This window comes from Nomascus leucogenys, chromosome X, assembly GCF_006542625.1.
Source record: "Nomascus leucogenys isolate Asia chromosome X, Asia_NLE_v1, whole genome shotgun sequence".
In the NCBI taxonomy this organism is placed as follows: Eukaryota; Metazoa; Chordata; class Mammalia; order Primates; family Hylobatidae; genus Nomascus; species Nomascus leucogenys.
The window spans coordinates 140487322-140559410 of NC_044406.1; the positions used below are offsets into that span (position 1 = coordinate 140487322).

A 72089-nucleotide genomic window follows, 5' to 3' on the forward strand; every position below is an offset into this window, starting at 1 on the left:
ACTACAGGCCAACATCCCTGATGAACATTGATGCAAAAATCCTCAACAAAATACTAGCAAACCGAGTTGCACAACACATTGAGAAGATCATTCATCATGACCAAGTGGGATTTATCCCAGGGATGCAACAATGGTTCAACGTATGCAGATTGGTCAATATGATACATCATATCAACAGAATGGAGGACAAAAACCATATGATCATTTCAATAGATGCTGAAAAAGCATTTGATAAAATTTGACATCGCTTCATTATAAAATCCCTTTAAAAACTGGATATATAGATGGAACATACCTCAATATAATAAAAGCCATATATGACAGACCCACAGCTAGTATCATGCTGAATGGGGATCAGAACATGACAAGGATGCCTATTTTCACCACTGTTATTAAGTAGCATTAGAAGTCCTAGCTAGAGCAATCAGACAAGAGAAAGAAATAAAGGGCCTCCAAATTGGAAAGGAGGAAGTTAAATTATCCTTGTTTGCAGATGATATGATCTTATATTTGGAAAAACCTAAAGACTCCACCAGAAACCTATTGGAACTGATCAAATAAATTCAGTAACATTGAAGGATACAAAATTAAGATACAAAAATCAGTAGCATTATTATATGCCAACAGTGAACCATCTGAAAAAGAAATCAAGAGAGTAATCCCATTTACAATAGCTACAAATAAAATCAAATACCTGAGATTTAGCCAAGGAAGTGAAACATCTCTGCAATGAAAACTATAAAATATTGATGAAAGAAATTGCAGAGGACATACAAAAAAAGAAAAGATATTCTCTGTTCATGGATTGGAAGAATCAATATTGTAAAAATGTCCATACTACCCAAAGCAATCTACAGATTCATAGCAATCCCTATCAAAATACCAATGACATTCTTCACAGAAACAGAAAAAACAATTCTACAATTTATATGGAACCACAAAAGACCCAGAATAGCCAAAGCTATCCTGAGCCAAAAGAACAAAACTGGAGGATCACATTACCTGATTTTGAATTATACTATAGAGCTATAGTAAAGAAAACAGCATGATACTGGCATAAAAGCAGATACGTAAACCAAAGGAACAAAATAGAAAAGTCAGAAACAAATCCATACATCTACAGTGAGCTCATTTTTGACAAAGATGCCAAGAACGTACATTAGGGAAAAGACAAACTCTTCAATAAATGATGCTGGGAAAACTGGATATCTATATGCAGAATGAAACTAAACCTCTATCTCTTGCCATGTACAAAAATAAAATCCAAATTGATTAAAGACTTAAATCTAATATCTCAAACTATGAAACTACTACAAGAAAACACTGGGGAATCTTTCTAGGAAATTGGACTGGACAAAGATGTCTTAAGTCATATCCCACAAGCACAGGAAACCAAAGCAAAAATGGACAAATGGAATCGTATCAAGTTAACAAGCTTCTGCACAGCAAAGGAAACAATCAACAAAATGAAAAAATAACCCACAGAATGGGAGAAAATATTTGCAAACTACCCATCTGACAAGAGATTAATAATGAGAATATATAAAGAGCTCTAACAACTCTATAGGAAAAAATCTAACAATCTTATTAGCCCTTTTCCCACTGGACTTAAGAATACTTGCCAACGGTGCTTGCAAGTATTATAAGTATTATTTTCGCATTGCTCCAGTACATTGACTTTGGAAACAAAACACATCATTCTATTTATAGCATTCTGTTTTTAGTAATGGTATTTCCATTTACAAAATATAGTAAATCTCAATTGATAAAAATGTCAAATCTTAGAAAATATAGCCTTCCTAGATGTCACGTTAACATTGTTCTTGTACAGTTTTTGGCCGAAGATTCATTTGAAGAATCTGAGTTTTCCAAAATAGACGATTCTGATGAGTCAGATGATTCTGATGTTCTGTTTAGAAAAAAATTCCAAGAACAGTTTTTACATTTTATTTTTACATTGCAAATCAGTCAGATTTGCTCCAGCCTCAAAGAGTGTGTTTATGTAAAATTAAATGAGTGCTGGTAGTGAGCTGCACTTTTCTTTTACTAAAAAGGAAAAGGGTGAAAAAATATGCAAAAGACCTGAATAGATGTTTCTGAAAAGAAGAGATACAAACGGCAGTCACATGAAAACGTGCTTAACCTCAGTGATCATTAGAGAAATGCAAATCAAAACTACAATGAGATATCTCAGCCCAGTCAAAATTGATTTTATCCAAAAGACAAGCAATAACAAATAGTGCCAAGTATGTGGAGAAAAGGAAAGCCTCATACTGTCAGTGGGAATGTAAATTAATACAACCACTATGGAGATCAGTTTGAGGTTCCTCAAAACAACTAAAAATATAGTTACCATATGATCCAGCCATCCCACTGTTGGGTATATACCCAAAGTAAAAGAAATCAGTATATTGAAGAGATATCTACACTCCCATGTTTATTGCAGCACTATTCACAATAGTCTAGATTTGGAAGGAACCCAAAATGTTTATCAACAGATGAATGAAGAAAATGTGGCGCATATACACACTTGAGCACTATTCAGCCTTATAAAATATGAGATCCTGTCATTTGCAACAACGTGGATGGCACTGGAGGTCATTGCGTTGAGTGAAATAAGCCAGGTACAGAAGGACAATCTTCGCTTTCATTTTTTATTTTCACTTAGTCATGGGAGCTAAATATTAAAACAACTGGGCTCAATGGAGATAGAGAGCAGAATGATGGTTACCAGAGGCTAGAAGTGTAGTGGGGAGAGAGAAGGGGAATGGTTAATGGGTACAAAAAAGTAAAAAGAATGAATAAGTTCCAGTATTTGATAGTACAACAAGGTGACTATATTTAATAATAATTTAGTTGTACATTTTAAGATAACTAAAAGAGTATGTTTGGATTGTTTGTAACACAGAGGATAAATGTTTGAGATTATAGATATCTCATTTACCCTGATGTAATTATTACACATTGTATGCCTGTATCATCAAAATATCCCATATACCCTATATATATATATACACACACACACTATATATACACATAGTAGGTGGGTATGTATATATATACACATATAAATGCTGATATATATATACATATACATATATATGCTGAATATATATATATATATATATATATACACATACCCACCTACTATGTACCCACAAAAATTAAAAATTAAAAAAAAACCATACTGGTAACAGATTTGCTGTCATCCTGGGCTTTGATGTTCCATTTCTAGAGCATAGGCAGAGTAGATGTAGCATAATTTTTAAGGGCCCAAGGATTTTCAGAATGATAAATGACCATTGGCTTCAACTTAAAATCACCAGCTGCATTAGCCCCTAACAAGAGAGTCAGCCTGTCCTTAGAAGCTTTGAAGTCAGGCATTGACTTCTCTCTAGCTATGAAAGTTCTAGATGGCATATTCTTCCAACAGAAGACTGTTTCATCAACATTGAAAATCTATTGCTTAGTGTAGCCACCTTCATCAGTTTTCTGAGCTAGATCTTCTGCAGCTTCTCCATCAGCATTTGCTGCTTCACCTTGCACTTTTGTTATGGAAATGGCTTCTTTCCTTAAATCTCATGAACCAGCCTCTGCTAGCTTCAGACTTTTCTTCTGCAGTTTCCTTGCTTCTCAGCCTTCATAGAATTGAACAGAGTTAAGGCCCTGCTCTGGATTTGGCTTAATGGAATATTGTGGCTGGTTTCAGCTACCTAGACCACTAAAACGTTGTCCGGATAAGCAATAAGGCTGTTTCACTTTCTTATCATTTATTTGTTTACTGGAGTAGCACTTTTAATCTTGTTCAGGAACTTTTTCTTGCATTCACAACTTGGCCAGTTGGCACAAAAAGCCTAGCTTTCAACCTGTCCTGCCTTTTGACATGTCTTTTTTACTAAGCTTTATCATTTCTAGCTTTTGATTTAAAGGAGAGACATGTAACTTTTCCTTTCATTTGAACAGGTAAAGGCCATTGTAACGTTATTAATTGGACTAATTTCCATACTGTTGTATTTTAGGGAATAGGGAGCCCTGAGGAGAAGGAAAGAGATGAGGGATGGCCAGTCAGTGGAGCAGTGAGAACACACACAACATTGATCAGTTAACTTTGCTGTCATATATGAGTGCAGTTTGTGGGACCCTGAAACAACTGTAATAGTAATGTCAAAGATAATTGAATATAGATCTGTAATAGTAACGTCAAAGATAACTGATTATAGATCACCATAACAAATATAATAGTAATGAAAAAGTTTGAAATACTGTAAGAATTACCCAAATGTGACACTGAGACATGAAGTGAGTACATGCTGTTCAAAAAATGGTATAGAGTGTCCACAAACCTTCAATTTGAAAAACACACACACACACACACACACACACAAACAAACAAACAAAAACTCTGCACAGCACATTAATCCAAGGCACAATAAAATGAGGTATGCCTGTATTAATAATTTCTATCTTCTCTTTTTCTTGGTTAGCCTGGCTAGAGGTTTATTAATTTTATTGATCTTTTCAAAGAACTAGATTTGGATTTCATTGATTTTCTCTCTTAATTTCTTGTTTTCAATTTCTTTGATTTCTGCCCTAATTTTATTATTTTATTTCTTCTACTTAATTTGGACTTAACTTGCCTTTCTTTTCTAGTTTCCTCAGGTAAAAGTTTATATTATTGATTTTATATCTTTCTAATATATCCATTAAATGCTATAAATAGCCTTCTAACCACTGCTTTTGCTACATTCTGAAAATTTTGATAAATTATACTTTTATTTTCATTTAATTAAAAAAAATTTAACTTTTTCTGAGATTTTATTTTTGAACAATGTGTTATTTATATGTATGTTTTTTAATCTCCAAATGTTTTGGAGGTTTTCTTCCTATTTTTCTGTTACTAATGACTAGTTTAATTCCAATATGGTCTAAGAGAATACTTTGTATGATTTTAACTATTTTAAATTTGTTAAGGTGTGTTTTAAAGCCCAAGATGTGATTTATCTTGATAAATGTTCCACATTTATAGAATTTATAGAATTGACATTCTATGTCAATTAGGTCCAGTTAATTAACAGTGCTTTCAGTCCAATTATATCCTGATTTTCTGCCTGCTGAATCTGTTGCTTTTTGAGAGAAAGATGTTGAAATTTCCAACTATAAGAGTGGATTATTTCTTACAGTTCTATCAGTTTTGGCCTCATCTATTTTAATGCTGTTTTTAGGCACAGATACATGAAGGATTGTTGTTTCTTCTTAGAGAATTGACCGCTTTATTATGTAATGGCCATTTTTATCCCTGAAGATTTTTCTTGCTCTGAAATCTTCACGTGTTATTGATACAGCTATTCAAGCTTTCTTTTGATTGCTGACAGCATGGCATATATTTCTCTAACCCTTTACTTTTAATATATCTGGGTCTTTATATTTAAATTGGATTTCTTGTAGACAACATATAGTTGGTTCTTTGTTTTTTATACACTCTGATAATCTGTGTTTTAACTGGTATTTAGACCATTCACATTTAAAGTCATTATTGATATAGTTTGATTAATATGTATCTTTTTATAATTGTTCTCTTTTTCCCCTGGTTCTTTATCTTTTTCTATCTTCCACTCTTTTTTTTTTCTCTCCTGGTGTAAGTTGAACATATTATATGATTCAATGTTCTCTTTTCTCTTAGCATATTGTTTCTTTTGAAAATTTTTAAGTGGTTGTCCTAGAGTTTGCAATATGCATTTACAACTAATCTAAATCCACTTTCAAATAACACCATACTGATTCACAGAAAGTGCAGGTACCTTAAAAAAATATTCCTAGTTCCTCTCTCCTATCCCTTAAACATTTCTGTCATACATTTCACTTATTCATAAGCAATATCCAACATATCATTGCTCTTATTATTTTGAACAAACTTTTACCTGTTAGGCCACTGAAACATAAGAAAAATAAAATATTTTATTTTACCTTCAGTTATGTGTTTTTGAACACTCTTCCTTTGTAATCCAGATCCATGTGTCTGACCTATATCATTTTCCTTCTCCCTGAAGGAGAAGACCTTCTTTTAACATTTTTTGCAAGACGAGCCTACTGGTGACACATTTCCTCAATTTTTGTTTGTATGAGAAAGTCTTTATTTCTCCTCACTTTGAAGGACAGTTTAATTGGATATAGAACTCTAGGTTGGTGGGTTTTTTCTTTCAACACTTCAAATACTTGGTTCCACTTTCTTCTTGCTTTCATGGTATCTGATAAGTTTCTGAAATTCTTACCCTTGTTCTTCTAACGATAAGGTGTTTTTCCCCCTCTGGCTTCCTTCAAGATTTTCTCTTTATCTTTGCTTTCCTGTAGTTTAAATATGATGTCCTTAAGTGTAGTATTTTGTTTGTTTATTTTGGTATTTCTCCTGCTTGGTATTCACTGAGCTTCCTTGCATCTGTGGTTTGGTATCTGTTAATAAGTTTGGAATATTCTCAGCCATTATTATTTCAAATATTTATGCTGTTTCTTTCTCTCTTTCTTCTTCTGGGATTCCTATTACATGTATATTACATCTTCTGTAGTTGTCACACAGTTCTTGAATATTCTATTTTTTCAGTAATTTTTCTTTTCGATTTTCACCTTGAGAAGCTAATATTGCCATATCTTCAGTTTCACTGATTTTTTCCTGGACCATGTCTAGTCTACTGGTGAGTCCATCAAAGACATTATGTATGTAATAGTGTTTTTTGTTTCTAGCATTTGCTTATTTGCTTTTGATTCTTTCTTAGAATTTTCATCTATCTGCTTGTATTATCTGTCTATTTTTGAATGTTGTTCACTTTTTCCATTACAGCCCTTAACATATTAGTTATAGCTATTTTAAATTTCTGGTCTTATAATTCCTAAATTTCTGCTGCATCCAAGTGTGGTTGTGATGCTTAACTTGTCTCTTCAGACTGGTTATTTTTTTTGTTCTTTGGTTATCCAATCCACCATCAATGGGCATCTAGATTGATTCCATGTCTTTGCTAGCAAATATTTGTTGAACATCAGTACGATTCAGGCAGGGTGCTAGTTATCTGTGAAACAATGGTGAGCACAATAGAAACAATCCTTGTCATTATGAGACTCATAATCTAGAGATAAGATTCAGACAAGTAAACAGACAACTATAATACAATGTAAAAAAATGCCACAATGAGGATCATACAGAGTACTATGTAAGAACATAGAAAGGGCAATATAACACAGATGGGGAGTTAGGGAAGGCTTTCTAGGAAGAAGTTATGATCAAGCTGAGGCCTAAAGGATAAATAGGAGCTAACCAAGTAAAGAATGAATAAAAAATGTTCCAAACATATTTGAAGACCTGGATGTGATAGTTAGGAAACTGAAGAAGTTCACTGTGGCTGGATTGTGAATGTGACTGGGGAATAGAGAGCAGGGTGGCAAAAATAAGACTGGAGAGGACTCAAATCATGTGAAGCCTTTTGCTCATAGTAAGGAGTTTAGAATTTATCCTGAGGTAAGTGAGGAGGTGTTGAAAGAATTTAAGCAAGTGAGTGATACAATATGAATTGTACTTTAGGAAGATTCTCTACCTTCAAAATGGGGTATGAATTATAATGTGGAAATATAAGAGTATATTTAACCTTATATTATTACCACCTCTGATTTCTATTTTTAATTAAATTTGAGTTACCCAAGTATATTTGAATGCATTCACCTTTAAAAAATAATTAGGACCTAATTCTCACACCTTGTACAAAAATCCATGCAAAATAGATCATGGATTTAAATGTAAACTGTAAAACATTTTTGGAAGTAAACATAGGATAAAATTTTTGGGAACTACAGGTGGATAAAGAGTTCTTATACCTGAGACCAAAAGCACAAATCTTTAAAAGAAAACAATTGCTAAATTAGACTTTATCAAAATGAAAAAAATGCACTGGGAAAAAGATGTTAAGAGGATGAAAATACAGGGTGCAGACTGGGAAAAAAAATGCTTGCAACTCACAACTGCAACAGATAATTTGTTTCCACAATATATATAAAGTGTGCTGAGAACTCAACAGTAAAAAAAAATCAAACAATCCAATTAGAAAGTGGTCAAAAACATGCATAGACATTGAACTAAAGAAAACAAATAAGACAGGCCAAGATGATCGATTAGAAGCAGCTTCGGTCCATGGCTTTCATGGAGAGGAATGAAAATGGTGAGTGAATTCTGCACCTTCAACTGAGGTATCCAGGTTCTCACATTGGGACTGACTAGGCAGATGGCTCGACCCATGGACAGCAAGGAAAGCAGGGTGGGGCGATGGCCCACCCAGGAGTGGTACAGAGCCAGGACAGCCCCACCCCCAGCCAAGGGAGGTGGTGAGTGATTATGCAACTCTTCCTGGGAAACCACACTTTTCCCACAGATCTTTGCAACCTGCAGATCAGGAGATCCCCTAGTGAGCCCACACCACCAGGGCCTTGGGTCTGAAGCACAGGGCTGTATAGAATCTCAGCAAAGTAGCTGATCAGGCACACATGGAGACACAGGAGCTTTGCATACTCCACCCCTGGAAATTCCGGTTGAGGTGGGATATCATTTGTACATTCCCCTAGGAAGGGGGCTGAATAAAGGGAGCCAACTGGCATTGTTCTGTGGGCCCCACTTCCATGGAACCTCACAAGTCACAACCCACTGGATTAGAATTCCAGCTGGCCAAAGGCAACAGGCTGGAGACGGCCTGAGATGGATTGAGTTCCTGGGGGGAGGGACAGATGCCATCTCTATGGTTCAAGTCAGCCGTTCTAGCCTGCTGGCTCCAGAGAGTCCAGGTGGTACAGACCAGCAGGAGTTCTCCACAAGGAAGCACAGCTGCTGCTGTGCCGGGTCATGGCCAGACTGCTTCTTTAAGTGAGATCCCAACCCATCTCTCCTCACTGGGGTGTGGGAGGAGGGGCTCCCTGTGGGAATTTCAGCAATTCCAGCCAGGGTTATATGGACATAACTCTGATCTCTCCCTGAGATGGAGCCCCCAGGGGGAGGGGCAACCACTGTCACTGCAGTTCAGCTGACAGCATTTCCAGCCTGCTGGCTCTGGAGAGTCTGGGTGGTTTGGATGAGGTGGAAGGGTTCCCCCTAGTGCAGCACATCTGCTCAGCCAAAGGGCAGCCAGACTGCTTCTTTAAGCTGGTCCCTGATCCCATTCCTCCTGACTGGGTGAGATCTCCCAACAGGGGTCTCCAGATACCTTCTAGAGGAGTGTTCAGACCAGCATCAGGTCAGTGACCACTGGGACAGAGCTTTCAGAAGAAGGAGCCGGCTGCCATCTTTGCTGTTTTGCAGCCTTCACTGGTGATACATCCAGGTGAGGGAGGGACCAAGGTGACTAGGGTCTGGAGTGGACCCCCAGCAAACTGCACCAGTCCTGTGGAAGAGTGGCCTGACTGTTAAAAGAGAAACAAACAAACAGGAAGCAACAACAACAAAAAGGACCCCACAAAAACCCCCATTCAAAGGCCAGCAACCTCAAAGATTGAAGATAAACCCACAAAGATGAGAAAGAATCAATGCAAAAACACTGAAAACTCAAAATGCCAGAGTGCCTTTTCTCCTCCAAATGACTACACCACCTCTCCATCAAGGGCACAGAACTGGGCCGAGGCTGAGATGGCTAGATTGACAGAAGTGGGCTTCATAAGATGAGTAATAATGTGTTGTGGGAAGTCAGGGACCCCGAACAGAGGGACTGGCTGGAGCTGCAGCAGAGGAACATAAATTATGAAGATTTCATTTTAATATGGACATATATCAGTTCCCAAAATTAATACTTTTATAATTTCTTATGCCTGTCTTGCTTTAATCTCTTAATCCTATTATCTTCATAAGCTAAGTATGTCTGTCACCTCAGGACCACTATTGTGTTAACTGTACAAATTGATTGTAAAACATTTGTGTTTGAGCAATATGAAATCAGTGCACCTTGAAAAAGAACAGAATAACAGCAATTTTAGGGAACAAGGGAAGACAACCATGAGGTCTGACTGTCTGTGGGGTCAGGCAGAATAGAGCCATATTTTTCTTCTTGCAGAGAGCCTATAAACGGACGTGCAAGTAGGGAAGATATCACTAAATTCTTTTCCTAGCAAGGAATATTAATAATTAAGACCCTGGGAAAGGAATGCATTCCTGGGGGGAGGTCTATAAACAGCCGCTCTGGGAGTGTCTGTCTTATGCGGTTGAGATAAGGACTGAAATATGCCCTGGTCTCCTGCAGTACCCTCAGGCTTACTAGGGTGGGGAAAAACCCCACTCTGGTGAATTCAAGGTCAGACTGGTTCTCTGCTCTCGAACCCTGTTTTCTGTTGTTTAAGATGTTTATCAAGACAATAATACGTGCACAGCTGAACATAGACCCTTATCAGTAGTTCTGTTTTGCCTTTTGTCCTGTTTCCTCAGAAACATGTGATCTTTGTTCTCCTTTTTGCCCTTTGAATCATGTGATCTTTGTGACCTACTCCCTGTTCATACACCCCCTCCCCTTTTGAAACCCTTAATAAAAACCTGCTGGTTTTGTGGCTCAGGTGGGCATCACAGTCCTACCAATATGTGATGTCACCCCCAGAGGCCCAGCTGCAAAATTCCTTTCTTTGTACTCTTTCTCTTTATTTCTCAGCCAGCCAACACTTATGGAAAATAGAAAGAACCTACATTGAAATATTGGGGGTGGGTTCCCCCGATAATAATGAACTTCACTAAGCTAAAGGAGTATGTTTTAACCCAATGCAAAAAAGCTAAGAATCATGAAAAAAATGATACAGGAGCTGATAACCAGGGTAGCCAGTTAAGAGAGGAGCATAAGTTGATGTGATGGAGCTGAAAAACACAACAGGAGAACTTCACAAAGCAATCACAAGTATCAATGGCAGAATACACCAAGTGAAGGAAAGACTCTCAGAGCTTGAAGGCTATCTTTCTGAAATAAGACAGGTGGACAAGAAAAGAGAAAAAAGAATGAAAGGGAACAAACAAAACCTCCAAGAACTATGGGATTATGTAAAAAGACTGAACCTATGACTGATTGGGGTACCTGAAAGAGATGGGGAGAACAGAAACAAGTTGGAAAACATACTTCACAATATCATCCAGAAGAAATTCCCTAACCTAGCAAGACAGGCCAACATTCAAATTCAGGAAATCCAGAGAACCCCAGTAAGATGCACCATGAGAAGATCAAACCCCAAGACACATAATCATCAGATTCTCCAAGGTCGAAATGAGAGAAAAAATGTAAAGGACAGCCAGAGAGAAAGGCCAGGTCACCTACAAAGGGAAGCTCATCAGACTAACAGCAGGCCTCTCAGCAGAAACCCTACAAGCCAGAAGAGATTGGGAGCCAGTATTCAACGTTCTCAAAAAAAGAATTTCCAACCCAGAACATCTGGCCAAACTGAGCTTCATAAGCAAAAGAGAAATAAGATCCTTTTCAGAAAAACAAATGCTGAGGGAATTTATCACCACCAGGCCTTCCTTGCAAGAGCTCCTGAAGGAAGCACTAAATATGGAAAGGAAAAATATTTGCCAACCACTACTAAAACACACTGAAATACAGAGACCAGTGACACTATGAAGCAACTACATCAATAAGTCTGCAAAATAACCAGCTAGCATCATGATGACAGGATCAAATTCACACGTAACAATATTAACCTTAAATGTAAATTAGCTAAATGTCCCAATTAAAAGACACAGAATGGCAAGCTGGATAAAGAGTGAAGACCCATCAGTATGCTATCTTCAAGAGACCCATCTCATGTGCAAAGACACATGTAGGCACGAAATAAAGGGATGGAGGAAAATTTACCAAGCAAATGGAAAGCAGAAAAAAGCAGGGGTCACAATTGTAGAGTCTGACAAAACAGATTTTAGACCAACAAAGATCAAAAAAGACAAAGGGCATTACATAATGGTAAAGAGTTCAATTCAACAAGAAGAGCTAACTATCCTAAATATGTATGCACCCAATACAGAAACACCCAGATTCATAAAGCAAGTTCTTAGAGACCTATAAAGAGACTTAGACTCCCACACAATAATACTAGGAGACTTTATCACTCCACTGTCAATATTAGACAGATCATTAAGATGGAAAATTAAGAAAGATATACAGGACCTGAACCCTGCTCTGGATCAAGCAGACCTGATAGATATCTACTGAACTCTCCACCCAAAAACAATAGAACGTGCATCCCTTTCAATGCCACATGGCACTTACTCTAAAATTGATCACATAATTGTAAGTAAAACACTCCTCACAAATGCACAAGAGCTGAAATCATAACAGTCTCTCAGACCACAGCACAAATTGGACCTCAAGATTAAGAAACTCACTCAAAATCACACAACTACATGGAAATTGAACAACCTGCTCTTGAATGACTTCTGAGTGAATAATGAAATTAAGGTGGAAATCAAGATGTTCTTTGAAACTAATGAGGACAAAGAGGCAATGTGCCAGAATCCCTGGGACACAGCTAAAGCAGTGTTAAGAGGGATATTCATAGCATTAAATGCCCACATCAAAAAGCTAGAAAGATCTCAAATCAACAACCTAACGTCACAACTAAAAGAACTGAAAGAACCCCAAAGCCAGCAGAAGACAAGAAATAACCAACATCAGAGTAGAATTGAAGGAGATAGAGACACAAAAAAACCTTCAAAAATCAACAAAACCAGGAGCTGGTTTTTTGAAAAAATTAATAAAATAGACTGCTAGCTAGACTAATAAAGAAGAAAATAGAGAAGAATCAAATAGACACAATCAGAAATGGTAAGGGGGATATCACCACTGACCCCATAGAAATACAACCATCGGAAAATGCTATAAACACCTCTGTGCAAATAAACTAGAAAATCTAGAAGAAATGGATAAATCCCTGGACACATACACCCTCCCAAGACTGAACCAGGAAGAAGCTGAATCCCTGAATAGACCAATAACAAGTTCTGAAATCGAGGCAGTATTAAATAGCCTACCAACCAAAAAAAGCCCAGGACCAGATGGATTTACAGCTGAATTCTACCAGAGGTACAAAGAGGAGCTGGTACCATTTCTTCTGAAACTATTCCAAACCATTGAAAAGGAGGGACTCCTCCCCAGCTCATTTTATGAGGCCAGTATCATGCTGATACCAAAACCTGGCAGAGATACAACAAAAAAAGAAAACTTCAGGCCAATATCCCTGATGAACCTCGATGCAAAAATCCTCAGTAAAATCACAGACATGGCCTGGGACACAGCAAGCCTAACCAGTGTGTCAGAGATCTAGGGGAATTGGCTCCCCGTGGCAGTACTCTGAATTAGTTCTGGGGATGTGCACATGGTCATGCCAAGTGTGTCTCCTCCAAGAGCTTCTGTTAGACTAGAGGTATAAATGATGCTGAATAAGGGCCCCTGGACTTAATACCAGATAAGGCATGGAGATATGTGGACAACCTGGGCATGTTACTTGTTCTTCCTGGGCCACAGTTTCTTTATGTTTGAAATGGGGATGGCAGCACCTGCTTTCTCAGTAACACTGTGAGGGTAAAATATACATATAAAAATGCCTTAGAAATGTAAAGACCCGAGAGTTTTTGAGCAAACCAGAAAGTTATCGAGAACCTTTCCTTTTGTGCAATTCAGTATATTTTGGGGGGTAAATTTTAAACACCAAATAATCCTCAACAAACAAATGTACAAATAGTTCCTGAAATGAGGCAAATATACTCCTCCTGGAACATAAAACAATTAAAATTTCCAACAAATTTATCAAGTATGTAAATAAGTGTTGACAACTTGAAAAATAAAAAAGGGATAAAATCATGATACATCAACATGAATGAACCTTGAAAACATTATGCTAAGAAGCTAGACATAAAAGCACAATTTTAAATAATTCCATTTATATATTTATATTAAGAGATAAATGTGTTTTCATATCCCAATTTTCTCCTCATCTATTCATGAAAGCCAAGCTGCCCAAAGGAAGCATGCAACACTGCAAGGACTGCAATTTAGTGTGGCTGGGCAACTTTGGCTGGACGGGGTATAGAAGGGAGAAAGAAGACGGAAGACACTCTAAGACTCAAGGCATCTTGCAACTCTGAGACTTCAGAGGTTAGGCCACCTATGAACTGGGTGGATGTTTGGGAAAACATGTAATTCAAGACAGTTCTGAAACTCTGTGGGTTTCGTGTGGATTCCGAGGTAATCCTACAGTAGAAAGTCCAGCCAAATGGTCAGAATAAGCAAGAGTTTTGGAGAAAAAGGAACAGAATGAAGGCAATGTCCTACCATAATGCATGCTCTTGCGAGGACAGACAGACACCATGATATCCTTAGGATTTCCTGAGGCAGTTTCTGTAAAAGGAGGCAACTTGCCACCAAAATGGGAAAGAAGTGGTTAAACAGCAACAATAGGGCTCCTGCTTCCTGGGATTATTGGGTGACATTTTCCTCTAACAATCCTGGCATCTTCAAGTGTGGTGTCGGTTTCACTTTGGATTCCAAATGGGAAGGGACTTTTCCTGGCAAACGCAGTTTAAAGTGTTTCTTTCAGTGTCATGCTGTACATAAAAATACTAATCCCACAGAGAAAATTAGTCACAAAAACAGAAGGAAAAAAATACAACATGAGTGCAGACCCAGGACACTAAAGTCAGAGAGACAGAACCACAGCCTCACACAACCATTGCTCACATTGTGTACAGCATTACTGGAAGGAAACAAAGTCTTCAACAGAAACCTGCTGCACCACTCTTAGCAAACTCCTTTTGTTTGACCTGGGGCCACTTTACCTGTGGATTCTTTTGTAGCAGATTTTCCAGGTAATGCTTAGATTTTTCATGCTCCCCCAGTTCATTGGATTGGGCTTCAGGGGCTCTTTCTGGTGTGTGTCTGATTCAGATTGTATTTTAGGAATACTTAGAATTGAGGAAGAATAGGATGTTAAGCTACTGAGTGCAAAGCCTCTTTATTAACTTCCAATAATATTGGAACTCATGTCTAAGGAACATAGAAACATCTTTCAATTCCTAGTCTCATTTTCTCACCGTTCAAATGTTCCTCAAATTGTTTCTGTCATTTAAGGGTGCATCAGAGACCCTGTTGTAATATTAAATTATATCACTATTGAGGAGCCCATAAGGCTGCGGCTGGTACAAGGATCATCATGAAGTGCAGCTTTTGAGAGCTATTGACAACTTCTTAGAGGTGTGGCTGAAAGCAGCTAGCAAGAATAAGAGACAAAATCTTGTGTTGAGGGAAGTCACCCGTGAGGGCAGCAGCTAGATGTTGAGGCTTGGGAGACCTTATTGTTCTAAGATACCTGCCCTTGTCTTCCAAACAAAAATCATCCTTGACATGCAGAAAGACTATAGATTTCTCAATAGATTTATAATGGAACAGATATAATGATGTGACCTGGAGCAATTTCTTTAACCTCATACAGAATCAAATTCCCCATCTGAACATAAAAGTATTTACCTCATAGGTTTATTGTGAAGCTTAAAATAAAATATGTAATTTACCTTGCATAATGCTTGGCATATAGTAAGCACCAAATATACATTAGTTATTAATATTGTTATTTTCATGAGCAAACTTAGTAGGGATAAAAGCTCAGAAACACTGGGTAGGAGCTTGAGCTAGCCATAGAGACCTTCAATTGTAACCTGGCCTTCAGATTCCTCATCAGAAGGGTGGAACCAGGAATAAGAGCGTTACACTTGGCACAAGTCCAAACTGCATGACTGCACAAACACTGTAACTGCTCTGTATTCAGACACATTTGAAAGGATTTTTCCAGCATAAATTTCTAAATGTGCTGCTTGTTTTGTAATTCAATCTAGGGCAGCAGCAGCAGTGCTATCATTATTTACATTTCTAGCTTTTGGTCTTGGATCCAAAATATTTGCAGCAGTATGAATTGGCTCATAAGAAAATTCTTCTATTTTCTTCAAAAAAGTTTCATGTTACTTTCTTTTATACCTGTAAGCAAGTAAATATTCATAATCTTTTACATTGATTTGTTTCTGAGACATTTGGTCAGAAATAATTTGCAGAAATAAATTGATTCAGACACTGTAGCTAATTTAACATTAATTTTTTCCTATTTCTTTGATTTTTAGAAATTATTCCAGTAGAGGAGAACCTCATCAGCAACATATTAACTTTCTAATATTGTTAATACAATTTTTTCATTTTAATGAACAAAAGGCAATACAAAGACCTTGTAAACAATTAGAAAATCATCATGCCCTCAATTAAATTTTCTATTCTCCAAGATTTAAATTTTCAATAGTAACCTAAATAACTGTTAACCCTCTATTTATGAGTGTAAAGGGGAGAAAACATTTTTGTTTATGTATATGTCAAGTCTTAAGATTGTTTCAATAGTGACCAGTTCCTTTTCAGTCTTTCCTTTACCTTGGTTGTGTTTGAGTCTTCAGTTCTCGGACATTAATAACTGCACATTGGGTACTCAAATTCTGGAAGGACTAACCTGGCTGATCTATAATGGACAGCTGTGCATGACCCCAATAAATGAACTGCATAATCTGCAACTAGTCTAGACTACAAGCAATAAATAGTTGTTGAAGGATGAATGATGGAATGGTCATGACTTTTCTATGTAAGAAGGCTACTGAAAGTGTTCAGTCCACACATAAGGTTTCCAGGTACTATATGTTTCTATTTCTGTCTGTATTTCCATTTACTCTTTATTTAAATCTTTTATTGTCTCCTCTTAGCTCCAAACTGTGGATCTGGGACCACATACGACTCCAAGTAAACTTTCAGCCCTCAAATGACCTCAGTATTACATCCTTCCTGAAGTATCACAGAATTTTTCTCTAAATTAAAGGAGAATCACAGGACATCACACTTAATGACTGCTGATTCAAAATTAATTTTCCTTCCTTTGATGCCTAAATCTACTTCAGCACATAATTATAGAATTTTGCTTTGGAAGGGGCCCTAGAACTTAATCTAATTTTCAACTAATTGCAGGATTCATTATTAGAGAACCAATGATAGTTTGTAAATCAGTCTTTGGGCATTTACCTAATAAAACTATTCCATCAGTAGTTAGAAACTATTCCATTAGTAGTTAGCTCTTAAAATGAGCTAAGACCCACCTCCTTAAAACTTCCTTTGAGCAAAGGTTCATGGCCTCACATAAGAAGAGATTTTCCTATTTTCATTTAAAATATCATATTATTAAATTATCTCTAAATGGTAAATATAGCATATTTTAACAGGAAGTATTCCTAGTGGTTCTATCTCCATTAATCCATACTCCAAAATATTGCCCACTCTTTTAAGCTACCAGCCCTGATGCAGTATCCCAAATATCAGTGCCAAAACCAGAAGTGCATTCTCCTATTACATTAATAATAATTTTACAGTATGGTGGCAGGAAATGCACTTTCAGTTCACTGGCTATAGCTATTAAACTATGCGGAAATGACTGCCTGGAAGGCAGCCAGGTCCCTTGGCTTAAAGGCCAACTCTGAGGAAGACAAAGGTAATACAAGAAGGGAAACTATGCCACCTGACCAAAAACATTATTGAGACACTCTAGAGCAGTGCTTCTCAACTCTTTGTGGTGAAGGAACTTTTTTTTTTAATTTCCAGTTGGCCATGGACTTTTGTAAAATACGAAATGATGCACTTGGATAAAGCAGCAATGTGAAATGCTCTAAAAATGTCTAAATACTTACCATTTGTATACTTGATCAGTATAATTATATACTTATACAATTTATATACTTATTATACTTATAAGGGACTGGTAACAAACAGTTTTGGAACTGGTGTGTGGAACACATGCTGAATAGCACTGCTCCAGAGAGGGAGAAAGGATGAGAATTACATTTGCCATCCTATTCTTTTAGTGTGGTTCAAGTGACATGCTAGAAAGGAACTATTCCTGCTGCTGGTAAGTACCAGAGATGTGTGTATGTTAAATATAAGATTGTTGGCCATGCTTAACAAGATAGTAAACAGTTGGCTATAAAGATAGTATCGATGAAAACAATTGCCATTTATAAACCATGTTTAAAGTAGTTTAATGATGAAATCTTGGCTAATCATATGAATATGGAGAAAAGTATGTTTGCCCAGAAGTAGGTTGTATCAAAAAGCATTTTCTCACAGTTATGTAATTACCAAGAATATAGTTTAGGGAGTGACTCTACCAAGCAGGCAAAGGAGAGGACTTCCAAAAGAGTAATTTTGCCAGTAGAAACCTGGAATAACCCCAAGGTCAGAGGCAGTAAGGAGGGAAAGGGACTCGACAATAGGATGATAGGTGGCACATTTCATTAAAGGAATGAGGAATAGTTACATGAATTATCCCTCTATAAATGATGTTTGCTCCAGGACGAAGACTTCTAAAGGAAGAATTCTGACACTAAAGCTATTATATTGGGAATCAGGGCCAAAGAACAGGGCAATACCTCATGGAATGTCTGACTGCTACATGGAATCAGAAGACAAGCTAACCATCCACCATGAAGGGGAAATACTGGCTTTTCTCTCTTCCCATGTACAATAAACAAGAGATAGGGCGATCAGATTCTGCATTAATTACCAAGGGAACAAGGATTTTTCACATGTGCAGAAAATATGAATTCCAGCTAAAACATTTTTTAATCTAGGTCTTCATATGTAAATATAAACAGGCAACCGAGAATCATCAAATTGAGTGAAAACCAAAAACATTAGATCCACCAGACTCAACCAACACAATAACTAATGGTTAAAGAAATAGTATATGGAGAAAACAGAAGTGAACTATAAATATGGATAAACAGGATTTAGAGAAAGATTTTTCACACTCAATCACACAATGCCCAATACATCATTAAAGATCTTGGATCCATAAAATAAAAATAAGCTTTTACAAAAAAGGAAGTAATCAGAGTTCTTAGCTATAAGCAATACAATCCACTTGGGCTTTTCTAAAACTAAACAAATATCTAATGGGTGGTAACTATGTGTTGGTTATTCTTTTAGGCACTGGGGATACAGCAGTGAGTAAAATAGACATTCCCTGTCCTTAAAGAGCTTATATTCCAGTCAGAGGCTAGAGATTATAAGGAAATAAACATATAATTCAGGTAGTGATGGCAGAGTAAGGGAGACAGCAAGTGACAGGGGTGTGTGTAAGTGTGTCTGTGTATGCATGTATGTATTATAGATAGAGTGGTAAGAGAAGGCCTCTCTGATAAAGTAACATTTGAGCTAGGAATCAAAGGAAGTAATGAGGTGAATCAAGGGCAAGAGAAAAATATTCTGAGCAAAAGGAACACAAAATAAAAAAGATTTGAGGTGGAAGTATCTGGGGGTTTTGACTAATAGCAAGGACACCAGTTTGGCTTCAGTGGGCTGTGTGAGAAAGAGTGATAGAAATTGAGGTGAGGGCAATAAGAATAGGCCAAATTATATAGGACCTTGTAGACTATTGTATTTTGGCTTTCACTATGAAATATATGAAAAGCCATTGTAGAATTATGAGGAAAAGACTGTGATAATTTGACTTACACTTTAACAGTATAACTATAGTAGCTATATAGATAATAGGCTAGAGGTGGCAAGGGTAAAAGCAGGGACATCAGTTAGCAGGCTATTACAGTGATATATGAATTTGATGATTGTGGCTTGGATCAGGGTATTAGCAGTGGGGACAGGGATATATGGTCAGACTCTGGATATATTTTTTAAAAATATGGACAGTATTTCCTGATGGATTGAGTTTGGGGTATGAGAGAAGGACAGAATGACGCCAAGATTTTTGCCTGGGGAACTAGAATAACTAAGGTACTGTTTATTATAATGGAGAAAATTATAGGAGAATCAGTTAACTTTTGTTGGAGAATGAAGAGCTGAAGTTTTGGACATGTTAACTAGGAGATGTGTTTTAAACATTCAATTGGAGATTTTGAATATCCAGTGGCATGCATTATTCTGGAGTTCAGAGGAGGGATTGAGTCTATAGATATTAATTTGAGAGTTCTCTCTATATAGAAGGCATTTAAAGTCATGAGACTGCATGAGATCAGCTAAGGAATGAATGTAGATAAAGAATAGAAGAGGACCAAGGATTGAGTCTTACATTACTTCAGTATTTTGCAGTTGGGAATTAAAATATCACCAGAATACATATACACCATAGAATACTACACAGTCATAAAAAAGAGTGAAATCATGTCCTTTGCAGCAACATGGATGCAGCTAGAGGCCATTATCCCAAGCGAACTAATGCAGGAACAGAAAACCAAATACCACATGTTCTCACTTACAAGTGGGAGCTAAACATTGGGTACACATGAACATAAAGATGGCAACAATAGGCACTGGAGACTAGTGCGGGGGAAGGGAAGAGTGCAAGGGTTGAAAAACTAACTGTTGGGTACTATGCTCACTAGCTGGGTGATGGGATCAATTGTACCCCAAATCCCAGCATCACACAATATACTCATGTAACAAACCTGCACATATACCCCCTGAACCTAGAAGTTGAAATCATTTAAAAAAATGAATTTAAAAATATCACCAGAAGACATTGAGATGAAATAAATAGTGAGATAGGAGAAGTATAAAAAGGCTACCTGAAAGCCAAGTAAAGAAAGTCTTTCAAGAAGGAGAGAATAATTAACCATGTAAATGATACCAACAGGTTAAGTAAGATGAAGACTGATAATTAACCTTTGAATTTAGCAATATGGAGATCATTGGTAATGTCAGCAAAGGTAGCTTGTAAAACAATGTCATCAGTTAAGAGTGAGAATGGAGTACTAGATTTTGGAGGTTTAAGGAGAGAGTAGATGGTATAAAATAGACAGCTAGTGGGTTATAAAAATGTCACAGCATTGCCAAGCAGCTCGAAAAGCCCACTTGAGGTTAATGGTCATGAATTTAAACAGCCTAATATTAAATGAATACCAAGCCAGTTAACATGGAAACAGAAAAGGTGGAAAGTTGGATTTAGGCATGTTTGGATTTTTTCAGAGGTGACTATGATGAATTGAAATAAGGGAAAAGAAGTTAATGGTATATGCTTGGAAGTGTAATTGTAATGATGAACCATGAAATCTAATGTCAGGTAAGAAGAGAAGTGAGAACATGTGTAGAGTGAATGGCAGTAAAAAGTAATAGGGGTCAATGAATTTGAGGTCCCAGTAGGTTCAAGAAAATGTTGGAATTGGGGCATTAGAAAGAGTGAGCAGAAAAGACAGGAAAAGACGGCTTGCAAAGGGGATGCTGAAATTGAGATTGTGTAAGTAGTATAGCTATTTATTAAAGGAAGGCTAGAAAACCAAGCTTGAGGTTCAGCTTCCAGAAATAATGTCCAGGACTATTGCCACAGCACTGCCCTGATAAGAAAAACTGTTGCTCCTACAATTAGATGCCAAGAAATTGACTTTACTGCAACAGCTACTGCTGCCAGCACTGATGCCACTGCTTTATTAAGAACTTGACCTTGCAATCTCTGCCATTCCCCAAAGTCAAGTCCCTTTGCTACTACCTATTCCAACAATGGAAACCATACAGATCTACCTTCTGCATGGCTTCAATTCTGAATCAAAGTCTCATGTCAGGGCATCTTACTGGTAGAACATAAGCCATATTCCTACGTTGTAGTTTCAACACAGAAGTTTGAGTTTTGACTTCTACATTTAAGAGGTAAATATTATAATGTAAGAATTTTTTCCAAATATAGAAAGGCTATACATGATATGTTGGTCAGATACAAATATGACAAATGTTTACTATATAGATTTTTAAAATTAAAAATACAATTGCCAAATATTTTCCCCTTACTAAAGGGGTGACTAGTGGTATGTACACAACTGAAAACAGAATTACTTAGTTGAAGATTGGACATAGTGATTCTGCCAGGATGCAATATAAAAAAAGGAAATTGTATGAAAAAAAGTAAGAGACATATAGATATTTATGAGAATCCCAATATCTATTTAATGAGAGTTGGAAAGAAAAGGAAAGCAAGGGAAGGGAAATAAAATAAAGGAAAGGAAAAGGAAAGGAGGGGATGAAGAAATCAAATAATGGACTAAAATTTCCTTAAATTGAAAAAGGACTTAAGTGTTCAGATTGAAAGAGCCCACCAAGTCTCAAGTAGCAGCAATGGGAAGAATGACACATGTCTAGACAGATTCTGGTAAAAATTTTAAACTATAAAGTCAAAGTGAATATCCTCTTCCAGGCACCTCAGTGTAGCACATAAGCTACATATCCCTATGGGGTAGCTCTACTGGATCGCTAACTCACCCCTTCACCAAAATTAACTCAAATGGATCAAAGAGCTATCAAAAAATATGAAATCATCAAAAGATAAGAAATACTAAAAAAAAAAGCACAAGGAGATAAGGCACAAAACCTAGATGCTATAATTCCATAATGGAAAACATGATCGATGAGTTTCACTGCATAACAATTTAAAACATTTGCAAAGCATGGAGTGTTATAAGTTAATTAAAAAGACCAATGGCGAAGTGATAAAAAGTAATGTTTATGCTAGAGGTTTCATGTCTTGATATTTATATATTACTATTGATATTTAAATGTATCTGTTAAGTTCTTACAGATCCATAATAAGAAAAAATAGAAAAAATAGAGAAAGAACAAGAAAATACAGTTCTCAAAATGAGACATATAAATAGCCAATATTTATATTGAAAAGTATTGAATCTCACTCAAATTTTTTAAAACTCAGGATATCATTTTTTACTTCTCAGATAGAAAAAGGTTGAGAAGTTTGATAATATACTTGGTTGGCAAGAGTGTGAGAAAATGAGCATTCTCCTAAACTCCTTACCAGTAAGCTTTTTGAAGAGCAATTTGGCCATATTAATCAACATTTCAAAACATGTACTTGTCCCAGCATTTTCTCTTTAGAAATTTGTGTTATAGATATATTAGCACAAATATCCAAAATACATGTAAAAGATATTTATTGCAGCATTTTTGTAATACCAAAAGTCTGAAAACAATCTAAATGTTTACTAGTTAGAGACTGGTACTTCTGGCAAAGAGTCAAATATAACAGAAGTCTGTTTGCATGAGGACTAAACAGTCTCCCAAATGTATTCTTTAAAAAACAGCTTTATTGAAACATAATTCACATGCAATAAGTCACCCATGTAATGTGCACAATAGTTTTTAGTATATTCTCAACGTTGTGCAAGTATCACCACTATCTAATACCATAATGTTTTCATCAACCCAAAAAGAAACCCTGTACCCATTAGAAGTCACTCACAATTTCTCCTTTCCCTCAGCCCCTGAAACCACAAATTGACTTTTCTTTATGGATTTGCATTTTCTGGACATTTCACATAAATTGAATATTATAATATATGACCTTTTGTGTCTGGCTTCTTTCATTTATTGTGATGTTTTCAAGGTTCATTCATATTGTGGGATGTATCAGTGCTTTGTCCTTTTGTGTCTAGAAAATATTCCATTGTATGGGTAGGTCACGTTTTGTTTAGCCAGTCCTGCTGAACAATCTTTCAACAATTATTCTGAATAATCCTATTGAACCTTCATGTACATGTTTTTGTATAGACACATGTTTTCAACTTTTTTGGTTATACATCTAGGAATGGAATTACTAGATCATATGATAACTTCATGTTTAACATTTCAAGAAAATTCCAAACTGTCTTCCAAAGTGGCTGCACCACTCACAAAGTGCTGTGAGATTTACAATCTCACCAGCAGTGTACGAGGCCTCCAATTTCTTCACATCCTCACTACCACGTGTGATTGTCTGTTGCTTTGATTTTGGCCATTCTAGTGGGTATTAAGTTGTATCTAATTTTGTTTCTGCTTTGCATTCCCCTAATGACTGATGTTATTGAGCATGTTTTCATGCACATATTGGCCATTTGTGTGTCTTTGAAGAGATGTCTATTCAAATCCTTTGCCCATTTTTCTATTTGTTTCTTTGTTTTAGTTGTTGAGTTGAAGATCTTTATCTATTGTGGATACAAGTTCCTTATCAGATATATGACTGGTAAACATTTTCTATTCTGTGGGTTGCATTTTCACATTATTGATTATATTTTTGGCAGGAAAAAAAGGTTTTGATTTTGAAGAAACGTAATTTATCTATTTCTTCTTTTGTCACTTGTGCTTTTCTTGTTGAGTCTAGGAATACTTTGCCTAATCCAAGGTCACAAATATTTACTCTTATGTTTTATTCTAAGAGTTTTGTAGTTTTGGCTCATACATTTATGTCTATGATTTTGAGTTAATTTTTTGTACAGCATATGATTTGAAGTAGGAGTCCAACTTCATTCTTTTGCATGTGGCTATTCAGTTGTTCCAGCACCATTTGTTGAAGAGATTATTCTTTCTCCATTAAACTGTAGAAAATCAATTGATCATAAATGTAAGGTTTTATTTCTGGACTCTCAATTATATTACATTTGACTATGTGTATATCCTTATTCCAGTACTATACCATCTTGATTACTGTAGTATTGTAGTAAGCTTTGAAATCAGAAAGATTTAATACTTTTATTTTGTTCTTCTTTTTCAAGATTGTTTTGACTATTCTGTACCCCTTGCATTTCCATATGAATTTTAGGGTTCATTCATGAATTCTTGCAAAAAAATCTGGCTGGGACTTTGATAGGGATTATGTTTTCTGTAGATCACTTTGGAGAGTATTTCCATCTTAACAATATTAAATCTTTCAATCTATGAATATGGAGTGTCTTTCCATTTATATAGGTCTGCTTTAACTTCTTTCAACAATGTTCTGTAGTTTTCAGTGTATGTCTTGTATTTTTTTGTTAAATGTATTCCTATTTTATTCTTTTAGATGCTATTGTAAATGGAGTTGTTTTCTTAATTGCATTTTCAGGTTGTTCATTGCTAATATATAGATACTATAATATACTTTTGTATATTGATTGATCTTGTATATTGCCATGTAGCTGAACTTGTATGCGTGTGTGTGTGTGTGTGTGTGTGTGTATGTGTGCATGTGTATTTTAAATAGAGAATTTGATATGGAAGTTTGTTACAAATAGATATATATAATTGCAAAAATAATTTTGTGTGCATACACACACACGTGCATGCACACACACACACACACACACCCTGCAGGCTGTTGGGTAACAGCAGTGGAAAAAATAAGTCATTTGTATTGTTGAGTAGTATATCCATTGTATGGATATAACCACTCTACCATTTGCCCCTATAACAGTGCAGAATTTGCAATATATCTACAAAAATTGTAAAAATTGTTTGAGTCCTGGTGAACTCACATAGTCTAACTGGAGAGTAATGAGATTACTAGTGCCTAAATCTCAGAATTCTAATTCAAAACTTGCAGTAAAAAGTGAAAGTGAACACATCCCAGTTTAATCTTTTACTCCAATGTATTTAAATGTCTTCACATTTTACTTTATTAAAAGCAAAAGTTAATCTTCTTTATCAGCTCAGAGCTATTTTAGATGCTTCTCAATCTTCAGTCTTCCTTCCCCTGTAACTACTCCCTCTTTATTTAGAAGGCATACAATAGACATTAACCCTAATGTAGAGAAGTAGTGTGGCATGGGAGTTGAGGGTATGGGCTCTGGAGTTAAACTGCTTGGGTTCAAATCTCATTTATGCTATATATTTGCTGTTTTGCCTAAAACATACCTTTACCTCTCTTGGCCTCAGTTGCCCCATTCTAAAATGTGGGTTATTTTAGCACCTTCCTTAGAGGATTTTTTTGAGATTATGTATATGAAATACCTGAAACAATACACTGTAAATGCTCAATAAATGCAAGGATGTCATTAATATTACATGTCAACCAGTTGGCATATAAGTAGATCTGTCTCCAGCCTGGGAAGATTTTAAAATAAGCAAACAAAACATCTTATTTTTAGCCATTGGGCATCTGTATTTTCTTGGCTTGTTGGAGAGAATGTTCCTAAGGGATTCCCTTTTTAAAAGTTGGGGGCATGAAGAAGAAAGTGCCAGAGGGAGATAGTGAAAGACTCCAAGAAAGCAGAGAAGACAAATAGGAAAGAGAAGAAAGTTAGAAGGAGGAGAAACCAGAGGCCAGAGAGAGGAAAGTAGGTGGCTGGGGAGAGAGAGTATAACAAGAATAAAGTTCATGAAGGTAGGATGGTTGGGGGAGACCTTGTAATACAGAGCTAAGAGCTTTATTGAAGTTTAACAGAAAAGAAACCCTTGTTTGAAAGGAAGAGATTGGCTATATTTAGTACTGGGTAGGATGTCAGTTCTGAAAATAAACTGCTCCCAGAACTGAAAGCAATCCTCTGCACTGTTGTCACCTGCAGCATGCTGGCCTCCCTTATAGAGGAGAGTGGAACATGGTCATATCAGCTACGTCAGAGTTTCTGACATTCACAAGGACTTGCCCCACTTTGTCTCCTTGTCCCATTCCTAAGTTTTAAAACTTCTAATTAATGAGAAAATAAGTTATACAGCTGAGAAAAATGAAGTATATGTTGGTGTGTATGTGGAGCAGGGAAGTATCCTGCTAAGTTAATACCAGAATCTAAACACCATGTGGCCAGGTGCTTAATGCAATATTCACCACATCCATGGTACACATCTGGCATACCACTATAGACACAGGGACCTAGTCAGAAGTATTACAGGCCATATATAAAGATATATTTGAAGCATCTGATAGGTGTCATAGAGGTAAGTTCTCTATGGAGATATCATGCTTGTGTACTTAGGGAACTCACGTAGGGCATGCAGATAGGCTCAGGTTAGGATACATTAGGAAAAAACAGAGAATTCATGATTTGAGCCATCAAAAACAGAATGCATGTGGAGGAGGATGGAAATGAGGAGAAAGTTTTCCTTTTCCAATAGGAATAAATATAATTGTGTTCATAAGTACAATGCCATCTACTGCTCCTTTACAAGACACAGAGACTTACAGGTACATTTAGATACACACACACACAAATACAAACAACATGTGTTGTGTTGGGAAAATATAGGTGATGCCTTTCACTGAATGAGAAAAAAAAAACTAGAAAATGGGTATTTTGATGGAACAAAAATAACTAGAATTCTAACTTCTAACTTTAATTCATCACTTCCACTATTACCACTCTCTCATCTAGACAGTTGCGATAGCTCCCTAATTGTTTTCCTGCTTCCGACATAAACCCCTCTTCTGAATATATACTCTACAGGGCAGCCAAAGAGATCTTTTTAAAATCATAAGTCATATTCTGTCATTCCTCTGCACAAAACCCTACAATATCTTCTCAGCCCAACCTGAATAAAATGCAAAATATTTAACATGGTCTGCAAGACTCCACGTGATGTAATCCTCTGCTACCTCTCTGGTTTCATTTGCTACTAATCTTCCCTCACCCTTCCCACTCTAGGCATAGGCGTGCTGATCTCTTTGCTCCTCCTAGAACACATCAAGTACATTCTGGTGTCAGGGATTTGCATTTACTGTTTCCTCTCTGTGGGAGAAGCCTTCCCCATATAGCTGGATGGCTTGCTCCCTCACTTTGAGACTCAGCTCAAATGTCACTTAGTGAGGGAGACTTTCCATAACCATCATGTATAAAATAGCAATTCTCCTCACCCTTTGTCATGTTTGATGGAGAAAGGAAGACAACGAGTACAGCTGTCTGATAGGTAGTTGGATATGTCGGTCTAGAGTTCAGCTAGAGGTCTGAGCCAGAGATGTAGATTTGGTATTTTCCATTACCCCAGGCAAGGAGAATAATGCTTGTAATGGTCTGGAGGTGAGAGAAAGCATGATATATCCAAGGATCATTTGGGACTTTTTGAAAATGCAGCTTCTCTGGGTCTCACTCAAGGTCTCTGAATAAGAAAATCTCTGGAGGCAAGGTTTAGGAGTATGTAGCTTGATAAAGTTCCATATATAATTCTGATGTGCAGCCCTGCCTGGGAATCACACTCTAAAAAGAAACACACACCTCCACCAAATTTACTAGTAATCACCAAATTGCCAAATCCAGTAGATACTTTATGTATCTCATATGACCACTCTGTTGGAATTAATAGTTGATCATTCTTAACTTCAAATATTCTACTTCCTTGGCTTCCAGGTACCACACACATGTTTCTCTTGCCAGCTTTCTTCCTATTCCTTCTCAGTATATTTTATAGGCTTTGTTCCTGCCAACTACTTAAATATAGGTGCTCTCCAAGGTTTCAACCTCTACCTTTCTATCACTGTAACATTTTACACATTCTCTCTGGCTAGGGTGATCCATTCACATGGCTTAAATATGTACCCTACTGATGTCCATATTTCTATTCCTGATCCAGATCCTCTTCTAAGCTCAGAACCCATGTATAATATTGCCTATATTATCATCTAGACATTACATGGGCACCTGAAACCCAATATACCCAAAGCTTTCTTATATTTCCTCCATATCTCAGTAAATGGAACTACTAACACCCCACATAAGTCATTAAATCTTGTTTATTCTACCTTCTACCAATCATCAACTTTTCTTCATCCACACAGTCCCTACAATGATTCAGGCCACAATCATCTCTGACTTGACTTATTGACAGATTCTATTGCAGTTTATGTGTTTATATAACTGTATTTCTCTTCAGTATTAGGCCATTTTGGCTAGCCCATCATTATTTAACCCCTCTGTTCTTCTATCCATTTGTTTTAGCAGACTGTGAGTAATGAGAGGCTAAAACTATTCATTTATTCATTCAGCCAATATGTATTGATAACCTACTACATGGCAGACTGTGTCACATTCATTTCCGTATCTCACATATCAAGCATATTGCCTTACCTTAAGTATGTACTCCATATATGTTTGTTTTATATTCAAACTTACTGTGTCACAGATAAGGAAAATAGGGCCTAGAGATGAAGAATGACTTGCCAAAGCCACACAGCAGGTAAGTCCAGTTTTCTCTACATAGAACCACTTTGTCCCTCCCTCACACACTTCCATTATTGGTAACATTGCTCCTAAACTATTTGTCAGCTTCTGTGGCAAAGAAATAATTATCTCCATCCCCATAGGCTTTTCAGTTAAGAATCTATGTTCCCTTGGTATTGCTTACAATTCTGGTGTCACCACTGCTGAATCAGGATGTCCACAGATCAGCTTTTTATCTGGCACTTCTAAAGAGCTCCTGCTGACTTCAATAGATTATGGATAGAGCTGGCCTCCTATAGGAACTTTCAGGCTCTCAAATGGATTTGGGATGTGTCCTGGGAGAAAGAGAATGAGGAAAGACTTTCAGAATTTGTGTGGAAGCATGTGTTTTATAAAAACAAAACAAGAGAAAATGAGTTATAAGAGAGAATTAACTGGGTTTATGGATGAAGTTCCTAATAATGATTACTTTTGACGCTATATTGGACTATCACATAAAGCTGGTTCTTTATGTCTAATCTATTTCCACTTGCTACACTTTAGTAAAAACCTAAATAAGTTCAGTACATTCTAGGAATATAAATAAATCATGCAATGTGTAGCCTTCTAGAGAAGATTTCTGCTTCTAATTTGCTCAAGCTGAGTGTAGGGGACCCTCTTTGAATGGTTTAGAAACATGTCGTTTTGACATCTTTATATCTTTGTGCATGCTGTTTCTCTGCTCTCAATGGACCTTATTAATTCTTTTTTTTTTTTTGACTCTTACACTGTTGCCCAGGCTGGAGTACAGTGGCACAATCTCACTGCAACCTCTGCCTCCCGAGTAGCTGGGATTACAGGCACGCACCACCATGCCCGGCTAACTTTTGTATTTTTAGTAGAGACTGGGTTTCACCATGTTGGCCAGGCTGGTCTCAAACTCCTGACCTCAAGTGATTCACCTGCCTCGACCTCCCAAAATGCTGGGATTACAGGCGTGAACCACCACACCTAGCCAAATTTATATTTAAATATCACTTTTTCTTGTAAGCATTTTATAATCTCCTCAATTACTGCATTAGGTATTATTTCCTCTCTGCTCCTTTCCAAAACACTTGTCACCCTTTATTACATTTGTCTATTGGCTAGCTTTCCTACTAAATTATGAGCCCCTTGAAAACAGGGATTCATTAATTATATATTAACTAATAACGTGTCACTATATATATCTATATTAATAACATGTAACAAATTAATTTATTATTGTATCTTAATTTATTACTGTATCACCAGAGCCTGGTACAAAGCTGTCCCTCAATATATGTTTGCTGATTGTTGAATGAATCAAGGAGCTCCTAATTTAGTAAAGGAAATGGGCATGGAATCATGTAAATTATATTACCATATGATGAGGGCAAAAATAGAAGTATGTTTACCAGGTGAATTTATTTACTAATTCCTTTATTCCTCCATTCAACACACACAGAGGACTTTTGTCCCAAGTCTATTGGGAAACACAGATAAGTAAGTAAGCCATTTAAATATAGTGCAGTACATGCTCTGACAACAGTTAAGTACATCTTCTATGACTCAATTGAAAAAAATACTTCCTCCAGGAAGCCTTCCTTGACTTCCTCAGAGTTTGATTTCTCTTGTCTTTATCTCTCATCTGTATCCCTAAACTTTATGTGCTTTCTTCAAATATAATGAGTATTATGTTCTACATCTATTGTAATCACTGGTTTTAATGTGTTTGACTTTTCCACAAGCCAATGAGTCCCTTGAGGGCAGAGCCATTTTGATGCGCACTGGAATAGAGTAGTAATCTCTCAGAAAATAATAGTAATGCCTACCATTTGTTGAGTGCCTATATTACTTATTACTTACATTATCTCAAGTCATTCTGTTTTCAACAAAGACTTTATTGTCCCTATTTTACAAATGAAGAAACTGAGGCTCAGAGGCTTAAGTTAACCAAGTATCACAAAACTAATTTATGGAACTGGTTGTAAGCCCAGGTCTGACTTCTAAGGCCTTAGCATAAGGATTGGCTTAGCTTTGGAATTGTTTTGTATAGTTATTATTTATTTGAACCTTGAAGTACATTAAACTTACGGGGACTCAGTTGGCAGATTCTTAACCAGGTTTCAGGTGCTTAGATCCTTTTTCAGCAGAGATAATTCCAGGTAAAACTGTAACAGGGACAAAGTTTGTATCTTTCTTTGACTCTAAAGCAGAGATCTGGCACCAGGGACCGGTTTTATGGAAGACAATTTTATGGAAGACAATCTAATGCCACTGCTGATTTGACAGGAGGTGAAGCTCAGGTAGTCATGCTCCCTCAGGGGCCACTCACCTCTTGCTGTGTGGCCTGGTTCCTAACAGGCCACCAACCCCTACCAGTCCATGGTCCGCGGGTTGGGGACCCATGCTTTAAAGCACATGCCATGATTTGGTCCAAAATGTCAATCCTTATACATTTTCCTGGAATTTGTCTCTAATATTGAATGCTTTTAAACTTCCTCCTTCATTTATTTTTTCCCATTGACTCCTTCCTTTCACTTGAAAATCCACTAGGTTACCCTGTGTTGAAATCTTATAACTCTGCCATGATTTTTTAGTTTCCTCTCAACATACTGAGATTTGACATTTTACCCCACCACCAAAACCATTTTCAATAAGTCACCAATAGCCCTATGGGGCTAAATTCATTGAATACTTTAAATTACTTATCCTAATTTCTCTTCACTATTAGCCCATTTTGACTACCCCATCTTTATTGAAACTCTCTGCTCTTCTGTGACAATGTGTATCCTGATTCCTTTCTAACATCTGCTTACTCCTTCTCTTGTTTCTTCACTGATTCTTCTTATTTTAATTTCAACTTTCATTTTAGATTCAAGGGGTACTTGTGCAGGTTTGTTACATTGGTATATTGTGTGATGCTGAGGTTTGGGGTATGATTGATCCTATCACCTAGGTAGTGAGCGTAGTGCCCAATATGTAGTTTTTCAGCCCTTGTCCTCCTATCTGCCTCCTCTCTTTTGGAGTCCCTAGTGTCTACTGTCCCCATCTTTCTGTCCACCAAATGTTTATCTCCCACTTATAAGTGAGAACATGAGGTATATGTTTCTGTGTTACTGATTTAATTTGCTCAGGATAATGGCTTCCAGCTGCATCCATGTTGCTGCAAAAAAAAAAACCCAAAAAACAGATTTTGTTCTTTTTCATGGCTGCATAGTATTCCATGGTGTATATGTGCCTTATTTTTTTTATCCAGTCTACCACTGATGGGCACCTAGGTTGATTCCATGTCTTTGCTATTGTGAATAGTACTGCGATGAACAGGCACATGCATGTGTCTTTTTGGTAGAACAATTTATTTTCCTTTGGTTATATACCCAATAGTGGGATTGCTGGGTCAAATGGTAGTTCTATTTTAAGCTTTTTGAGAAATCTCCAAACTGCTTTCCACAGTAGCTGAACGAATTTACATTCTCAACAACAGTGCATAAGTGTTCCCTTTTCTCTGCAGCCTTGCCAGCACCTATTTTTTTTTTTTTTTTTTACTTTTTAATAGTAGCCATTCTGACTGGTGTGAGATGGTATCTCATTGTGGTTTTGATTTGCATTTTTCTGATTAGTGATATGGAGCATTTTTTCATATGTTTGTTGGCTATATGATTCTTCTTTATCCTTTTGCTCTCTAACTGTTCCACATGGTAACACAGTCCTTTACACGCTCCCTTTCCTCTACCTCAGCAATTTCATCCATTTTCAAAACTCCAATGATCTCTTTCATGTTAACAAGCCTTAAAATTCCTCAAGTTCCTCTCCTGTCTTATCACTCAAATTCTAGTACCATATCTCTAACTTTGTACCAAATATTCCTACTTGAAAATGTCTCATCTTTACCTCAAATTCAACACTTCTGAAGAATAACTCAAAGATCTCATTATCTTCCCTATTTATGGTATAGTGAAAGGAATACTAGACCAAGTGTCAGGAGACTTGGTTTCTAATCCTGGCTCTGCCACTAAGTTGGTATTTCCTGGTTTTTCTCAACAAGAGTTTATCTTATGAAAATCACAGTAAACAGTATCTTGAAGGGGTCATATATGAATCTTCAAGGAGCTAATTCTAGTTGGAAAGATAAGACATATACATAAGTTACTACAGTACAAATTAAAAAGTGATAAATACCATAAGAGAAGTATAACTACATTGTCATGAGAGTTCAGAGGTATTTCTGGATGATGAGACAATGAATTATATTGTAGAGAAAATAATATTTGATGTAGTCTTTGGACTATTTGGAGGCAGAAACAATAATACCTGATTCATTTATGAATGGAGGCTAACAGAGAGAAAGGTTAAATAGATGTTAAAGTTTCAAACTTGTGTAACTAAAGCATTTATGATGTCATCTCAAATAAAAGAGAAATCAGGATGAGCAGGTAGCTTGTGGTTTTGAATACAATTTTATAATTGAGGTTGGTCTCACATCAGTCAAAATGGCTATTATTAAGAAGTCAAAAATCAACAGATGTTGGCAAGGCTGCAGATAAAAGAGTATGCTTATACACTGTTGGTGGGAATATAAATATAAATTAGTTCAACCACTGTAGAAAGCAGTTTGGAGGTTTCTCAAAAAAAACTTAAAACAGAACCACCATTCAACCCAGGAATCCTATTATTGGGTATATATCCAAAGGAAAATAAATCATTCTACCAGAAAGACACATGCACTCATATGTTCTTTGCAGCACTATTCACAATGGCAAAGACATGGAATCAATCAACCTGGGTGCCCATCAGCAGTGGATTGGATAAAGAAAATATGGTACACCATGGAATACTATGCAGCCACACAAAAAAGAACAAAATCATGTTCTTTGCTGCAACATGGATGCAACTAGAGGCCATTTTCCTAAGTGAAATAATACAGGAACAACAAAAAATCCCCTCATGTTCTCACTTATGTCCATGAGTACCCAATGTTAAGCTCCCACTTATAAGTGAGACATTGGGGACTGCTAGAGGAGGGAGGGAGGGAAAAGATAAAGAGTTGAAAAACTAATTGGGTAGCCTGCTTTTTACTACCTGGGTGACAGGATTAATCATACCCCAACCAAAGTTCTTTACAACCCTAATATCATATATTTATTCCTTTAAACTGACCTCCCCCTTCTAACTTCTCAGTATGCAATGGTATCATTGCCATTACCATATTCAACTGAAAACATCTCATCCTTACTTCCCACTCTCACTGCCAATTCCCTAACCAGGCCCTTACCATTTTCTGTTTAGATTACTCCAAAATATCCCAATTTGGCTGACCTGACTCTAGTATCTCCCCACTCCTATATATCATGCCCAATGTATCTTTCTTAAATGTGGCTTATTTTCATATTTTAGTCATTTGTTCTAAAATTTATTTCTAATTCCCAGAGCAGTAAGTCTAAATTGCCTGTCATTCGAGTTATTCTCCAACACTATATATTCCAATCCTCTCTTCAATATACCTCTTACATAAGACAGTTTGAATGTTTCACTCTTCGCAGACTCCATGCACATTGCTACCAATCCAGCTTTCCATATGTACCCTTCATGTGACTTATATATGGTTATTCATTTTCTGCCCAGATCTCAATTCCTCTTTGAATCCTTACCTATCTAATTTATTTCAACATTTGTAATGCCTTCATCACTTTCACCCATGCCCTAGTCTTTTTTTCAGTATGCTCTGTTAGATATACTCTCCCTTCTTTCAATATGTTTTTGAGTTAACTGTCATATCAGAAATGATCTGAACAACCAGTTACTACAAAGCGTGGAAAGATGTATTGTATTCATTACAAAATCGTAACTCAGAGATTTCTAAAACAGACTTAGTAAAGAAGATATTTCCAAGGCAGGGTGACTTTTCTGGTGTCCTTCAAGGTTACTTATTTATTTATTGAAAATCAATGGCTTTCAGAAATAGATGTGTTGATCTGTGCTGAGCCAATATATCCAAATTCAACTGGAATTGAATTAATGTCAGCAAGGTGCCTTAAAGAGAGAAAGAAGGCATTGGATTGGGAAACAGGAGACCTGTGTTCACTACTAGGCCCAATGCTGCCACTTACTAGCTGTATGATCTTGGACAACTCAATGAATCTGTCAAAATATGTTTTCTGAAGAGTACACCATTAACTAAGGAGGTAAGAAAACAAATTTTCTGAAATGCACTGCTACAAGAATCTAACAAGTTTGTAAAAGAAGTTGTCTGGCAATACATAGTGAGTTTTGTAATGTCTCAACATCAAATTTCTGTATATAATTGTACTATAGTGATAGCCTATCAAAAATCATGGAACTTCAAATTGTCTTTTAGAAACAAAACAGCTTAAAGAACAAATAAAGATATTCATGTAGATTTCCAAAAATTGGTTATCCATTCATTCAATAAGTATTAATTTAGTGATCAGTATGCTAGGCCTTGGGGATGTGGCAGGGAAGACAAATATAATAAATATTATATCTGCCCTCAAAGAGATCACTGTCTAAATTGGGAGACAGACAATTATAATAAAGGGTGATAAGTTCTACAAATCTGTTCTAAACTGGTCTTTTGAAGAGAGAGGTGATTAGGCTTTTCTTGCAATAAGTGACTGCTAGGCCTATAGAATATTCAGGAATATTATCTTAGTCTTATTGGGCTACTGTAACAAAATACCTTTGACTAGATAACTTATAAACAACAGAAATGTATTTCTTACAGTTGTAAAGGCTGGGAAGTCCAAGATTAAGGTGTTACCAGTGTCTGGGGGAGTCCAACTTCCTCATAGACAGCACCTTCTCGCTGTGTCCTCACATGATGGAAGTGGCAAGGCAGGTCTTCAGGGCCTCTTTTATAAGAGAACTAATCCCATTCATGAGGGCTCCACGTACATTATTTAGTCACTTCCCAAAGGCCCCACCTCCTAATATTACCATATTGGTGGATAGGTTTCAGCACAGGAATTTTGGAGAGACACAAATATTCAGACCATAGCATTTACCAAATAATTTCTAAAAGTTAGAACAAAAATCCCTGAAGGGATTTGCAGATGGTTGGATATGGTGGTATAGTGGTTAAACGTACAAGCTCTGGAGTGAGTCACCCTGAGTTAAAATCCTAGATCTGCAAATTGCCAACTGTGTAACCTTGGACAAGTTACTTAAGGTCTTTGGACCTTGGTTTCTCATTTTAAAAATCAGTATAATTCATTAATATACCTCATAGGTTTGTTGTGAGAATTAAATAGGTTAAAACATGTAAAATTCATAGGACAGCACCTGGCAAAGAGTAAACATGTCACCCTGCCCACTTGAATGTCAATTCCAGGAGCGCAGGAAATCTAGCTGTTGAATTACTAGCCTTTAGTGAGTGGCCCATAGCAGGCATGGTTGAATGAATGAATGATCATCAATTTAACTTTTTTTTGTCATGGGTATCATCCTAAGAGGTAAGAAGGTTGAATAATCCCAATTGTTTTCATCGTTGCCTTAATATAGGCCCACAGAATAAAGGAGGGAGGAAAGGAATTAGGCAACCCAGCTATTCAACTTTAAAGCTAGACTTTAAAAAATAAAAGGGCTTCAAATTGAAATCATCTCTTGCCTCTCCTATGGGTTACATTAGAGCAAGAACAATTTCTTAACATTCGTAGCTACTATTCATGGGGTGCTTGCTATATGCCAGAGAGATTAATTGAATTGCCTAAAGTGAGGTAGCTCCCAGGTTGAGGAGCAAAGATTTGAACCCTGATCTATTTGACCTGAATCTAGTTAGTACAGTGCTTGACACATAGTTAATGTGCAATCAATATTTGTTGAATAAGTGGGTGAAAAAATATATCAGCAAGTATATTTTCTTCTGTGGATGAACCTACAGTTTAGCTTTAAGGGTTTTCATGATCTTGATAAGCTCAAGCCAATGTTAAGAATAAAGAAAAAGTGTGAACCACAAAAGAGAATTTACATAGGAAAATCTCTTGACTAGAAATTCCAAATGGGAAAAGAGAGCTGGATTTGTTTAGAAATTACACACACGCACATACAAAGACATGCACGCACGCACACACACACATATACATACATACATGTCATCACAACTGTTTGGAGCACCTTAAACACATACATACACACAGGAGCATGCAGACCCACATAACCGTACTTTTTTTAATCTCATGATTTCTTTTGTCTTCTTAACACATCTGAGAGAGGGTAAATGACAGAGTGTCAGAGGTAGAAAAGATGTTAGCAATTACCTAATCAGATCTCCTCATGTTAATGTAAAAATTGACACTCTAGAGGGGAAGTAAATTGCTAAGGTCACACAAGGAGTCAGAATAAGATTAAGAATCTCAGTTTCCTGACTCACAGTTTGTTTTACTCTGAACTGTCACCATTTACCATCTCAATTTTATAGATGAGGTAACCAAAGCATCCTAAGAATGTTGATGGCCAAGCTCCTGCCACTTGTCCATTGAAATAGGACTTGAAATCAGATCTCCTTTATTTTAAATATAAAGCTTGCTGTCATCCAAGTGCTTCTGTCTGGATGCCCAGAAGAAAGATCCTTTCCTATTGAATTCAATAGTGGACTGAGGGTAATTTACAGAAAGCTTTGTCCTTGGCTGTAAGAGAAAATGTCCAAGGCTGCTTTATTTTCAGTCCCAGGGAGGCTCCATGAAGGCAGGAATCCTGTCTTCCTTACTGAATCCACAACACCTAGTACAAAGGAAGGCACTTAATAAATATTTGTTGTTGAATGCATGCCATGCTAAAGGGAAAGTAGGTTGGGTAATGGTTTCCCAGGGGCAATGGATGGACAATCATTAGGGCTGATAAAGTGGGAACACATGAGGAAAAAAGGTGGGAGGAACTGTTAAACAAAGGAGAAGCTCTTTCTCTTCATCTTATTGAAGCTGCAATCACTCAGCACAGGCTGAGTAGATTGGTAGAAATGTGATTGGCAAAGATATTTAAATGAGACCTCCTTAAAATTGTTACTCTCCACCCCACCCCCACGTTCCTTTAAATTTTGTTTCAGTCATTACCCGGGGACCGGATACAGAGATTCCTATGGGGAGTTTTAATGGGTCGATTCAATTTCATCTGGATGACGCCACTTAGCCAAGCATTAAGAGCTACAGCTCCGGGAAAGCAAACGACACGGCTGGGGGAGGGGGGAGAGACAGAAATTATAACAAGGAGCAATAAATCCCTTCTTTCCCATCCTCCCCTATAACCCATTCACAAGACCTCCAGAAATCATCTACATTCACAAAACAGCCAGCTAGCTAAGCTGAACACACTGCAACCTCACTCCCTGCCCCCACTGCAGATTATATACCAACACACCCTGAGCCATATAAATAATCACACACTGGCGGTATCTATTGCTCCGTTGAGATACCCTGTGTCTACAACTGCAGTTTCTGCTGCTTCGGTTCATCTGTCAGATTGGAGGAGAGGGAGGCCAAGGTGGAGGCGGAGGCGGAGGCAAAAGAGAAGGAGGGGGAGGAGGTAAAGGAGGAAGAAGGGGAGGAGGGAAAGGGGAGGGCAAGAGGAGGGGAAGGAAAATACTGGAGGAGGAGGGGGAAAAGAAACAGGAGGAGGAGGAGAAGGGGGAGGAGAAAGAGGCGGAGGGGGAGGAGAAAGAAGAGGAGGAGGAGAAAGAGGAGGAGGAGGAGAAAGAGGAGGAGGTGAACAACTTACCCTGCTGAGCTTTCTTTGGGAAATACGTCCATCAAGATTTAGATCTGCCTGTAAAATCTATACAAAGTATATGCCAGTACAGGTTTGACTCGCCCCCTCCCCCGTTTTTTTTTTTTTGTTTTTGTTTTTGTTTTGTTTTGTTTTGTGTTTTCTCTGCTGTGTCAAAGAACAAGACAGAACTATCTCTGTTTCTGGCTCCACTGCCTGCCAGTGAAGGAGTTTTCATTCAGACTTTCCGAAGAGAGGTGGAGAAACCTAAAGACTGAGAAGAGATCCTTTGAGCCAGATGGGGCATTAGTTCTTCTGCTCTTCTCAGCATGGATAAACCCTTTCCTCAAGGTAAGCCATAGAAATTAGCTCTTTAAAAACCCAGAATTCTTTCTATGCAATGCACAGATTGCCATTCATTCCAGCCATCCTGTGCTGTCTCTGTGTGTGCGTGTGTGTGCGCGCGCGCTTGCGCGCGCGCGCGCAAGCGCATAGATAAAATAAAATGAAAACCCTTTAAATGATATTTAAATAAATCAGCTCTTGCAGAAAACTATCCACATTGGAAATGTGTAAATCAAAATAGAACTTCAAAATAATATTTTTCTAGGCGAATGTCAATTTAATTTCTAGCCTGTTAACCTTTAAATGCATTTTGGTACTTGCCTAAAGCCCTCAAAACGCAGCCTAACCACCCAAGCTGAGGACACAGAGAGAGCCCGTGCTAAGGCCAGTCTCGCTGCCCAGCGGGCATCCTGTCAGCATGGGGCTAGCCTGCTATTGGCTCACAACTCTGGGCTGTGCATCGTTCAGATTTCATCACATCACCTTGCCCTGGGTAGACATGGCGCAAGCTGACACGGCATAACCCCCCACTTACATTGAGTCAGAGCAGTGATTTAGAAATCTCCGGATCCGTGCCTGGGTACATGTGCACATGTCTCTGTGTGGCATATGGAAATTTTGTCAAAAGTGAGAACCTGTGAGCACGTCTAGTTAGCCAATAGGCATTTGATAGGACCTAGGGCAATGGTTTACTGCACACTCACTTCCATGAAGCTAATTATAATTATCATTCTTCACCTCTGCATGCTGCAAACCAAGTTGCATGAACAGAAAACAGACCTTGAACTCTTAAGCAGAAAATCTATTTTGAAACGGAAACTATTGTTGCTTTTCTGGGAATATTAAAACCTCACTGTATCATGATGTGTTATCACATGAATTTGGATATACCAGGTGTTAAATCATGTTCCCAAAAAGTCGGCTACATTCATAGATACAAATAAGGCACAGGCTAGCCGTTTATCCACAATGAAATATTGGTCTTGCTCTCCTTGCCTCTAAACAAACATATACAAAGACATTACCGTAACATTCTATATATTTGTCTCTTTGTGTTCTGTTTTTAGGTCTCTCTAGCTGTGAAACAGTCTAGATAGTGATCTGAGTGACTTAGATTTGAGGAGTTGAGGAGTTGAGCAGTGAGGAAGTAAAGAACCTAAAGGAAAGGAGACTAAGTCTTCTTTAAAGACTTTTGAAACAGAGAAATGCAACCAACAAACCCAACATAAAATTTAGAGCATCTGGACAAGAAAGGCCTTTAAAAACCCTCCTTTTATCTTGCAGATGAAGAAACTGAGGACCAGAACGGAGGTCATTTGCCTACAGCCACACAGCAAAGTAGAGCTAGCATTAGGACTAGAACTTAAATTTCTTGTGTCATATAAAAGGATTTGAGTTTTTTTTTAAAAAAATTCCTACTTCTTAGATGAACAACCAGCTTCTTCTCAGAATTTTCCTCAGGATTAGAAGTATGTGAATTCATTTGGTATTACAACTTTTCCCTGTATCATTCATCACTAAAAGACCTATATCTTTTAAAATTCAAGGTCTTAAAACTGCAAGACTCCCTGGTTTGAAATAAACTGCTATGAGTCTTAATGAAACCATTAAAGTAATGAATAGGACTAGGGTAGCAAAGTGACAAGTTAAGAGTTAAATGTGGTGAGAACCTGGCAGCTCCAACAAGATGTATGCGGTAGGAGGGAGGCCCAGTCAGTGGCAGAGAGGTTAGTAATGTAAACTATATACAACTTGGTATTTGTAAGGGGGGAGTGCTTTGATAGAGATGCAAATGCTTTTTGCACAGAGAGGGATTTTTAGAGAGCAGACTTTGGAACAGTAGAACTAAGAAAACATATAAAGCCAAAGCAGAAATTCCCCCTATGTTTGCTTTCAGTTATTCTGAGAAGGAGTGTATATAACAGCAGAGCATAGAAAAAAGCAACACACCTAAGAGCCGTTACACAGTAAGGTACAAAACAGCATTGAACCCACGAGAGTGGGAGAAAACAAGAGCCAGGATCTCCTCTTCCCCACTCTTCTTTGAAATCAACATTGAGTCCTACTGTATCAGAAAGGATTTACCATAGAAATCAGAACTGTCCTACGGTGTTAGCATAGAAGGGCTTTAGATAGGAAAGTTTTCAACTTTATTCTCAACATGGCAGATTTTAGGTTCCAGGGAGAAAATACATTTTCTTTCATTAACAAACATTAGCATTTCTTGAATGGGCTTAGCTTTCTAGTCCCTAAATTGGCATAAGAAAAGAAATTTTTTTCAGGTTGAACATGGCAAATTCAGGGCTACAGAAAAACTGTTTAGAAAGCTATGAGCACCTGGCCAGAAAGACTGTGATGGGAGTGGGTTTACAATGCATCATTCATTACTGCAGAGGCACTACGTGACAAAAATCACTAGATCCCATCAATGTGCAGCCAAGACCTGTAATCACCTTTGCTCTTATTTAATAGTATGTGATGTGTACATTCTCTCTCTCTCTCTCTCATTTGATAGAATATGGAATTGGCCAACTGCACAGTTTCTTAACTGTTGCTGCTCACAATGAATGGCTCTTTAGTGGGTGGATTTCTGAATCATAAACATTCGTGTAGTGGTAGCCTATGTGCTACAGCAGTGTCTTGCCTGTTCCTTTCTCAACATATTTTTCCCTCTTACCTTCCTGTACAGTATCTATTTCAGTTCATCCTGTTAGCCAGATCAGATTCAGCACGTCCGGAATGGCAAACAATTTATTGTCATTCAATCCTTAAATCCTACTCAACACTCTCATTTTATTCAGGTCCTACTGTCCACTTATTGCAGGTCTTCCACATTAGATCCCAGAGTCCATTTGAACAAAAGATTCTACAGAGCAGGAAGAAACCTTCTAAGTCCATCCTGTCAGTTCCCTTACTTGTAGGCAAGACAGTGCATCATTCTTTCACACTGAAATAATGCCCACAGCATCTTTAGTCATCCAACCAAGCATCTCAATTTATCAGCCTTGCAGAAATCTAATCAATATTGAAATACAGCTTTTCAACCTAAACACCATGTACCCTTCTGCTCCCCAGACAGGATCCCCTTTGAACATAATTCTCATTATTGTTTCTGAGTCATTTATATTATGACCTAGATTCTTCCCAGATTAGCTTTCAACCTTCTGGGCATGTCCCTGAGGTACCTAGTGACATCCCTATAATCCTGTCTTTGGAATCTCACCTGTTTATCTCCTGTAACTTTGAGACCTTGTATACCTTCCTTTAAATTATTGCTTCCTGGAATTTTCAATATGTTTTGAATCTAGTTTCCTTTGGGAAATCAATTAGTCTAAACCGCATTCAGCATGTATATTATTGTTCTTACAGTACAAAGGACTTGCAGGGCGCTACATATTCTTTAGCTGATCAATGGGACATAAATCTATTTCTCATAAATTTGTCAAAAGACTCTTCCCAGTCCCAACTTCCTACATCTACATACCCTCCAAGCCAAATGAACAATGTGTCCTTTTTTATTTGGGTGTCTACATGAAAGCTGCCAGTTCCTTTCCAATGCTGAGACTATGAATCTATAAAGATACAGCAAAGGTAGAGGTGGCAGGTTGCATGAGCCTTTGAGTGCAAGTAAATAAAGGAAACATACATTTTGCTTTTGAATGCCCAAATAAATAAGGGCACACTGCCCACCTTACCCTCAAGGACTTGAAGATGTAGAAGATACGGATGAAAAGAAATATTTTAGAAAATTGTGTAGTTATAGAAAGAAATACAGACCATAATGGCTCAAGGTCCTTCAAGATCACCTTGTTCACGTCACATATCCTTCGGTTTCACATAGATAGTGAAACTGAGGCCCAAAGAAAGCAAGTGATTTGACAAAAGTGACATAAATATTTGAGTCTGAGAGTTTCTATAATATTTATTTGCATTCTCTTATGCTGCATTTATTTAACACCAAAACAACTAGTTAAAAAGTGAAATTTTTGTCAGACTGGTTCTTTGATGTGATATGCCAAAAAGGTTATTTTTAACCAAATTAAATCTTTTCAAATAATGAACAGATGTAAATTCAGCTAATCAGGTTTGCATGAGGATATAACCTCAAAAGTCAACTGAGTCTGGTCATATTATTAGCCACTGAGTCCTTTATGAACTGCATCCTTGTTTTTCCTGTTATTGAGCTTTGGGCCCATTTCAGTGTCATGTTTGCTTGCTTATGGAAACCTAATCAAGCACCATCCTCTCTCACTTGTTCATTTCTATTACTCATTCAAGCTATCCATCACGTACAGTAGTGTGAGTAATTGATCTATTTTGAGGAGGCCTGAAATCTGATGGATCTCAAATATATACTTTATTCATGCTAGTGTTTTGCTAGGTCCTAATGCCTCCAGGATGTTTCCTGGATTTGTGTTTAGGTTTCTTCATGTACACCTTTTTGGCTCTTCAGTCTTCTAGGTGGTGTGATACAGCAGTCTACTATTTGTACAGTATTTTCCCCATGGTCATCATTATCAGTTCTAAGCTTGGCAAAATCCTTCAGGGAATGACCAACCACCTCTTCCTGACTGTAGTACAATGGAAATGCAAGCATATGCTTTCTAGACATTCAACTTAGCTTAAATATGGTATAAGAATGTCACTTTCCTTTAAGAAAGTCAGTTTATTGTGTAAGGTAGTGATAGAGAAAAGAAGTCCAAGCAGATTCTGCTTGGTAAGTCCCATCAATATGGAGTTGACTTAGGATAGTAATAGGTATAATTACAGACGATTTTTGAAATAATTCAGGACTTGTCTTCTATAGTTCCTTGATTCCCAGTATTACTCCCACGTGTACAAAAGTTTGATTCTGGAGCCTCCATTCCATTTAAAAAGAATCACTTCCTTAGTAAGTTAAAGCAGCCAGTAAGGTGAAGAGAACTGCAAGATGATTAGTCTTGGCTTCCTTATACTCTTGGGAAGCCTTTTTTTTCCCTACTACACTGCAGACAGCTTAATTCCTACCCTCTGTGTGTTTGCTGTATCTCTGCCTTTATTGTATTCTCCTTGCTTGCCTGTATTCACTGAATCAAGTAATGTCCTTTCTTATCTGTTTATTTCTGCTTATCACAAATTCACACTGAAAAGATAATTTTGATTGGTTTTATATATATATAAAATATATATATATATGAGCAACTTCTCATGGGAGACTTTTGAGGCTTTCTCTTTTCCTTCAGCACTGCTTCAGAAAATAGCCTTTGCATTTAATATTAGGTTCCATTTGTATTAGAATTCTGATGCCCAAGGCTTGGATGTCTCTGCTAGCAAATACCTGAATGAGCTAGCTGCTCCTATGAAACTAGGCATTTGATGGAATACAAAAAGAATCAACTATCTGATATTTGTTCCCAAACTTCTTTATAGTCTGGAGGGGATGATCAGATTTGCCTATAAAGAAGTAAGTGAGGTTAATTACAGAATAAAGGTGTAGCATGAAGATTACTGTAAAGTAATTGAAGGTAGCGGTGGTGATAGGGCCTGAGCTTTGTTGGTTTCTTACAAAGTACTTATGCCTGTGTGTTCTCATTTACTGTTTTTATGCCTTCTCTCCTAGGATTTTCTCATGTGCCCTGAGATCCATGTAACTACAAGGGCTCCTCTTTATCACCATAAGTGCCACCCTGACTTAAAACCACTCAGAGCTAAAAAATCAAGGCAAAATGGATGCTGCGGTGACAGATGATTTTCAACAAATTCTGCCTATTGAACAGCTGCGCTCTACTCATGCTAGCAATGACTATGTTGAACGGCCTCCAGCCCCCTGTAAACAGGCCCTCTCCAGCCCTTCCCTTATTGTACAAACCCACAAGTCTGATTGGTCTCTGGCTACCATGCCTACTTCTCTCCCCCGCAGTCTCAGCCAGTGCCATCAACTGCAGCCCTTGCCTCAGCATCTGAGCCAATCTAGCATTGCCAGCTCAATGTCCCATAGCACCACTGCCTCTGATCAAAGGCTCTTGGCCAGCATTACACCCTCACCTTCAGGCCAATCCATCATCCGAACCCAACCTGGAGCAGGGGTCCACCCAAAGGCTGATGGTGCTCTGAAGGGAGAAGCTGAGCAATCTGCAGGGCACCCTAGTGAGCACCTCTTCATCTGTGAGGAGTGTGGGCGCTGCAAGTGTGTCCCCTGCACAGCAGCTCGCCCTCTTCCCTCCTGCTGGCTGTGCAACCAGCGTTGCCTTTGCTCTGCTGAGAGCCTCCTCGATTATGGCACTTGTCTCTGCTGTGTCAAGGGCCTCTTCTACCACTGCTCCACTGATGATGAAGACAACTGTGCTGATGAGCCCTGCTCCTGTGGGCCTAGTTCTTGCTTCGTCCGCTGGGCAGCCATGAGCCTCATCTCCCTCTTCCTACCCTGCCTGTGCTGCTACCTGCCTACCCGTGGATGCCTCCATCTGTGCCAACAGGGCTATGATAGCCTCCGGCGACCAGGCTGCCGCTGCAAAAGGCACACCAACACTGTGTGCAGAAAGATCTCTTCTGGTAGTGCACCCTTCCCCAAGGCCCAGGAAAAGTCTGTATGACCTTCCAACAAGGTGGATCCAGAGCTTTTCTCCTTCTAGCCCCCATCAGTAAAGCATAGGCCTCATCTTTGGAGAGGGGGAGGAGTGATAAACTAGCCAAAGTTAGGCCCTCTCCTCTTTTGTTCCTGCAGTGTCAGGGGAATGACCAAGTACATCCTGGTGCAGGATGCCTTGTTCTTTCTCACAGTATCTATCCCACTCCTCTTCAGTCTTTACACCCTGCCAACTCAGCCCTTATGGCTGTCATGGCAAATTCAGGTGATATATGGGTATGAGGTTTGAACACTGAGGACTGACAGGGCCAGCAACGTGGAGGTTTAGGGGCTCCCCAGTGTAATACCTCTCGATGCAGGCTCTGATCGTCACTCTGTTTTCTGCTGTGCCTTTGGAAGCTTTCTTCTAAGATGGTTTTCACAGGTACATGTGGAACAGCGTTCAACCTTCCAGGGAATATGACCCCTTCTCCCTGTTACTGCCCTTCTCTTCTTTATTCCTCTCTCCTCTTTCATTATTCTGTTCTGTATTCCTTTCCCCTTCATTCTCACCCTGTCTACTTTTACTCTTTCTCTTTCTTCCTCCCTTTCTCCTTCTCCCCTCCTTCTTTTTCAGACTGATCGTTTCTCTGCCTGTATTTCTATCTCATTTGATCTATATTTGTCTCTCTCTACCTGTTCCTCTTTCTCTAACATGTCCAAAAGTGCTGTTTTTCCATAGATGTTTCCTTAGACGCCAAACTTTGCTATGCTATACTATTTACTAATTTTTATTAAGGGAAATGGATTACTGTAATGAACTGATCACTAGCAATAGTGTGTATCCCGATGTGTGTGTGTGCTCACAACCACTCTCACCTGTTTGTGAGCGCATGAGGCAAAGTTATCTTATATTTCCAGGTTTAACTAGTTGGAGTTTTTCTCCCTTTCTCAATAATCAACTTATAGTACTGACAGATTCCACTAGCATGCTGAGTAGGATAGTAAATCAGGATGCTCATAACTTTGTATGTCTGACCCAAGTGCCAAAGGCAGACGTGCTTTATAGCTAAATGAACAAAGCAAAGGATACAGAGGTATGTTCTCTCTTAGAAGCTAACTTCCCTGAGACTGCATGGCTCAGGCGTTAATAATGGACATAAAAAGTCATAAAACGTTAGAGCTGGAAGGAATCTTAACTATTAATCTAGTTCAATGCCCTTATTTTACAGATGGGAAAACTGAGGCCTGGAGATAGGAAGGGACTTGCCCCCAAGGCCGCACACTGAGTTAACAGCAGAATTGAGACTGGAATATAGGCCTTCTGACTCCTAGTTCAGTATTCTTACCCCTTTACCACATTGAGTCATGGGACTTTTTCCTAGGGCTCTATTAACAGTGACAGAAAGCCATTCCCATTCAATTACTTTTCAGGAACCATGCCAAGTTAGTGTGGTGGTCTTTCTCCAGTGCATGGCGGGTAGCTAATTAACTATCAGGTGTTGAGGCTGCCCCCAGTGGACATCACCTTTGGCTTTGTCACCTTGTAGAAGCTCAAGTGTGGAAAAGAAAAGCTTAAAGAAGCCCTAACCAAGCTGTATCTTCGCCATTGCATCTACTCTTTGCTGTACACACTGTGCTTGCTCCTGGCTTTGTCTGCAATGGCAGCTGCCTGAGAACTTAAATTTCAGCAACAGTGAAAAACTGAGATGAAAGATGTATAATTTAGAGAACTGACTTCTCTCTTAAAAAATACAGAGAGCCTGTGCTGTGAACCCCCTTCAATGGGAAAAAGCTGCAGTGGTGATGGCAGGCTCCTAAAGACTGCTGCTAAAAGACACAAGAATTATACAGTTTCCCTCTATAAGTGAATCCAAAATTCACTGAGGAATTCAGAGATTGAGGGCACTTGCTTGAAATCAAGGTGCTCCAACTTAGTTTAAGACCTCCAGACTCTAACTTTATAGATCATCTCTTTTAGAGTGTGCATGGATGTGTGTTGCAGGGTGGAGAAGTGGGGAGAAGTCGTACACGGGGGAAGAGGGGACATCCACGTCCCTTTGTTGGATACATATTACAGAAATATGTGCCATTCACTTTTTGTTGGTTCTGAATCTTCCTGAAGTGTACTGACATTTGGGCTGCACAGAGCCCCACATCTTCACTTACACCTCCTCTTCTAGAATTGCTTTGCTCTATTTTTGTATATATAAATATGTTATGATGATTATTAATAATGTTAATGATATTGCTGCAAATGGTGCCATATATAATGTTAGGCTTCTTGGAACATTTATAAACCCAAACCAATACCTGTAACCTCTTATGTTGCTTTCAGATCCTTTAATTTTAAGTAACTTTTTAATCTTACAAGTATGCTTGATTGTACTTTACACTTATCTACCCTGAAAAGCTCTGCCCAGTTCTCTGGGTCAAGCTGGATGGTGATGAATAGCAACACACACTTCTCTGCTTCTGCCTGAAATGTGCTTAGAGATAAGTTATCTAAGGATTCTCTGACAGTAGTGCATTGTTCCTGGAGCTAAATTATTCTATGGATGTTTGCTTATTAGTTTCAGGCCCCAAAATAACACGAGCCCCTCCTCCTTGATAGCTCCTTGATATCCCAATCTTGCAGTCCTAACTCAGGCAAATTGTGCACTGCCAGAGGGGCCCTGGGTTCTGCCATATACCCAGAGGAGCCTTTCTCAGTGTGTTTCTAAATGGCCTTACACTTGGTAGAAGAAATTGAAGGGTTACTCAAATACAGTTGCAATCTGCAATCTGCTGTTGAGTCAGGGCTTTCACTTGTGTCCAAGTTGGCCTGATATGGACTGCATCTGCTTTACGTATAGATGGGTCCTGTTGGGGTATGCGCATGGACGTGTGAGTGAGTGTGCATATGTATCCCTTCTGTGATTTTATATATATATATATATATGTAAATATATATTCACACATCTCTATATATTTTAATGTATTGCACATGTATATTTAAAATATATATGAAAGAACTCTAAATCCTGCAGGGAGGCTCTGTTTTCATTATTTTTCTACTTTGTGTCATGTCCTGTATAAACAGGAATATTTAGAGGGTGTTTCCAGCTTAGCATTTTTTTGCAGTTAAATCATCTGTTAGCCCCTATCTCTACTGCCTTCCACATATTGGTTCCTTGATACATTTCATATGGCATCAGCCAAGAGTTTTCCTGTAGTTCCAGCCCATCTTCCCTAATCACAATAGCAATAATAAATATAGTGAATACTTACATAGTGCTAAGCACTATTTTTAGCATATTATTTATATTAGCTCATTCATTCCTCACATTTCTACAACATAGGTATCATTCCAATCTCTATTTTACAGATGAGAAAACTGAAGCACAGAGAAGTTAAGTGACTTGACAAAAGGTAACAATTGTAAACGGTAGAGCTAAGATTTGAACCCAGGGTGTCTGACTCCCAGGTCCATGCTCCAGAGTCAGATATAGAAGGCTAGAGCACAATGTAAACCATTCTGGAATAACAAACCTCAAATGGTGAATAATTCTTTCCCTAACTCTGGTCCACCTGCAACCTAGGAGTTAAAATAAGTATGTTGCTATGTTAAGAGTAAAGCAATAGTTACAGGCATCATATATTAGCTGTCTTGCTCCCAAAATGGTGACATTACAAACTTTTCCACTATTCCCTTTGAAAACATGCTTGCAGCCAGTTACCATTTCTTAGCTTATGCTGTAGAGCTATTAAGGGAGTATTTTCACTTGTGCCAAGGAGGGTAAGAGTTTATTAGCCTTATCTTTATTGGCCAGGGAAAACTAATTCAATTTTTTTGAACGAAGTACAACTGAGACTATTTTTGGAGCTTATGATTTGTTAGAGCTGTTAACATTCAACCTTATTGATTATATTGAGAGCACTCTTCTGATTCAAATGTAAGCAAACCACTGATGACCACTGGTCCGTATAACACATTTTACCAACAGCTCCTTCACACTGAATCCTTTAACTTGGCCAAAGGACCCTTAGAGAACATCTAGTCCAATGTTAACATTTTATAGCTGGAGAAAGGGATGCACAGAGAGGGAAAATAACCTGTCCAAAGTCACACAGTTCTGAAAATTGAGTGGAATTATGACTTTATGCCAGAGTTCCTAATTTCCAGGTATCTTAGCCTCAGTTTCTTAAAAAATAGAGTTTGAAGCAAAAGCTATGTACAATCCAGGGTAGTATGAGTAAGGAAAGGGTTAATGACGGAGGGAAGAAAGAAGAACAAATAAAAAGTATGTCACTGAGTTGGCCACAGTCTGTTCCTTGGCAAGCTAATTTTGCAATTTTTTATGACAGACCATATGAAACTACTACATCTCCATACAGCCCACCTGGTGGAGGAAAGGAGGTGAATTCATCTGCTAGCTGTCATCTCATTAGTCAAATTTTTCCCCATGTGATATTAACCCTCCTACACTTTTGGGTAGTGCGTGGTGGGCACTTAAATATGTACCTTGGCATTTCATGCTTCAGCAATAATGGGAAGGATTGCAGCTCCACTATAAACAGTAAGGCAAGTATATGAATATAGGGAGATTAAATTTAAAGTGCTACACTAGGGTGGTGCTTTTACCTTATGTCTTTAATCACATTCCTTCGAAGTAAGTTAGAGATAACCTACGACCTTTAAAGTAAATAAAGCTTTATTGTGGCTCGTAGAACTGTACTATGTTTGCCTTCCTGAACCTATTTATTCTCTAGCTTGCTTTAAAGGGCTTCTTTTTTATATGGAAATTAATTCCCTGTTCAATTAAAGGAGTAACAAACTCTCAAATTATCTTTCTTCTTAATATAAAAAGGAGTTTCATATTACTGAACTCCTCAAAAAGCATGTCTAAGTCAAAATATGTATGTGAATGCACATATGTTCTTTTAGGTTCCATGAGCATAATAGTAGGAAAACTGGTCAAGTCAATAAATGCTGGGGAAAAATGGCTAAACAAGGTATTCTGTAACATGGAAATAAAGCAATGAGTTGGTTGGCTGGCTTTTTAAAAAATATTTCAGCCACTAATTGTGACACAGACACATTCTAAGAATTATACTACCTTTTATTCACATATACAATAGTTCACTGTGTCCTGTAGATCATTGTCACATAAAGCAAAAGCATTAGTGCCCCATTTGGACCTTTGGCCTAAGGTTTGATAAGATTTTGTAGGACTGAAATTCTTGGTCCCTTTATCCTAGTTTAGGCCCATATCCTTATTTTCACTCTCAAAGATAAGATCATGACACTACCAGTGTTGCTGCTGTTAAAGGCCAGGATGGACAAGATAAGGAAAGACATTTTGGGAATGACACTGACTATTGTTAAGAATCTTGCTGTCATTACAATGCAAGTTATATATGTTTGCTCCCATATGTATTTGTTGGCCAATCTCCTGAAAAAGAAGAGGGTAATTCTAACTCACACTTTGTCATTCCCAAACTAACCTGGCAATCCTTTTGACCATACCAGGTAATAGTCATGTCTCTGATGGTAAAAGACAGAGATGTCAAGGCTCTGGAAGCTCCCAGGTCCTTGAAGAACTAACTAAACTGCTGAAAACACAAGTGGTAATGTAGGCAAATACCCTAGCTTTATTAACATAAGGCTTTAACATCAAGCCACAGACATGTTCTTTTACTGTGAAAAGATGGGGTTGACCATATGTGAACCCTGAAGAGTCATTTTGAACCTATGTCCTAAGGCCTAAAGTACTTTAATCCTCATCTTCAAAGTCTTACCACTCTGATAACAAAAAGAAACACTACAAAGAAACTGCAAGGAAAGGGACACTCATTTTTTTAAATGTCTACCAATTATTTAGTTATTCATATATGCATTTCTTTATATAGAAAATTATTTATATGAAGTTTCCAAAAGACTCTAATATTCATCTTTATAGTCTTGGATAGAAAATCATGTGTCCTTGGATGGGGATTCACACACCAAGGCTTAACAGAATTAGTTTGGGGAATACTCATTTTTATACTAGAGATTAGTTGGCTTAAACAACTTTACTCTGTGAATTTTTTTCTTAATGGTCCCCTTCCAATGGAGGTGAAGGCCTCCCAAAGAGGAGAAGGCCCCAGGCCTTTCTTAATACATAAACCATATTGAAAGAAAGAAAGAAAGAAAAAAGTAACAGGAAGTAATAGTAAATGTGGATCCAGAAAGAAAAACAAAGGTTAAGAAAATGAGGTATGTGAAAGAAAAAAGCTCTATAATCAGTGTGTTTCTCTCACCTAAAACACCATTTACTAACTACTTGGTTCAGTTGTACCCTTGAACTCCATTTTTTCCTTGACTTATATCAACACTCTTCTTTTCCAAACTCCTATAGCTCTTCATCTGGAATGATTCTATGGGGTGGGGGGAAGGAGAACGGGAGACAGCAGAAGAAAGAAAGAGAGAGAGAGAAAGAGAGAGAGAGATGGGTGGAGACTTGGCCTCTCTCCTAGAGGTTCAAAGTTAGAATATGCCACTAACACTATCTGCCTTTCAAAATCCCTTCTAGGACATGCTCCATAGTACTTAGATCTTTTATTAAATGACAAGGTTTCTCTCCTTCAGAGAGAAATACCAGACTGGATTTGTGGTTTCCCTGGATTGTTTTTTTCTGAGTCAAAGTGGTGTTGTGGAAATCACAGTACCCTGAGACCAATTAAATCAGAATCTTTGGAGGTGTTGAGGAATGGATTTTTAAAGTTCCCAGATGATTATAATATGCAAACAGAAAATTGAGAAAATCCAATCACTTTATTCTGTAAATGCAGATAGTGAGGCTAAGAGAGGGAAAGTGACTTACTCATAACCACACAGTGAGTTAGTGACAAAGTCAGGATAAGAATCCAGGTCTGCAGACTCCTAGGCCAGAATTCCTGTCTTTATACTACACTGCTTCTATCTCTACCCTATTCCTCCTCTGAGCCTTTGCTTTTCTCATCTGTAAAATGAAGATAATAAAGCCTAGAGAGTGTATGAGAATCATTAAAGCAGAAGCATTTTTCTTAATGTACAAGGTTCTATGCAAATGCAAGGGAATTAATGTATAACATATATGTGGGGTTGAGTCTCTAAAACAACATAAAAGTTGCTTTTATTTTAGTCAATCATTTGGGTATTGTGTCTACCTGATAGCATGTAACAAGATTGAACACTCGTGTAGGTCGTACGTGCCTTTAAACTGAGGTTGGCCTCAGTGACAATCAAAGTTAGCAGTTGAGGAAAGAGGTCATACATTTTTCTCTTGCCCTTGCTGGAATAGGGATCAAGAGGAATATAAAAGCAATGGGATATCTGGATTTCTTACACTCAGTCAACCACAACACGGCCTTAGTACTGAACTAGCCCAGGGTTTCTATGGAACTTGTAGATCCCGTTCCCAAGGCTGGTCCTGGTTGAAGGGAGAAGGTCAAAAAAGGAAGTCTCTTCTGAAAGGCAGTACCCATGGAAGGCCAAGGGGGAGGCTTGCCCACTAGGAGGAGCTTCTTTTGTAGAAGCCAGAATGGAGGAAAGGGGCTTTCTGACTTGGCGCATCTGAGGAAATAGATTATTTGAGGATCTAGTACTCCCAGAATAATCTGTAACCACAAGAAACACATTTCTTGAACTCCAGAGCCCCAGAACAGGATAACCATATCCAATCCCATCCTATCCATCCTGGATATTATGAGTTTCCGGAGAGGGCCACTTCTACTCCCCTAGGAGTCATACATCTGGCTACTTGTTTATTTGTTAAAAATAAAATTCTGTACCATTTATAAAATGGGCCTCTTACGTCTTCTTTATTTTGAAATTATAATATACATTCCTAATCATCATTCATTTTTGCCAATGATTTTTAAGTATTTATTTGAAAGTTATTTTTAAATACAAAAATATATGTATTTAATAAAGCACTTCTTTATCTTCTTATGTGAACCATACTAAAAAAGGTAAAACATGCCATGATTAAACTAGGTAATTCTATATGTCACATTACAAGTAAGTTTTAAAAATCTATTTGGTAAATATATTCTCATTTCATCTTGAAATACCTCCCTTTTAAGGGGAGGGTAGAGAGACAACGAATTAGTGTAAATCAAGAGGCCTAAAAGTATAATGACAAATATTTATAATTCAGATTCATCTCAGGCAGGTGTTTCCTTTCAGGTAATTAAGAGGTGATGACCTATGTTCAGGAAAAATTGGGTTGTTTAGAGGCCATGTAGGGGCCTATGATTTCCTAGAAAATATAGACCCAAAGAGCTCCTTGCTAGTAATTACACTGCCGAAATTCTTGTACTTTGCCTCACAACAATTAACACAAGAGCCTAGGTATGAGCTGCATAAAGTGCAGGTGAACAGAATGAAAAATCAGACTCAATCTGTAGTTCTCAAGGAAGGGTCAAATTTGGTTGTGGTAGGCGTTAATAGTTGAAGAAACTGAAATCTATTTCAAGAGCACTTCAGATAAACAGGATGGAGACTGAAGCCAAGAAGGAGAATAAAGAGTAATTACTGCATAAGAGGCTAGAGCATACCTGAAGTCCAAAAGCAGCACTGAATTTAGAAACAGAAGATATAGATAATACACAAGAGAGTGTGCAATGCAGGGAACCATGCTTGATGGGTTTCATCTAAAGGATTGTAGCTGGCTCCACCATGTGTTAAGCCACCTTTGGCAAGTTAGTTTTTCTGTGCCTGGTTTTAAACCCAGGAACCATGACTCTAAAGATTTTGTGCTCTTAACTACTGCAATCTCCTTTTCAGTATAAAAATGGCTACATTAATAGGATTATAATACGTCCCAATTTGCCCAAGACTGTCTCAGCTAATACCTGTTTCTAAAATATTTATTAATAGTGCCTCCTTACACTCTGAGAGCATATCTTGACATGACTTGTATATAATTTTTAATATGATGTTTAATCCCCAATTGTTTATTATCCATCATACCCCCAAATTCTGACCTCCCTTGTTACCCAGATTACATTCCCTCTCTCCCTCTAGCATACTTGCCTGACAAAATCTGAACCTTAAATATAATCACTTGTTCCACATTTTCATCTAAACAGATGAATGTCATTGGAGAAAAACACAAAACGGTACATTCAAGCATGCCCTCAGTGCCACCGAGTATTTCTACTTTATTTCTCTCTTCAGTTCATTTTCAAATCAACTCTTTAAAAGGACTGCTTCACACTTCTCTCTCATCACACCTCCAGTACCCCACCTCCTCCATACCTCCACTCCCATCCTATGACCTTGCAATATATCACAGGGAAAATAGCCTTTTCTTTTGAACTCACTCTAGCCAAGCTTTTAAACCAACCCTCCACCAAAATAGCTCTTTTCAATGTCGCCAATGATCCTACCTTGCTAAATCCAATGGTCAATTCTCAGTCATCTTATTCAGTTTATCACTAGCATTTGTTCCAGTCCATCGTGCTGTCTACATTAACAGCTCCCCCCACCTGAGACAATGAGCCACATGCAGTTAGTTTATTTGAGGGAAGTGATTCAGAAAACAGGAGAAGGGACTGAGAAAGGTGAGCCAGGAAAGAAAGGAACATCAATCCAAGGGCATGTTATTGATCTGTTTACTACTATAGGCAACTGAGGATTATTCCCACTGAAGATTATTCCCACTGAGGACTCTCTAAGGAGCCATGTAGAATGCGCCCCAGAATTTTCCACCAGACATAGAAGAGGAGAGTGTTTTTCTATCCAATCTCATCTCCCATTAATTAAGTGTAATCCTAGAGGGTGTTTACTCACTGGCACTTGCAAGTTGGCATATGATTTGGAATCACTGAGCAGGGTCCTTCAAGTGATCCACATGGTGGTGGCAGAGAAGCCCCACAGCAGGAAGCAATAGTATGAGATGGAGCTGAATGAGGTAGCATCAAGCTACACCTGCATGTAGTTACTGCAGCATGGCCTGAACAAAAAGGCGGTCCATATTGAAATATATTCTTTATTTGGCTTACAGCACACCACACTCTGCTGATTCTCCTCTCACCTCATTGATCGCTCCCTCTCCAAGTCCTTTGATAGTTCTTCCTCATTTTCCTGAACTGTAAATATTAGTGTGCCTAAAGTTTCAGTTCTTAGTCCTCTTCTCCATCTACACTCACTCTTGTGGTGATCTCATCTAGTATCCAGGATTTAAACACCATTTATGTACTCACAACTCCAAAATTTATAGCTCTAGCCCAGTCTCTCTCCTGAATTCCAGACTGCTCACTTAAAATCTCTACCTAGAAGCTTAATAATAATATGAAACAACATATTTAACAGATAAATCTTGATTTCTATGTCATTCAGTTTTCCCTCACCTCAGTAAATGATGATTCTATTCTTCAGAGACTCAAGCTGACCATTTGGAGGTATCCTTCACTTCTATCTTTTTCTCATGTCAATCGGTCAAGAAATCCTGTTGGCTCTACCCTCAAAATATATCCAGAATTTGACTATTTCTCAATATCATTACTGCTACTACCTGTTCTGATCTACCATTATCTCCTCCCTCGATAATTGCAGCAGCTCTCTGATTCCACTAATCCCAAAGTCTAATCCCAACATAGAAACCACGATGATTGTTCTGAAGATGAAGGCCAGATCTTGTCATTCTTCTGCATAAAATCTTCCAGTGATCTTCCAATTAACTTAGAACCAGACTCATCTAGTTATGACTATAAGGCCCTACATACTCTTCCCCTGCTATTTACATGGCCATCTCTCTCAATTCAGGAGTTCACTCAAATGTCACTTCCTCAAGGAGGCTTTCTCTGAATATCCTAAATCAGCATTGCTCATCATTTTATCCTCCTGCTTTGGTTTATTTTCCTTCATAGGAATTCTTACTACCTGATTATATTATATGTTACTGTTGAATAAATAATATATGGGAGTTTAAATTGGAATAGTCTTTCTTGAAGTCAGCAAATATTGATCAAATGCCTCTTATGTGCCAGACAGACATTGCTCTATGTATTGCTCCAGTCTGTTCCTTCCCAAAACTCTTCTCTTGCCCCTGGAACCTCTACTTCTTTCATTTCTCCACTTTTGGAATTAACTGGGATTACAATGCTTCCCCTTCAGTACTCTCCAGTGGAGACTGTTCATTCTCCCATATATGGCTTCATTTCATTCCCAATGCAGCCTAGACTCCAGGGAGATGAAGATTTGAGTATCATCTTCATAGGAAGTGTTGGTTGAAATTGGAAATGTGTGATATCTCTCTCTGGCAGAAAATATAAACTGGAGAAAAACAAAACACCAGCAGAATCTTTCCTACAAAGTGATACCTCTCATGATTAGAGAAACCATACAGTTTTGCTAGCAAGAATGCCAATTATATAAGAAAGGCAAGTTCACTGGGTCTCTTTACTGTAAAAAATACTTCTAGAAGAATACATTTGGAAACAACTACCATATGAATATAAGAGATAACAATTATTGAGTTCTTACTATATTTGAGGCATAAAATTAACATTTAATCCTCATGACAACTTTATGATATAGATATTTTATCACTATTGACAATGGACGTGGCAATGAAACTAACAAGTGAAAAGAAGTCCTAGGATTTAAAACCAGGTTTGTCTCAAACACCATGTTCTTTACACTCTGCAATACCACCTTGTTTGCTAATTATATCAATTTAGAATGTGTGCATGGAAATTAAACATGCATTTTTAAAATTTTCACTAGATCTATCAATCAGCAGCTTTCAACATAATTGACTCTTCCCTCCTTTAAGTTCTTTCCTTTCGTGGCTTCAATTAAGCTACATTTTCCTGTTTTCCCTCCTCATTATTTGGTTACTTCCCAGTCTCTTTTTCTAGTTTTTTTTCCTTTATCTGGCCTTTAAATATTGAAGTACTCAGGACTCTTCCTGTCCCTTTTGTTTTACAAGTCTACACACTTTTCCCAAGAAATGCCATCCCAAAACTCCTCCCTGGCCCCCAAGAACCATTTCTTCATTTCTCTACTTCTGGAATTTACACTCTTATGACTTCAACTATACTGATGACTCCCACATTTGTATCTCCAGCACACACTATTTTTCTTTTTTTTTTTTTTTTTTTTTTTGAGACAGAGTCTCGCTCTGTCGCCCAGGCTGGAGTGCAGCGGAGTGATCTCGGCTCACTGCAAGCTCTGCCTCCCAGGTTCACGCCATTCTCCTGCCTCAGTCTCCTGAGTGGCTGGGACTACAGGCATCCGCCACCACGCCCGGCTAATTTTTTTTTTTTGTATTTTTAATAGAGACGGCATTTCACCACGTTAGCACGTTAGCCAGGATGGTCTCGATCTCCTGACCTCGTGATCCGCCCACCTCGGCCTCCCAAAGTGCTGGGATTACAGGCCTGAGCCACCATGCCCGGCCACACACCATTTTTCTAAGCTCAGTGCTATATCTAATTGCATACTCTGTATCTACATATATTATAGATACCTCAAGTTCAACACATTCAAAATTGAACTAATTAACTTTGTTCCTCAAATCTGCTCATCTTTGATGGTTCTCAACCTCAATAAATGTTATTACTATCTACTCAAATGCTCAAGCCATAAGCTTGTGAATCTTCCTATCTTCATTCTCTTCATCTCCTATATGCAATGAATCAAAAAGTGCTGTCAATTCTTTTTTCTTAAGAATCTAATTCATTAGCTTTTCTACATCTCCACAATCATAATTAACCAAAAAGCTATTAACTATCTCTGACTACACTACTAATTATTTAATTACAGATTTATTTCTGTCTTCTGCTAAAATATAAACTTTATAAGGGCAGGAATAATTATTGTGTTGTTAATTCCTGTATGTTCACTACCTGGCATATCATATAAAGCTATTGGGGGAGAAGCACATATTGATGTACTACAGTGTATTCTACTGAGAAAAATAAGTTTCAGATTATTTTTCATTATGAATCATCAATGTAATTGCTCCTTTATACTGACTTAAAAATTGAGAGATGTATGTATTTTAATTATGTCTATTAAGCCTACACTTCACTCTCTATTGCAATCCTATTATAAAATGTGCCTGAGCTGTTGGCTAGAAAATTTTAAATTTATGTTATATACCACTTGAAAGTCATACATTTTTTCAGTCAATGCCCAAATACTCAGAAATACTGTTAATTCTTCCTTACTGCCTACCTTTGTCATATCATGCTGGGTCAGGCAGGACTCATCTTGGAAAATATAGTCACTTGACTTCATTTACTTTTACTTTCAAATAGGAGTTCCTTACATTACAAAAAACATTTTTTTCTTCTCCTCTCTTGGATGCAAAAGCAAGACCCAATTTTATTTATAATTTTATTATAAAGACATAGATAAATTAAAAAGAAATATGTGAAAAGTGATATACAAAAAGTAATCCAAAGAAATCTACAGTGACTATACTAATATCACATAAAGTAGACTTCTGAATAAGAAATATTTTTCAGGAATAAAGAGGAACATCTCATAATGATAAGTCAATTCTCCAAGAAGACATGGAAATTCTAAATGTGCATACGCCTAATAGATTGAACATGCATGAAGCAAAAACTGACAGAAAAGAAAGCAGAAATAAACAAAATGTGATTAGACTTGGATATTTCAACACCTTTCTCAGTAATTGATAGAACAAATAGACAGAACATCAGTAAGAATATGAAAGATTTGAAGAACCTTATTGACCAACATGTCTTAATTGACATTTATAGAAAACTCCACCCAACAGCAGCAAAATACACATTATTTTCAAACGCACATGGAACATTCACCAAAATAGACCATATTCTGGATGACAAGTCTCATAAACTTAAAAAGAGCAAAATCATACAAGGTATATTCTCTGGCCACAATGGAATTGAATTAGGATTCTATAACATATCTGAAAAATCTCTAAATATTTGAAAATTAACAACATATCTGTACATAACACATGGGTCAAAGAAGAAATCACTAGTTAATTCAGAAAATATTTTGAACCGAATGAAAATGAAAACATGGCATATCAAAACTTGTGGGAGGACTGGGCACAGTGGCTCATGCCTGTAATCCCAGCACTTTGAGAGGCCAAGGTGGGAGGATCAATTGAGCTCAGGAGTTCAATACTAGCCTGGGCAATATAGTGAGACCCCATCTCTTAAAAAGAAATATGTGGGAGAGTGGCTACCCAGACTTCATCAGTACACAATGTATCCATGTTAACAAAATTGTACATTTTTGTTATAATCACAAAGTAGTGAATATGAGGATAAAATAAAGGAACTGGCAGGGTAGATATCTAAAGAGATAATTGAGTCAAATATAACTCAGAGGCTTGAGTCTAAGTCACTAGAAGTATGAAATTCGATACATATGTACGATACTATACAACTAAATGGAAAAAGGAGAATCTTTACAGCAGGTGGTGCAGGAACAACTAGATGTTCATATGAAAAACAAAAAAGAAGCTTAACAACTTGACACTTACTTCATGCAAATGAAAATTAACTTGAAATGGAAAACAGGAAAAAAAAGAGAAAATCTTTACAACCTTTGGGTAAGTAGATTTCTTAGGACACAAAAAGCATAAGCCATAAAAAACACTGATAAATTGAATTTCATCAAAATGTCAAAGTTTTATTCTTCCAAACATACTGTCAAAATAAAAAGACAAGTCGCAGATTGTGAGAAAATGTTTACAAAACAGTTATCTGACAAAGGACTTATATCCAAAGTATATAAAGAACTCTCAAAACTCAATAGTAGTAATAACAGTAAGAATAGGAATAAGAATAAAAGAAAAACAGCCAGAAGAAAAGGTGAGCTAAAAATTTGAATGGGCCCTCTGTATAATTGCAATTTGTATATTTTCTTCTTTGTATAAAAGATGTACATTCAGTATTGCTGTCATTGGAAGAAGAAAAAAGATATATAAGTAACAAATAGGCACATGAAAACACCCTCTACAAAACAGTAGAATAGATAAAATAAAAGATGTAATGATACCCTCTATTGCTAAGGATGTGGAGAAGCTGAAACTCACATCTTATCTGTGAGAATATTAAATAGTACAACCACTTTGGAAAATATTTCAGCAGTTTGTGTGTGTGGGTTTTTTTTTTTTTTTTTTGAGATGGAGTTTCACTCTTGTTGCTCAGGCTGGAGTGCAATGGTGTGATCTCGGCTCACTGCAACCTCCACCTCCTGGGTTCAAATGATTCTCCTGCCTCAGCCTCCCAAGTAGCTGGGATTACAGGTGTGCGCCACCACACCCGGCTAACTTTTATATTTTTAGTAGAGATGCAGTGTCACCATGTTGACCAGGCTGGTCTCGAACTCCTGACCTCAGGTGATCCACCCACCTCGGCCTCCCAAAGTGCTGGGATTACAGGTGTGAGCTACCACACCCGGCCAGCAGTTTGTTATAAAAACTAAACACATGCTTTTCATATGACCTTGTGATTCCACTCCTAGGTATTTATCCCAGATAAACACAAACATAGTTCCATAAGAAGATTTGTACTTGTTTATATCAGCTTTATCTATACTACCCCTAACTTGGAAACAACCCAAGTTTCCAGCAACAGATAAAATGGATAAACAGGCCAGGTGCGGTGGCCCACGCCTGTAATCCCAGCACTTTGGGAGGCCGCGAAGGGCGAATCACTTGAGATCAGGAGCTCGAGACCAGTCTGGCCCTAACCCTAACTCTGTCTCTACTAAAAATACAAAATTAACTGGGTGTGGTGGCGGGTGCCTGTAATCCCAGTTACTTGGGAGGCTGAGGCAGGAGAATCACTTGAACCCGGTTGGTAGAGCTTGCAGTGAGCCGAGATTTCACCACTGCACTCCAGCCTAGGCGACAGAGTGAGACTGTCTCCAAAAAAACAAATAAATGGATGAACAAATTGTAGCATATCCATACAATGAAATAGCACCCAGTAGTAAAAATCCTGCCTATGTAATGAAGTCTCCATAAAAAGTGAAAAGGACTGAGTTTAGAAAGCTTCTAGATTGCTGAACACCTGGAGGTTCCTGGAGGATGACAATCCCTGAGAGGGCAGGAAGCTCCGTGCCTCCTCCCCAATACCTTGCCCTAGGCATCTCTTCATTGGTATCCTTTGTAATATCCTTTGTAACAAACCAGCAAAAGAGTAAGTGTTATCCTGAGTGCTGTGAACCACTCCAGCAAATTACTCAAACCCAAAGAGGGTGTCGTGAGAACTCCTGATTTATAGCTGATCAGTCACAGGTCACAACTTGGAGCTTGCAATTGGCATCCGAAGTAAAGGAGCAGTCTTGTGAGACTGAGCCCTTAACCTGTGGGATCTGATGCTAACTCCAGGTAGATAGCGTCAGAATTGAATTAAATTGTAGGACACCCAGCCTAGTGTCCACTGGAGAATTGCTTGGTGTGTAGGGAAAACCCCACACACATCTGGTGTCAGAAGTTTTATGTTAAACAACTGTATGTGAGTAGAGAGAAACTTTTTTCTTCAGATTATCACCTGGAGCAAGTCATTTTTAAATGCTCTCCTTCTTTGTATGAGAAAATTATTTTCAATGATAATTATGTACATAATCTGTACCCAACCTGTAAAAATTGTTATTTGTTTTTTCTTTAGTTTTAAACCAAAAATTAATTTTAAAAGACTAAATTTCAATCTTAAACATATTCAAGAAGTAAAATATATCATGTGTGAACTAAAAATTTCACTTATCTAGCAAAAATAGTCTATCTCACAGCTCATACTCTGTTCTATTGCTTTGATTTTTTAATGTTTTTACTTTTTTTTATTTCAATAGCTTTTGGGATATACAGGTTTTTGGTACATAGATGAATTACATAGTGGTAAATTCTGAGATTTTAGTGCATTCATCACCCGACTAGTGCACATTGTACCCAATATGTAGTTTTTTTATCCCTCATCTGCCTGCCCGCTCCCCCTTTCTGAGTCTTCAATGTCCATTATACCACTCTGTATGCCTTTGCATACCCATCACTTAACTCCCACTTGTAAGTGTGAATATATGGTATTTAGTTTTCCATTCCTGAGTTACCTTACTTAGAATAATGACCTCCAACTTCATCCAAGTTGCTGCAAAAGACATTATTTCGCTCTTTTTCTGGCTAAGTAGTATTCCATGGTATATATATATACCACATTTTCTTTATCCATTCACCAGTTGATGGGTTGGTTCTTAGGTTGGTTCTATATCTTTGCAATTGTGATTGTGCTGTGATAAACATACAAGTACAGGTGTCTTTGATACAATGACTTCTTTCCCTTTGAGTAGATACCCAGTAGTGGGATTGTTGGATTGAATGGTAGATCTACTTTTAGTTCTTTGAGAAATCTCCATACTGTTTTCCATAGAGGTTGTACTAATTTACATTCCTACCAGTAGTGTATAAGCCTTTTCTTTTCACCATATCCACACTAACATCTATTGTTTTTTGACTTTTTAATAATAGCTATTCTAGCTGGGGTAAGGTGGTATTTCATTATGGTTTTAATTTGCATTTCCTTGATGATTAATGATGTTGAGCATTTTTTCATACATTTCTTGGCCATTTGTATATCTTCTTCTGAGAAGTGTCTATTTATATCAAAACTCCAAGTGACCAAAAAAAATTACGAAATTGAAATAACTCAGGTTTTTTTCTTAATCTTTACAATCACTGTGCTGTCATTGTTTCAGATCCACAATTTAAATGCAGAAATATGTAGTACTAAAGAGGTTGATGACACAAACTGCCCTCAGTGGGCTTGAATGATTAGAGACCACTGTAAACTGACTCCCTGTATTAGGAAGTTCTTGCATTGCTACAAAGAAATATCTGGGACTAGGTAATTTATAAAGAAAAGAGGTTTAATTTGCTCATGGTTGTGCAGACTTTATAGGAAGTGTGGTGCTGACATCTGTTTGGCTTCTAGGGAGGCCTCAGGAAGCTTTACAATCATGGTGTAAGGTGAAAGGGGAACAGGCACGTCACACTGTGAAACCAGGAGCAAGAGCAAAAAGGGGAAGGTGCCATACACTTTTAAATGCCCAGATCTTGTGAGAACTCACTATCACTAGCACAGTACTAAGGGGATGGTACTAAACCATTCATGAGAAAAACACCCCCATGATCCAATCACCTCCCACCAGGCCCCACCTCCAACACTGGAGATTACAATTCAATATGAGATGTGGATGGGGACACAGATCCAAACCGTATCACTCCCCAAATGAATGTGTGTAGCTGAGTCTACATATGTCATGGGCTGACTGCAGAATTGGCCTTACTCTGAATTAATTTATATCTAGAATTAAAGGTTAAATGATCAAAATATGCTAACTTGGAGGTTACATTTAAATTGTTAAAAGTCAACAATAACAGTATCAAATGTCTAGAATTTAGCCCAATAAAAGAGTTTTAATCAACAAAAGGGTAGGAAAGAATCATATTAAGCAAATATTAGGAAAAGAAAACTGGTATATCTACATTAATTTCAGATAAAATATACTTTTATACAATACTATCAGGTATACAGAGGATCACTACCTAATGGTAAATGTTCAATTCACTGCAAAGTTAGAGAAATTTTAAACATATTAGTACCTAATAAATAGCCTTGAAAATATGAAGCAAAAAATTGATAGAATTGCAGGGATAAATGAACAAACGTACTACATAGAGATATTAATACTCCTCTTTCAATTAGATCAAGGCAATAAAAAATTAAGAAGAATATGTAAGATATCTTTATCGCAACTAAGAAGTTTTACCTAAACTTACTAACGCTGACTCCCAACATATGAAGAGTTTGAATAGTCTTTGAAACATAAAATAAATTAAAGCAGTATTTTAAAATATTCCTACAAAGAAAACACCTTTTTTGTACAGGCAAGTTCAACTACATTTTAAGGAGAAGATCATCTAAATTTTAATCAAACTGTTCTAGCAATAGAAAAGAAGGAAAGCTTCTAACTTATTATTTTAAAGCAGCATAATCATGATATGAAAACCAAAGACATTACATGAAAGGAAAATGAATGTCCACCTTATGAATATAAATGCACAAGTTCTACATGAAATATCACTAACTGAATTTAATGGTTCGTTTTATGTTAGGGATGTAAACATAGCTTAATATTAGAAGGCGTATAAAGGTAATTGACCAAACTAACAGATTAAAAGAAAAAAACTGCATGATAATTTATTATAGAAAAAGTTTATGATAACATTTTGACTGTGGAAAACAATGCAGTTTATTTTCCATTGGTCAGGAACAAGAAAAATATAGTCCTGATGAGTGCCAGCAGCCATCCTATGACTTTAAAGACAGCCATTCTTAAAATGATTCTGACTCTGTGGATGGCAGAATTCAAGGAAGAGATTTAAACAAGAGATATATATTTTGTATTATGAGCATATAGACGGTATTTAGAGCTACAGGACTGATTGAGGGAGGGGAAATGAATGTAGATAGAGAAGAATAGAGATGCAAGTTTAGAACCCCAACGTTTGTAAGTTACTCAGTGAGCCTCATGGGAATCAGCTGAAACTTATCTTAAAGGGCCAGAGTGAAAAAAGAATAAATTCAGTGACCCTAACAAACAAGCAAATCCCAGGTTCTCTAGGAGTCAGAACCACATAAAGTACATCATGCTCAGGCATGCTCAGGTATTGGATTTCTGTAATCCAGGGGAGGATGCTATTTCTGAGAAAGACTAGAGTAACTTTTCCTCCAGTGGAGGAGAATATCTGTCACCTAGGTTCAAAGGGATAAATTGGGTAGGTCTGAGGATAAATTGGGGTTAAAGTCAAAATGGTCATGTCATTTTATAGGTTTCATTTTCAGTATTGCCTATACCTAAGGTTAGGGGTGGAAGAATAAATAGATACAAGAAAAATTTCCCTAGGTATTACCAGAAGTGCTGATTGAAAGTAAATTAAGGGAAAAATGAACTGCATTTTCTATCATATGTGTTTCCAAAATTAACTGCCCTATGGATATCTTATGTAAAATGGTAGCCAGAGGACAAAGATGAATTAGAACAGTTCCACAGGGAAACATAGGGACCCTGATGTATGTTTATTTTTAATTAGACACCACAAGGGTTAATTATATGGGGTCATTAGAAGAATAACTGCTCCAGATTATCTCTCTGGTATGTGCAAAAGTGATGAGCCACAATAGCAGATGTACTTTCCCAGCAACAAAAATACTAAACCCTACAGTTTAAGTAGAACACCACTAAACTTGGAATTGGTCCAGAATATAAGGAAAGTGATAGGATGGGAAATCAAATAGGTGCAGGATTTTTTAGCCTGAAGAAAGAAATGATTCCACGGTAGCAGGACAATTGTCTACAAATATTCAAAAAGTTGCCATGTAAAAGATGAGAGAGAATTGATTTGTGTATCTTTAGTGGCAAAAAGAACCAGTTGAAGTTGTGAAGTTGATGATTTAAGATCAACATAAGGTACAGTTCTAGTTGTCCAACAATTCAATAGTCTGCCTCATTAAGTAATGAGCCCCCATTCAAACAATGCTTAAGAAGATACAGAATGATTCTTACTTGGGATGCTGGTGAGCTTATTACAGCATTGAATAGCTGTTGGATAAGACAAACTTTAAGATCTAATTTCAGACTCTTTTACTTTATGAAAAAATACTCTTTCATTTTATTGAATTCAACCCCACATGTCATCAATAGAATTTGCATTCCCTTGAAGATTTATGTCATCGCAGTTTTCTTTTCCTTTCTTTCAAATAATTAACAAAACCATTGAAAGACACAATATGGCCTTTCAGACATTTAGCAATCTATGAAGGAAAACAATTTGGACACAATTGCACATGATAAGTATGCAAAGTGTTTAGGGAATTAATCTGCTATGACTTTCTTTAAAAATACCATTCAGCTGGGCACAGTGGCTCACGCCTGTAATCCCAGCACTTTGGGAGGCCGAGGCAGGTGGATCACCTGAGTTCGAGACTAGCCTGGCCAACATGGTGAAACCCCGTCTCTACTAAAAATACAAAAAATTAGCTGGGCGTGGTGGTGGGTGCCTGTAATCCCAGCTACTCCGGAGGCTGAAACAGAAGAATCGCTTGAACTCAGGAGGAAGAGGTTGCAGTGAGCCGAGGTCATGCCATTGCACTCCAGCTTGGGCATCAAGAGCGAAACTCCATCTCAAAAAAAAAAAATACTCTTCAGCCCCACATTCATTATATTTAGCTTATAAAGCTAAAAAGTTATCTTGATTAGCCTCCAAACCCAGTATCCTACCCAAATATAGCCAATGTTATCTGATTGTTGTATATTATTTGAAGTATTTTTAAATTTTTATACATATATACAAATATATGGATACACATGTGCACATACACAGGTTTTTTAAAGGTATAAAATAGAAATAAAAGTATTCCTCTGCAACTTGCTTTTATTATTCAACAATATATCTTGAAGACCTTTTAGTTATAGTACATAGAGCTATCCCACATTCTTTTTAACTATTGCATAATATTCACAGCATGGAAATATTTTTAATTTAGCCATTCCCATGTTGATGGACATTTAGGTTGCTTCAATTATTTTGCTGTTATAAACAAGGTTGTGGGAGAGTCTTTGTATATGTCTGTTTTTGCCCATGTGCAAATATTACCCTAAGGTAGATACAGAGAAGTGGAATTGCTTGGCCACTTGGGGATGTGCATTTTAATTTTAAGAGATATTGCTAAGTTGTCATCTAAAATAGCGGAACAAACTTACAGTCCTTTTAGGAGTGGGCGAAACTGCACAAAACAGAATAGCATCTACCTAATCTAGGAAGTATTGAAGACATAGATTAAAGATGACATATTAAAGATATATTAAAGATAAGATCACATAGAGTGTGTAAACTATGGAATCTGGTGACATCCAAAAATATATCTCCAGTCTGACCTCTCAGCTGAATACCTGACTCACATGTCCAACCATCTGCTTGGTATCTATTCTTCTATGTCTAGTAGGCATTTCAAATCTAATGTATCAAAAACAGAACTTGTAATCTGCCACTCCCCTTGGCCTGATAAAAACCTGTTTCTTTCTCTGGCTTTTCCTATATCACTAACTGGTATTACCATGCACCTAATTGCTCCAGCCAAAAACCTAGGTTTTTAGCCAATAGTGCTCCCTCTACAGCCACCACCTACCACCCCACATTTTGAAATAAAACCAAGATGTATCATTTCATCCATAAATATTTCAGCATGTACCTCTAAAAGATAGGGACTAATTTTTAAACATAATCACAATATCACATCTAAAGATAACTATTCCTTAATCATATCTAAAGATACTATATCTAAGGGTAAGTATTCCTTAATATCATATAATATCCATTTAGTGTCAAAATTTCTCTGGTTGTCTCCTACATTTTTTACAATTGGTTTGCTTGAATCAGGATCCAAAGAAGGTGGATATATTGGAGTCAATTATTATATCTCTTTAATCTTTTAATTATAGGTTTCACTTCTCTTCTCCTTCCTTTTAATGTCTTTGTGGAAGAACCAGTTGTTTGTCCTGTAAAATTTCCCACACTCTGGATTTTGCTAATTGCTCCTTCCCCAAGGTGTCTTCCTTAACTCAGTAACTGATATCACCACTCACCAGTTCCTCTGACCCTCTATTTCCTATAGGTTGGTGTAGAGGTTTATCAGATACAAATGCAAATTTTAACAAGAATAAATCATACATGGTGTCCTTTATACTTCCTACTGCATCATGTCAGGAGGCATATATGTCTTGTTGTCTCTCTTTTTTTGTTAGGTTAACACTAATTAGTTTGTTCATGTATTGTCACCCTGATCTATCCATTATAAACTTCCCAATTAACTTTTCACCTAATAATTTTAGCAGTTTTTGATGATCTTTGCCTATAGCTGTCATTTCATTGTAGGTTGCAAAGTGGTACTATCCTGTCATCCTTCTTGCATTTATAAACTAGAATTCTTCTGTAAAGAAGAACTTTTCCATATCAACTATTTGGTTACCCTGAAGTACTTTCGTCAAGAAAGGCAGAATAAATGTTTGATTCTTTTTTACTTACCCATTATAATGGATGGTTATTGCTGAAATAATGTGATGTAACAAGTAACCCCCCAAATCTCAGTGACTTATAAGTATTTATTTCTTGTTCACAGGTCTCTTAGTCATTTGTGGTTTCTCTGGGCTCTACTGGGCTTGGCTAGGCTTGGCTCCAGAATAAGGGTTGAATTCAAGTCTGCTCCATGCATCTTATTACCGTGTGATCACATCGAAGGCTACCCAGGGCATATTCTTTTCAGGGAAGATAACAGAAGTACAAGAACAAACAAGTACATTGAAAGCCTCTGCTTGCACCACGTCCATTCACATTACAATATACAACATAAGTTATACAGCCAAGCCAAATATACTAGAATGCTCTATTGTCTACCTTTACACTAGAGTGTTGAGCTCAAAACTGTTGGGGTGATCAGACCCAGCACCAGGTCATGGGGGTGACGAAGTCCAGTGGAGTCAAAGGAATGAGAAAAGACAGTTTGAGAGATAAAGTGGGTCCAGGGGGCCATTGCTAAGTACAGAGGCTGCAAAGGCCCCGAGCTCTGGAAGTCCAGACTATTTATTGGTGATCAGACAAAGAAACAGTTGGTGAGAATGTGGGGGTCGAAAGGATATGTTGCATTAAGCACGTGATTTACAGCTGTGATAGTTTAGCATTGATATGGCCAATTCTAAGACACAATCAATCTAGGAGCCTGAGAGGGCTAGAAGCAAGGAGTCAGGAAGTCGAGACACATTCCAGAGGTCACGAGGGGTTTTATGCCCTGGGCTTAGATTATGGTGCATCAGGGTAGCCTTCCACCCTTTAGCACAGAGCTTGGTGTTCCAAAGGCCACAAGGGGTTTTAGACCCTGGACCTCGGACATGTTCCAAGACTCTTTTACATTATTTCAGACATGCAAGCCCTGCCTCTGTTTCTCCCAACACTCAGCTTCTCCCAACATGCCCCCCTTTTCTTTTTTGTAAAACCGCCACAGCTATCATTGCTTGTTCTTGATGGCAGCTTCCTCTTCAGAGGCAGCTTCCTCTTCAGAGGCAGCTTCCACATCTGCAGACTAAAAGGAGACAGCAAAAGCACACAACCACCAGAACAAAATCCACAAATGTAGAGCCTCCAATGGCCTTCAACTGTAAATCTTTTGGAATGGGATAAGAGTTTTTTAAGGATCTCAGTTACAATATAAATAGATGGTGATGTCTCCCATGGTCTATTTAGAGACACAGGGATCCAAACTCCTTCCCTGGCTTTATCAAGATAATCTGATTTTTATCAAAGGTTGAATTAATGCAGGTAAACAAGTGACATTCAGAGCATGTAATAAAGTGTTTATTTATATCAAGAGTAACATTTCCTATTGCTAGCGCAACTTTGAATCCAAAAGGTCCTGTCAGAGAGAAAAGAGCATTTTTATCCTTGCCTCCCTCCTCTCTATTCCTTTTATATTTGCCCTCTCAGATTTTGATTGGACTTTGAGCCATAGCTAATTTCCATAATTCAGAATGTTCCTGTCTGTCCCTGAAAATCTCTGCTAGTCTTCACTATTCTCTACTTTTGTACCTCTTTAGGGCACTGATCAGTACCTCTTTAGGGCACTGACCTTATATTGCTAGTCTTCACCTATCTCTATCTGTCCCTGTCTGTCCCTATGGTACCTGTTAGTTCCTGCAAGTTCCTGTCTTTCCCTACTTAGCTGTACTTACTTAGCTCTACCTCTTCCTGGAAACCTTTTTTATGACCCTGGGTAGAGCTCAGAAATCCACCCTTTAAGCTTCAGCAAGAGACAAAACAGGGACCCCAGACCTGGCACCAGATTGAAGGGAACAGGAAGTGCTCTCCCCTCCCCAAAGCAGGAAAACCAGAGTTTGGCCCTTGCAAATTTCCACTCCACATCAGCGTCATCCTCAATTTCCTGGAATGAACTGTTGATCATGGCAATTAACATATTTAGCAAAACAATGACCATTGTAACATCATAGACTCCATAAAGAACATAACCAATGTTTTCAATGAATTTGTGGTTATGGTTGATGACCACTGATTTCACTGCAGAAAGTCCAAATATAGCCCAGAACAGTGTCTTAAAACTCTCTTCAACTGTTGTGAAGGCTTCATTTTGTTTTACATCAATGTAGTAGAAGTAGAGGTTGAAATTCCAATCATAAAGGCCACAAACACCATAATGAATATGACCATGAACCTGAAGATGTCTTTGACTGCTCCTCCAAGCAACATCTGCAGAGGTCCAAAGCTTTCATTTGCTGGCAAAATACAAGCTATCCCAGAGAAACTCAAAACCACAGCAACTGCACAAAGACCTTCAGACACCATACCAGGATCTGGGGGGTCCCACTCCCTCCTGGCCAAATTGTAGTGTTTCACATTATCTCCCAATGTTACTTTTGTCAAGTCCTTCAAATTATCATTTACATCAATGATGCTCTGGGCTTTGGAAGCATGCCAGAATGCCCTGAATCTTGCAATGAATGATGCTGATAAAATTGCTAACATACCAAAATCAAGCATATTCCACAACTCAAACAAATAATCCTTGGGGCCTTGAGTCCAGATTTCTTTACATTCAGCCCATATCATGCCTCTGTGCTCATTAAATCTGTTTTTCTCTAGCAGAGGCAGGTTAACCGTGAAACTGAAGCTTCAAGATAACTTGCCCAGGCTCCTTCTAAGTCCTCACTTTGTCTTCTTTTTCTCTAAATGGGGCCCTCTGAATAAACAAGCCTCAGATTCCCCTGGTCTTACCCCATGCCTCACCCTCTTTGTAATAAGTGCCTTAAGAAATTCAAGTAAGCAGAATGTTTGCTTTCACTTTGTCCCATTGTTACCTTGGTTCTTCTGAGTGCTAAGCTTTCCCACCGAGCTTCTTTCAGTTGTCCTCGGGTGTCCTTTGACAATGCATCCTCCGCTTTCACACTCTCTAGCATTCCTTCACCAGGATCTTTGTTGCCTCACGTTGGGCAGCCAGGAATGTTGGGGTGATCGGACCCAACACCAGGTTGTGGGGGTGACGAAGTCTGGCGGAGTCAAAGGAATGAGAAAAGACAGTTTGAGAGAGAAAGTGAGTTCAGGGGGCCATCGCTAAGTATGGAGGCTGTGAAGGCCCCGAGCTCTGGAAGCCCAGACTATTTATTGGTGATCAAAGAAACAGGTGGTGAGAATGTGGGGTTGAAAGGGCGCATTGCATTAAGCACAGGATTTACAGCTGTGATGGTTTAGCATCAGCTGTGATGGTTTAGCATCTGCTCTGCTACTTGAGATAATGGAGAGCAGGTTATTTTAACTCAAGATACAATCAATCCTGGGAGAGCAAGGAGCAAGGAGCCAGCAAGTCTAGACACGTTCCAGAGGCCCTGAGGGGTTTTGTGCCCTGAGCCCTGGATTCTATCCAAGCCACGAGGGATTTTATGCCCTGGGCTTAGATTAT

The 72089-nt window shown here is 37.8% G+C and overlaps 1 protein-coding gene across 1 annotated transcript; it reads left to right on the forward strand.

The window, feature by feature from the left end:
- Positions 1-38608: 38608 nt before the first annotated feature.
- Positions 38609-46130, forward strand: SPRY3 (sprouty RTK signaling antagonist 3). The gene is made up of 2 exons (XM_030806675.1): positions 38609-39010; positions 44604-46130. The coding sequence occupies exon 2, from the start codon at positions 44710-44712 to the stop codon at positions 45574-45576; it is 867 nt and encodes a 288-aa protein (XP_030662535.1). The 5' UTR covers positions 38609-39010; positions 44604-44709; the 3' UTR covers positions 45577-46130.
- Positions 46131-72089: the final 25959 nt, after the last annotated feature.

What these genes read in the sequence shown, in the direction of transcription:
- SPRY3 (XM_030806675.1), top strand. Translation starts at nt 44,710, where the DNA reads ATGGATGCTGCGGTGACAGATGATTTTCAACAAATTCTGCCTATTGAA.